Raw genomic sequence first — 72,089 nt, 5'->3', positions numbered from 1 at the left:
GAACCATCAGTGCAGGCTTCAAACAACTGCACCATAGTGTCCCTGTTAGATCATGTAGGGGTGCAAGTGAGGGAGGAGGTAGGCAGAGACAACTAGCGGTAGACAGTTTAAGTGTGCACCATAGGAAGAAGAGAGTGAGTGATTCTGTTTGTCATTGTATGAATCTGTGCTTGTGTGTCAGTGTTTGTGGATGTGTGTATCTGTGCTTGTGTGTCAATCTACATGTATCTCTTCTGTGTGTAAATGTGTCTGTGGGCATCTGTGTGATTTAATGTATGTGTGTTTCTGTCTTTGGCAATTTGCACCTGTATGCGTATGTGGCTGTGTATGTGTGTTTGTGAATACATCCTGCATGCACTTGCCAATATTACACACAAACACACCACTGCATTCAAGCACCAACACTGAACATTAAAGCTGTCCTGCATACAAACACCAACACTACACACAAACCTGCATTCAAACACATTCAACACTACATAGAATAACATTACATTCAAACGCAAACACTACACACATCTTTGCATTTAAATGCCAACACTACACACAAACATAGCCTCTACACAAACATTCACACAAATATACTCCATACTGAAACACACCAACATTCACAAAAATAGAACCCTGCAAGGATAAATAATTAGATAGACATGGCAAAGCATTGTTGGAGTTGTCTGGCAACTGAGGATCCACTTTTTGACGACCTCTGCTTTATGCAGGGGCCCAAAAATCTGAGGTGCCTTTTGGGCTACTTGACACAAAGACCGCCCACTGGGTGGAAAGAGCGAAGAAGGCACCCTGCATGAACGTCAACAGCAGGGACCCAGGAGCACTTCTCGGGACCACAACCTTCCAATCCACCAGATACTGCAAAGAACCCTGGAAGAACCTGGAGTCCAAAACAGAACAGACTTCGCACTTCATCTGACCCGCTACCACCAAGGGAGGAGGAGTTGCAGGAGGAGTAGTGTACCTATTGCAGATAAGTGGTTTTTAATAAAGAAACATCAAATGTATGAGTTAAATGAAGGTTGGCAGGGAGTTCAAGGACATAAGACACTGGATTGAGCTCATGTGACACACAAAAAGGACCAATGTACCGAGGAGCAAACTTCATAGAGGGTACCCTCAGTCTAATGTGTTTAGTGGACAGCCAAAGCCTGTCCCCTACTTGATAAGAAGGTGCAGCACTATGTCTTTCATCAGCATGTAGCTTAAAATGGGAAGCAGCATAAGGCAGTATGTACCTGATCCCAAGTTTTCCCCTTAGAGGTCAGCTGTTCATTCAAAGTGGGGATATTGGTATCAGAGAACACAGTAGGCAAGGCTGCATGGTGGAGACCATAAACAACATAAAAAGGACTACGTTTGGAAGAGTCATGTGTAGCGCTGTTCCAGGCAAGAGGTCTGCCCCAGGTTGGTCAAACCAATTATCCTGGGTATCGTTAACGAAACAACGTAAAAAGACATCCAGAGATTGATTAGCCCTTTTGGCTGTCCTGTTAGTTTGGGGATTCTAAGATGAAGAAAAAGCCAATTCAATACCCAATTCTTTATGTAGCGGAATGGATGCTCTAGCTACACTTTTATTCCTTTTTGTTCGGCCGTACATTCCCCCTCACCCCCCCTCCCCCATTCATTTACCGTACCAACTATGTGTGGGTCCCCAGATTCCTTTCGTATTTTGGTCACCCTGTGCCCATTATTGGTGCAGGGTATGTTGAATGTATTGCTTGTCTGTGCCTCCCCCACTCCCCCTTTTTTCTTGTCCAATTTTTTCTCCAGCAGGGCATTTAAACTAGCTGCTTTGTCCCTGCCAGACCAGTTTAAACTAGCTGCTTTGTCCCTCCTCAATCTCCTATCAGCCCTTGCTATTGTCTGACCCCACCCTTCCTTATACTATAGTGTGTGCTATGTCTAGTAAAGTTGAGTTGCTGTGTTAAGCTTCGCCATTTGTTGTCTGGTGTTTGGGGAAAGGGATATAATCTGCTGATGGAAAGGGTGTCCAAGGCTGTAAGCACATTAGCCTGGTCCAGGGTGGAAAAGGCACTCAGTGATCCCAGACAATGAAGTACTCCAAGGTCCCTGATTACTAAAAGGTAGCCGACTTGGCATAGGTACTCGGTTGGAGTACTGGAGCTCCGGTACACTTTACAAAATGATTTCCAGAATCAATAAATGAACTGTGAACCCCTGTCAGAAACAATGTTTTTGAGGAACCCCATGTAATATTACTATTTCCTTAAGGATAATTTGAGCAAGGTCTTGTGAGGAAGGTAATTTTCTAAGCAGGACGAAATAGGCTATGACCATAAGTATAGTATTATGTCCATTGGAGACAGGCAACTCCACAATAAAGTCCATGACTATATGAGACCACAGAATGAGAGGCACAGGTGTGGTTGTAACAACCCACATTTCAATTTGTGCGTAACCTTAGAGGCAGCACAAGTCTGGCAAGTATTGACATAAGCGATAACATCGTCCTTAAGAGAGGGCCACCAGAACTTTCTGGTTACTGCTGAAATGGTTTTGCGTGTGCCTGGATGCCCAGCTGTAATGTTATCATGGAACACAGTAAGAATTGCCCTTCTTTCTGATTCGGTAACGAACAGGAGACCTGAAGGTTTAGTACTTGGTGCGTGAGGTTACGCTGCGATTATGACACCAAGAAGAGGCTTGGACAAAGATAGTACAGTGGAAGCCAAAATACGAGGTGGAGGTGTGTTGGCTTTCCTGGTTTGTTAGGGAGGGGAGGGGGGTCTTTATTGTAGTTCTCGGTCTGGTCCCCTATTACTGCGGGTATCTTGTGGGTCTAAGTGGTGAGTCTGAAATGGGCACGACCGTATATAGCAAGTTATGTGTGGTGGAGAGGCGTATTGAAACTATAGTGGTGAGGTGCCTCAAAAAGAAACAGCAGCAAAAAAGATAGTAACATTAACATTTTGCGGTATCTTAGGTCTGAGTACAGGACCTAGTGTATTCAGTCTGTGGACCTGGTATGCAGTAGAGAGTCCAGCTACTAGAGCGGTGTTTTTCAGGTTTCTCCTCCGGCATGCAGTTTGCGTTGTGCCGAGCGAGGGGATGATGGAGGGGTTTATACCCGCCAGACCCATTGTGGCAGATCTCACTGGTCCGTGCAGGCTCAGGCATTGCATATGTTGGTCCAGCTCCTGGAGAGTCGTTGCCCTGTATGTCTCGCCCTGATGGGTGAATGATATGGCTTTCGGGAACCCCCAACGGTAAGGAATGTCCTTGACCCTTAATGTCTGCAATAGTGTCTGTAGGGTCTTGTGCCATGCGATGGTGCCTCTGGTGAGGTCCGGGTACAGAGATAGGGTAGATCCCTCAAACACCAGGGGAGTGTGTCCTCGGGCAGCCGCCCGGATCGAGATCTTGTCTTGTAGCGATTGAAAACCTGATGATCAGGTCTGCCGACGCCTCCGCTGGTGCGGTAGTTGGCTTCGATAGTCGGAACATGCCCTCAGGCTTGATCACCTTGGCCTGTTTTGGCGGCAGCAGGGTATTAAGCAGGCGTCTTATATAGTGTGGTAAATCTGTCGGGCTCACCGGGTCTGGGATGCCACGTAATTTCAAATTGGTGCACCTCCTGCGTTCCTCCTGGGCTTCCATTCTGTCCGCTGTGGCTTTTTGCCTCTGTTGTAGCTCCGCCAGTGGGTGTTCCACAGCCGTGAGTCGTGAGTCCTGTGTGTCTGCCTTTACCTCCAGGAGGGTTATTTTTTGCACCGCTCCGTCTATGGCATCTTTATAATGGGCCATATCTGCCGCTATATTAGCTCTCAGTTCCGAGAGCATGTCCTTAAGTTGGGCAGCTGTGACCGGGTCACCGGCAGCCGGAGGTCTGACTTTTGGCTCCAATGGCTGAATTTTCGAGGTCCCCACCCCAGGGATGTAAGAGAGATCTTCAGAGGAATATGAGGAACCTCAGTCTCCCGACGCCATTTTGTCCCATGTTTGTCGTTGAGGGCTTCGCAACATCTCACCGATATCATGGCAAAAGGGGCCTCTATCCGCCCTCTGTTTTTTGTTTTTCCGACCCATCACACACTTATGTAGGTATGTGATAGCTTGGTGACAGTTCCTGGCTCTTTTCCGTTCTTTTATTGCTGTAGTTTAGTTTAGAAGCCCAGAGCTCGGGAAAAGTGTGGCCGCTCCGTTCGGCTGCTAGCTCCGCCCCCGATGTCTCCACTCTTTTAGTGCCAATATGATAGCCAATAGCTCCCTGTTACCAATGTCAATTCCTTTGCGCTGAGGACAGCTTTTTAGAAAAGAAGCCACAAGGGTGCAGTTGTTTTGTCATGACACTCTCTCTGAGACAGTATAGCACCAATCCCTGTTTCAGAGGCATCTACTTCTAATATGAAAAGCCTGCTGGGATCAGGATGAATGAGTAAAGAAGCAGAAGCAAACAAAGTTTTAAGTTGTTCAAAGGCATTAATGGCTTCTCTTGACCAAAATGTACCTTTAACTGTTTTACGTGTTAAATTGGTGATCGGGGCTATTATTGTAGAAAAGTCCTTAATAAATCTACAATAATAATTAGAAAACCAGATGAATCTTTGGATAGCCTTCAGACCATGCGGTAGAGGCCATTGTAACACTGCCTTTAGTTTCTTGGGTTCCATTTTGAATCCTGAGGCAGATATCGTATAGCCAAGAAACTGTACCTCCTGATCGAATAGTAATTTTTCTAGTTTGCAATACAGACCATTTTTGAGTAAGGTCTGTAGAACTAGTTTAACTTGTGCATGGTGAATGTCTTTATCAGGTGAGTATATTAGTATGTCATCTAGATATACTAACACAAAGGAATAGATGACATCAAGACATCATTGATGAGATCCTGGAAAACAGCAGAAGTGTATCAGCATGTATCTTGTCAAACACCTCCTTTACCTCCCCATATTGGGAGGAAACCGTAGTTGACAATGGAAAGGCAGTAGCGACACTGATAATACCCAATTTTTTAGTTGTAGGCTTTACACATCTGTTACTACATTCATCACCCCTCTTTAGTATTTCCCCTTTCCTCCAATCTATATGTGGATCATGTTTGATTAGCCATGGAAAACCAAGTACAACGGGACAAGAGAGCATGATCTGTTCCCTGTGCAAGACCCCTACTTGCAATGAAACAGGTAACGTCTCATGGGTAATGAGTGGTTTCCCAAGAGGCCTACCATCTATGGCCTCAACGGCCAAAGGTGTTGACCTCTCCTTTAGAGGGATATTATGTGTGGACACAAAGCGAGCATCTATGAAGCTTTCTGCTGCTCCTGAATCTAATAGGGCTTTGCTATTGACCTCAAGCTTGTGTAAGAAAATGGCAACAAAAAGGAGAAGTCTCGAATGAAGCATAGTGGGGGACATATACATAACACCCCTACTGGTACTTAGGTGCATGAGTTTTCAGGATGTATCGGGCAATTAACCCTCATATGTCCCTTCTTGCCACAATACATACACAGACCCTCACTCCTCCTGAACTCTCTTTCTGTTTCAGATAACCTCATGACCCCTAACTGCATATGTTCAGATCTGGCAGCTACAATAGGGGCTTTTTGAACAACAGGGTTGGAGAAGCAGGGAGCGAGAAAAGTACTATTACTTCTGGGCCCGTTTCTTATTCTTTCCCTTTCACTTAGCCTGTTATCTATTTGCATCATATAAGTTATATATTCATTAAGTTTTTCTGGTAAGTTCCTGGCAGCAACCTCATCTAGAATGGTATTGGACAAGCCTTCAGCGAAAGCAGAGACGAGGCCACTGTTTGTCAAATCCACCTTTGAGGCAAGGGTACGAAATTCCTTTCCTAAAAGGCTCAAATGTTAGTTTGAATTCCGCAAGGAATTCCGCATAATCATAAGCGATAGACTTGTTTCTCTCCCATAAAGGATTTGCCCAGGTTAATGCCTTCCCTGTCAACTGATTCATCAAATAACCAATCTTGGATCTATCCGAAGGAAAGGAGCCGGGAGAGTCCTCAAAGTGGTACTCTATTTGGTTAAGAAAACAACGTCATTCCTGAGCATTACCCCCAAAATGAGAGGGTGGTGAGAGGGATACAGATGTGGCCTTGTAAACTATGGGTACAACAGCGACAGGAGGGGCTGGAGGAGGACGTTGATTCTCCGGTTTGAGGTGAGCAGTAAGAGCCAACATTGTCTGAAAGGCCTGGGCGAATTGATCCATATGGTGATCATTTTCTTCCAGCCTTCTATCACAAGCCAACATGTGTTGACTTAACTCTGCAGGGTCCACGGCCCTGTCGTAATGTCAGGATGAACCTGTGGCCCAACACGCAGAAGTAAGTCAAACACGGACAAAATAACAAACAGTAACAACGTATTACCGGGCCTTAGAATGGCCGGATTTAATGTAAAGAATAACTAGTAACGAGCCGAGGTCAGGAATAAAGAAAGGAACAAATACAGAATAAACATACAGAATAAACAAAGCCAAAGGGTCAGGAAAACCAGAAATACAGAAAGTCAAGACAAGCCAATAACCAAATACTAGTAACAGAAATGCGCTCTTGGATAATCAACAGGATGGAAACCATGACAGGGCACTGAACAACTGCAGGTTTGGGTTTAAAAAATACAGTAAACCCTGCTATTTGCTAATTTGGGTCCCATGACCCTAGAACCTGCGTGGATGGTGAAAACGTGATGGTGCACGCAACTTCACGTCACTATTGATATCAAATAGCGATGCCTTGCAGCAGCCGGCGTCCTTCCTAATGCTGGACCTGGCTGCTGTCATAGGAGTTGCACGGAGGGAGAGGCGCTGGAGGCAAGGTAAGTAACCTCTGCCACCTTTAGTGTGACCGCACCGATCAGACGCGGTCACATCGCAGTGCCGATCAGGCACCGTGATGGCGTGACCGCACTGATCAAGTGCGGTCACAACGAGGTGCCGATCGGGCACCGTGATACACTCATTAGTTCTACCACTGCACCAGGGAATCTATATTAGCAAGTAACTAGCTCTAGGACTACCAGGGTCGGTAAGACACACACACACACTATACCCCTTACATGCACTCATACCCCATACACACATATGCTATACCCCCAAGCACACACTGGGCTCCATGCAGTGCTGTATCCTGTTTTTTGCTGCCCTTGCGCCACCCCCCCCCCGCCACCTCCCCTTCCCTGCCTTCTAAATACACACATTCACTGACAGACACGCACACGCACACACATTAACAGACAAGCACACACTAACAGACACGCACACACACTAATGTGTCTGTGAGTGTGTGTGTCTGTTAGTGTGTGTGTCTGCACACACTAACAGACACACACACACACTCACTAATAGACACACACACTCACATTAACACACTCACTTTTTCTTTAAAAAATTAATCCACTCCTTACCTTTGGGAATGCTGGGGGAGGTTATCCTTCTCCCTGGGATCCAGTGGCTGCTGGGCGGTCGGTCGGGCGCCACTGGCGAGGGAGCACTTTCCCCTGAGCTCTCTGCTCAGCTCCCTTGCGTGCCGCAGTCATATTCCGGCTCCCAGCATCACTCTGCGGGCGGCGCGCGAGGGAGCAGGGGAAAGTGCTCCCTGACCAGCTTGTCAGTTAGCCGCAAGGCTAACAAGACATTTACCTGGGCATTTGGGGGCGGCTTTTTATGCCGCCCCCTGGAAAATGCCGCCCAAGGCAAATGCCCTGTTTGCCTCGCGGCTAATACGTCCCTGGCTGCATGTACACAAACACTACAGCCCCTATAAACATACACACACACACACACAATACCCTACAGCTCTGAAATACTGCAATACACACACTACAGGCCCTGCCGACACACACAATCTCTACAACCCTCAGACATAAATGTACACACACACGCAACACACTCCGAGGCACACTTACTGTACTTGGAAAACAGAGTCTGCATTACATGAGGTCCTGACATTATATTTCACAGGACTGTATATCTGCACCTTAATGTACATATGCAATTTATATATTAGTTTAATAATGATTGTTTACAGCGGTTTTATGTAGCAATTATACTTATATTGCAATTACAAGTTTAAAGGGACACTGTAGGCACCCAGACCACTTGATCTCAATTAATTTTAACATTGCAAGGATTATTCACACAGGGTTCCTAGAGACCTACGATTTGTAGACTAGACAGATACAGAACTTTTGTTACAAAACAAGTTTAGCCATTTTAAGCAAGAAAAAAAAGGATGTTTTTTTTGTAGCACATATGTAGTTTTTTTGTACTTTTTCAAATTTCTTGTTAATGTTTTGTTTTTACTTTAAAGCTTTCAGCAAGTCACAGAGGAGTGAGGTATAGTCTATCAGGGCTATTTATTTCGTATAATGTAACTTGTCAGAAATTCAAAGCAGCCGTAACTTTTTAGGCCAATTCAGGGAACTGGAAAAATTCTCCATGACAACTATCAATTTTTTTTCCTAAAGTTAGAATTCAAGTTAAATTAAAAGTAATTTTCAAATGTAAAACCAAAATAGCCAAACTGTAAAAAAAATAACAAAAAAAATAGCCAAAGTCAGCTGTGCTTTCAGTTTGGCTACTCCGGCCTTTAATAATAATAATAATAAAAAAATCACTTTGAATTCTAACTTTATTAAATAACATTGTATGATTTTGGTTTTGTCACATATGCCTAAAATTTTACATTCATTTGACATTTCTAACAATTCACAGTTTAGTGAATAACCTTATAGGTCTGCATTAAAAAAAATGGACATAAATTATAAATATGCTAAATAACCTGTCATAGTACAGAAAACGTAATCAGAGCACAAATTTGTGAAGACTCATGCACAATGCTTTATATGTATGCAGTTTAGAATAAAACCAAACATTGTCTCGGTGAACCCCTTAACTTCTGGAATAAAATGGAATCATGACGGAATATTTCCGCCATGTGTCCTTAAGGGGTTAAACTGTTCTGCATAGCTCTACCAAGTTACTGTAACACTGCAGACCATAAATAATATGTGTTAAATAAATTTGTTTTTGAAGTTCCCCGATAGCTCACTAAATATGCAGGATTCAGGCTTAAGCCACACTTCTAAATACTCTAACATATGATAGATAACGATGAAAGTGTTCCCTTCTTCCCTAAAATATTCATAGAAAGATTTACACACACAATAGCAGGATGCTTCAATTTGCCGCATTTACTTGTCTCCCGCCACTTACGTCCCCCCCCCTCCTTCCCTTGATGAAACCAGGCGTAGAAATACTGTAACGGTCGACATTATATGGATCATTGACCTTCAGCAGTGTATCTATTCTAGCAACTGCCTATTTATCTGGAAAAATACAACATGGTACAAAAGACTGAGAAGCTTGCATAAGTGTATTTTCAGATCACTGGACTCTGGATACTAAAACGGTTATCAAAAAAAAATAAGAATAAAATATATATATTTAATTTTCCTTGTTTTTGGATAATTTTAAAGAAATATTTTTACTTTTACTAATTTACTTATATCAAATTCAATAAAATCCAGTGATCAAAATAGTTGGAATTACAGATGTTCATGGGCTACAGTTCTACTTCCATGTTTAACCACTCTTACAGAGTTATTCACTAAAGTGAGAATTGTTAAGGATTTCAATTGCATATCATAGTTAAGGCCATAATAATAGCAATACTTCCAGTTTGGTTGCTTTGGCCTTAAAAGATCATTATATTGTTAAATTAACTATTTAGGTCCCGAACCCCCTTGTATCGCATGGAAAATGTTATTTTCCTCACCTTTTAGTCCCATGCTGCGCTTGGAGCGGAGTGGCTAGCTGCGAATCCATGGCTCAAGATCATACTTTTCCCATAGAAAAGCATTTGGGGGCTATTTTGCACGTGCAGCTAAACGCCACACAATGCCAATCAGCATCTCCTCATAGAGATGCATGGAATCAATGTATCTTTATAGGGAACTTTCAGCGTCTCCATGCAACGTGTGGAGACGCTGAACGCCAGTAATGCACACTAGGAAGCACCTCTAGTGGGTGTATGAGTGACTGCCACTAGAGGTGTTACTAGCCAGCAATGTCTACAGTGCTAAGACTGCTGGGCCATGCTAAAGACACCAGAAGCACTACATTAAGCGGTAATGGTTCTAGTGACTATAGCGTTGGGGGTACAAATTTGTATTTCTAATGCTATCTTGTTAACAGTTTAGGTTCTTATTGAAACAAACAAAAAAATGTTTTACTTACCTTTTCTCCGTGCTGCAGTCCTTTAATGTCTCTAGAAGACCATCTGATTGAAATAGTCAAATTTCTGTTAACCACATCAGTGGATAAAGCATGGAAAATTACTATCATATGATGCTCGATTTTCTTTTAAACGTATATTAATTACATACATTTGATAAGGAAGTGTTTTTCTGTAGTGAGGTGGTGTGGCTAAGGAGGCAGGCTTATGGTGCAGAATTATGTAAAATATTTAGTTTATGCAAAAACTATAAAGAACCGAGCATGCAAAAAATACAGCTCATTAAAGAGGCCAAAACCTATCAAACGCATTAAAATTCTATTGGTGCCCGTAATGTCCTTTTAGTTTGTCAATTAGTTGATGATTTTACTTTTGATTCAGAAAAACAGTGGGACTTAAGCTTTCCCTATTGCACGCCATGAATTATCACCTTCTAGCTATCTAACTTCAAAAGGTTAACTCACTACTGTCAGAAAGCCATACGCTTCTAAGCAGCAGCTTCCTTTCTCTATCCAGAGATAAGCCCTGCAGTGCAGGGGATAGCTGATTGGCTGAGAATGTCAGCCGATCACTTTCAGCCAATGAGCTAAGCCCTGCACAGTCAGACTTAGCTAAGACAGAAAGCTTTTGTCTTTCTGCCTAAAGTAGTGTAAGATTTAAGCGGAACCCACCAGACATTAGTGAAAAAGTCCAACAATTCTAAAATGGTTTGACTACTTACAATGGGGGAGGGGAGCAAGTACTGGGGCACCCTTGGCATATTAAAGCAGGGGTCCTCAAACTGTGGCCCTCCAGATGTTGCTGAACTACAACCACAACTGTGCCCACTTTTTTCATTTTGCAAAAAGTGCAGATTTCAATAGAAATTGACACTTTTATAAATTATACTGGTAACACCCACTTGGCTTTCAATCAGACAACCAGTCCTGTTACTTCCTAGTTTGGTTAGCTCAGTTGAGCTAAAGTTTAGAGGCAGCAATTGTTCAGATTGCACCTGCTTTGCAAAGACTTCTCATTGAGCTGCATTGAGAGTGTTATTGGAGAGCCACAGAAAATCTGGGTGGGGTTAAAAGGGGAGAGTTTGCAAAGGTTTTGCAAGCTGTTTTTATATATATACCCCAGTGGTATAAAAAAATCATACTTAAATGCAAACAAGTTTTATTACGGGCATGTATCCTAAATGGTGATTTTTTATTTATTTTACAGTGCAGTGGAGTGTCCCTTTAACTGGTCCTTTTGAAGGAACCACGAGATCACATAGCAATGCAACATACCATAATCAGGCTTATCATAGAGATTGTGTAGGTTTGAAATCTTACACAGAATTAAATTCTTAAAGGACCACTATAGGCACCCAGACCACTTCAGCTCAATGAAGTGGTCTGGGTGCCAGGTCTCTCTAGTTTTAACCCTGCAGCTGTAAACATAGCAGTTTCAGAGAAACTGCTATGTTTACACTAGGGTTATTCCAGCCTCTAGTGGCTGTCTCACTGACCGTCGCTAGAGGCGTTTCCGCGATTCTCATGGTGAAAATCACAGTGAGAAGACGCTGACGTCCATAGTCCTATGGACTGATTGAGTGCATGTGCATTCGGTGGATGACGTCGGAAGAGGGAGGAGAGTCCCCAGCGCCGAGGGAGCCCGGCGCTGGAGAAAGGTAAGAGATTAACCCCTTCAGCCCCCTAGAGCCCAGCGGGAGTAGGACCCTGAGGGTGGGGGGGACCTAACGACCCTATAGTGCCAGGAAAACGAGTTTGTCTTCCTGGCACTATAGTGGTCCTTTAACTTACACTAAGATTCAACGAAACACTAAGAACCCAAAACAAACAAGATAACGTTTGAAACCTACAAGGCTCTTGCAATGCATGATGGAGCCAAATTCACTACATCTAGACTAACAAACATAGACGCAGCTAGTTCATTATTATTTTATGAAGTGTCCTTGTACAGTACCAAACATAAGATACAGCGTTAGAAGACTGTTTTCTTTTATTAGTTGCTAAGCTCTATATACGGTTACCATATTGCAGGAGGATAGATGACTATACTTTATTGTCTTATGTTATTGAAAATCCACATTCCCTCAGCCTTCTCCCTCAGGTCAAGATTTGTCTAAGAATACATTCTCATTCTCAGTGTGCAAAGTCTGTCTGGAGAGAGGGAAAAAAAAAGATTATGACTGTAATATACTTAAATCCAATTTATTTGCCTGACTAGGAACTTCAGCAGTTCACAATTGCTTCCTAGAGTTTGTATTTAATTCCTTGATGACAGACAGAATCATCATCATAATCAGGTACCTAAAGTCCACCAGGCCTCTCATCGGAGCTGGGATCATTTAACTAACAATTCACTAAGTCAAATATCACAGAATTGTATATTATTATTATTAGTGTGAAACTGAACAAATTAAATATTGTAAAATAACTTTTTTTTTGTGGCCTAACATATTGAAATAGGTTTTCTTTTTGTATTATGGCAATAATCCATTTATTGATTTCACCTCAGAATTAAACAAAAACAACATTATGGTTACAAAGGGGTAATTTGATGATGAATGATTTTTTTTGTAATTTTTTTTTTTTTTATTGCAGTGCATTTATCAGGTTTGGATAATATTTTCTGGGGAAAACACACCAACTAAACCAGCCATTGTGAAGCAACCAGTGATTGGAATCAGTTACGATAAAAATCTACAGTATTTCACAATACCACATGATCCAAACTGCGAAAAAAAAACCTTGTTGGATGTTCTTGAATCTGGAGAAAACAAGCCTCAAGGTTCAAATGCCCTATTTCTTATACACTGGTTTATTGGACTTTTTTTTTTTTACTTTTACACAAGTGATTTTATCATGCACTAATGCACTGTGTTTTACACAGTGTGCACTTAGTGTTATATAATTGTTCAATAATTTGCGGTTTGTGCACAATACAGTAACTGATTCTTTTTAACTTTTAAGTCACAAATTTGTTTTGGTTCTTGCAAAAAAAAAAAAAATCTTAAATTTAAATTCTTCATCCATACTTAGCACCTAAATATAGTGCTTGGTTATCGCTTTTAAAACTGCATCGTAACCACTTTACATATTTTGTTTTATGGCCACAAAAAGGCACCCAGAAAGCATTCATCTGTCTGTAGGCAACAGTTAAAAACATGAAAATATATTTATTTTAGATAAAAAAGAAAGAGATTTTAAATTGACTAGAATCACAAGAGCTGAATTTGTGATATAGAAATCACACTTTTCACTGGAGCGCCATTTTTTGACAAATAGAGTCTTGTCTAGTGGACTCTTTTTTTAATTGAATATATTTTCATTTTCCAGTAAAATGTATATGTATTTTTTGTAGAGCCTATTACAATGGAGAGAGGATACAGACTTATATACATCTTTTAAATGACTTACATAAAAAAATAATAATAATAATTTGTGAAAGAATGTGCATGTATGTCAGTGTGTGTTAAATCAGTGATTGTGCTTGTCAGTTTGTCTAAAATCAGTGAGAGGATCGGTCAGTGAGTGAGTTCTCTGTGCGTAAATGTGTGTGTGTCAATTTCCTCTGTGTAACTGGAATACTCGTTGTATACATGTGTGTCAGTGTGTGTTAAATCAGTGATTGTGTTTGTCAGTTTGTCTAAAATCAGTGACAGTATCGGTCAGTGAGTGAGTTCTCTGTGCGTAAATGTGTGTGTGTCAATTTCCTCTGTAACTGTATGCCTCGGTGTATACATGTGTGTCAGTGTGTGTTAAATCAGTGAGTATGTTTGTCAGTGTGTCTAAAATCCGTGACCGTATCGGTCAGTGAGTGAGTTCTCTGTGCGTAAATGTGTGTGTCAATTTCCTCTGTGTAACTGTATGCCTTGGTGTATACATGTGTGTCAGTGTCTTCTGTGCATAAATGTGTGTGTCAGTGTCCTCTGTGTGTAACTATTATGTGAGTATTATATTTTCATTTTGTGACTTTTAAACTTCAGATTAATAGATATACACCCCTCTTTACATACACAATATTCACATGATGTCATATTTATTTTAAAAATACCCTTTACTACCTTTAACCAAGCTCGTTCTCCAATATGGAATTAACTTGAATATCCGTGTCTACACATTTCATTTGAAATTACTTTCTTGAGACAGGGGCACTTAGAATTTTGTTTAAAACCTGCAGAGGTACGTCTCCATAAAAGGTTGAGACACACTGACTTAGTGTATTTAAATTGCTGGAGTTCACCCTGTCCTGAACAGAAGCAGATTGTCTCTGTCTATGCAGTAATTCCAGCCACTATTTATCAATTTATGTTTTTATTAGAATTGGATATTCTTAATATAACTTTGTCATAATATGAGAGTAGTATCAAGAATTAGGTAACATAGGATTATAACAATAACCAGCCACTATTTAAAAGAGTACATAAAGACATTCCCTTGGCATCTGTGGAGTGAAAGCTGAAGCTTTCAAATTAATGGAAGATAGTTTGGTTGTTAAGAAACAATATGCAGTTCTTTTGCATCCAGCAAGTCACTTACACACTTGGGAAGGCAGATTTGGTCGACCAATTCCTCCAACAGATGTACAAGCATAGGCGATTCAAGCAGTGTCTCATTTAACATGATCATTAGACATACATACACTATTGATTAGTATTGGAATCAATCATACAAGCTTCAGTTAAGTTGCTAATTTTCATGGGTTGAATAGTAGATTATACAATGGATACAATTTACAGTACATGTAATTAAAATGTCATTATCTCAAAAGAACCAGAGGGGTATCAGCTACATCTCACTAACAAAGCCTCCCAAGGTTGAAATGGTCATCTGGGGTTGCGGCATATTTTGAGCAGACTGGACTTCTCTTGTGAATAGAATTATGTAATATATGAAAGTGGCATATAATCGCACAAGTGAGCTAAAATGTAAGACCCGAGTTGGAACCACTCAATTAAAGGTGAATAGCCCAATCCATTCTCAATGTTCTCTTGAGCTTACTGTGGTGGTTATGGTGCCTAAAGTGTCCTGAAGGCCTCCACTCTACCCCACTGTAATAGTCAAACAGTCAAAAATTTGATTTCTTACCTGGGGTCCACCAGTCGCTTCTCTGAGCCTCTATTACACTGGATAGAAATTGGTTAGGTCTCATGTAGTAAAGGGCTAGTTTATTGGTTAAGAGTGTAATTTGATTCTTGCTTTTGGAACTTTCGGCTCTCCAGCATTAGTAGTGGAGGTGTGAAGTGCCACCTAGTGAACCTCAGGTACAAAATCAAACCGTTCAAAAAACAAAAAAACAAACAAATGGTTCAACTACTTAGAGTAATGGGGAGGGACACCAGGGCAATCCTGACACCATAGCTACTGCAAAAAGCTGTAGTGGTTATGGTGCTTGGAGTGTTCTTTTAAACATAACTTATTTGGACTTGAATTAATTTTAGCTCAAACTCAAGTGCAATGAGAGGAGCTTCTAACAATGACTGACAAAAAGCTAACATGGAGTCATCCAGTTGCAGACTAAATGAGTGTGCATTTCTGCATTTAATTTTATTTTTCTCACCTCAAACACATATTTCTTAAATATAAGGATAAGTAAAATAAAAAGTTAAACTTCAAGTCTAGACTGGGGGATATGGTGTTTTATATATATTTTTTTAACTTAATTTTATGGACTTTGTTGTAATTGTCAGTCTGGAAGAGCCTAGTTATTCACAAAATCTGAAATGTGCCACATTTACTGTGTCTGCCCAATGATGGCTAATGTGACATGCAAGAACTAGGTTTCCCATGGTTCTTAGCAATTTTCATTCATCACTACCCAACAGTACAATTTGGAATGCAAGTACCCAACTCTGTTCTGGATAAAGTATGTCACCAAATGGTGTATGCAGAGTACAGGAGGACAAACGTACCTGAACAGGTGCTCAGACAGAGGCACTAGAATAATGTGTTGACAAACCACTAATTATGGTAACAGTTTGTGATCCTGAATTCACACATTTTTCTGTTAATGTTCTGTATAGGCTATATTTTACCCCAATACAGAGTATTTGCCCCTTTTCTCAATGTTCTCATTAATTCTGTCTTTGATTATAAATCACCCTGTCATCAAAAGGATATAATTGTTACATTTTTAGTCTGTTAAAAAAAAAAAATCTGCTATTTTACATTAATGTAATTAATATGTAAGGTGTACATTTCATCCTTGTGGGATTTAATTCACAAGTCAGCCGAACAGTAGTCATGTTCATTGCCTAAACTTTGAACAGTTTTCCTACCAATTTGTACAGTATTAGGCATTATTACCCTGGAGTCATTATTTAAGGTTTTTGAAGCTCGCACAGATATGATATAAATTGTTGAAGTCAAGATTCTCAAACATCTGGTATTAACCATGAAAGGGGACTATAAAAGACAAAGGCACATTTGTGATCATTCTCAGTAGTCTTTTTATGTAAGGTAATTACCAAAATAATCTACAGACATGGCTGTGATTATTAATGGAAATTATGGCTTAAAAACTACTGTGTAATGTACTCACGCAAGTCAGATAGGGAGTACTATAATCTAATGAACAGCCCTGGGGTTACAAAATGGTTGAATTCATACTTTCAAATCTGTTGTCGCAGCTAATGTGCTGTAAAGGGAACTTGCCCCTTGTTCAAATTTACTTAGTTCTGGAAATGTAAAGTCGTTTGCAAATTCCTTCTATTTTAATATCAAAAAGACACTCCAGAAAGGAGTCTCAGTGGGGTTCACATTACGTTTAGTACATTCAGAGGGATCATAATTACAATTGTTTCCTTTATCACAGGGTAAAATAGTCTATCTGTATGATTTTTAAGCTCCACAAGAGATTTTTTTTTCGAGAAGGGAGGGCGAGTGGGTGGGTGTTTTAACTGGCAACATCAAAAACTTTTCAAAGACTGATATACATATATATGATTTGGGTAACGTATTTTGTTAATATTTGGTACTGAATGGGTTACTGTACAATCCCTTTATCCTTACATGACATCAAATATATGATCATCGCTATTCACACTGTGTGAAGGCTATAGCAAACTTAATCCTCATTTGAATTGTTTGGATAAACTTTTTAAATTATTTCGAAATATTTTAAGATTTTTTTTTGATATTTTAATATTTTGAAGAAAAAATAAATCAATCATTTTAAAAGCCTATCCAAAATTTTTAAATGGTTTTAAAAGCTTATCCAAAAGTATTAAACCAATGTCAAAGTTCACACACACACACGAAAAAAAAGGGTGTGGAGGGGTTCTAAAGGCATTTTGTGTCCCAATTCATGCTTTAATGTTATTGAATATTTTAACGTTACGATAAGTGTTACGGTAGTGTAGTGATTAATGTTTAATGTAGTGTGTTAGGGTAGTGTAGGGGCAAAGGTGTGCCTAGGTTATATGGCATCTGGGGCAGAAATATAAATTGCCACCCCGTGTTACAAGATGACAAGTGACCTGCAGTTGGGCATAGGCCATTTAACAAATCTGGTTGTCTAATGCATGACTAGGAGGTTCCCTGCCATTCTGGGTATGCTCATTATTATGCCTCTGTCACTCTGTTGTAGGATTATATCATCATCTATGACCATCATTGAACTGAGCGGATTAGTGATGACGAACATTAACATTTGGCCACAAACAAGTTTCTGCATCAGCAATTATTATCTCATTCATGTAACGCCAAAACTTCACTTAGTCTGAATAGAATGTTAAAAAGTATTTTTTTTCTGCTTATTATCCAATAGGAAAAAAAAGGCTCCTACCTACCTTATGATTGCTCAACCTCAACAGATTTACATAGCATTGTGTGCATGTGAACACAAGTGACAGCCGGCTCATAAATCTATGCAGTGGTAGGGGCTTCCTAAAAGCAATTCATTTTAATTATGTTTGACATAAAAGACCACCTACAGATGAGACAATACAGCTGTAAGATTCTCCAGGTTTCTTTTGGGAATACTTCATAACTGAAGTATGTTTTCCTGTAGGAGTATTATCGCCATTTGATTTAATTTTTAATTTTTAATCAAAAATAGATCAAAAACGGAAGGGGTGTCTCTGGGGAGACATACTTCTAATTTAAAGTGGTGTATGCTTCTTTTAGGTACGAGAAGCTGCCATGGCTATAAAACTCAGGAATGACACCCTTTGTTGGAAACACATGCCTCGCAGATTTACTCCTAGCAATTTCACTAATAACATAATGATCAGTTGTCAAACACGGACAAGACATACTTCAATGGGCAATTTCACTCAATTTTCATGGAGATTGGCTGGGAGAATTGTTGACAGTTTTATACAGGATCACAGATGTATCTGCTTTCCATTTAATTTTTTTTTTTTTTTTTAAACTCCGGTGTCCTGTTATTTTATCTGTATAAACCTAGAGGATTGCTTTTGAGTTTCCAGCTGGGCATTTGCAGCACTTTTATATTATAAGTATACTAGTGCAATAAATAAATGTAAAAAATGGCCTAAGAAAGGAGGGATTCAAATTCATTATCCAGAGTCTCCCCTACCCCACTAAATATGGAGAATTGACATGGAATTTGCACCTTTTAGACCAAAAAGCTGAATCGTAAAAGGTGTCCAGATCAGCAGGTTTGTGCTAGAATATATGATGACATGACATGCCTACTGACCCCCCAAAATACTGTTTCTTTTTAGATAAACAAGAACAATGCCAGCAAACACGTTTGACCTGTCAGCTGTTAGGACACTTCTCCAACAGACCGCTCTTGGCAGGCTGCGACACCCCATGCCGATTAGTGAGTTTCTTCCACTGTCTTTGAACTGGCCAGGAATACAGCCACCACCATGATGCCGACCATAAATACTACCCCTAGTCGTCATTGTGCTCCCCCCGCAGACAGGACAGCCTGCAACCCCAACTGGAGACCAGTGTTGAAAATATTTAAACCAATTAAATTAAGATGAACGCTCTTCTTCCTCAAACTCAAGTTAATGCCTTCCAATTCTACATGTCTAACCACCAACCCTACCAGACGGGAGATCCAAGTGGCCCAAAAAGACATGCAGCTATCTGAATTGAACCTTTCTAGCCCCTTTCGCCAGAGTAACAAGGTGCAGCAATCAGCTTCTCGACTGGCAAACTGAAAACCATCTAAGCAGTGTTAATTTCAATACTCAAAAAGGACAAAATGGACACTGGACCCACTGTCTTGTGCTTGGCAACAGGAACGCCAAAATGTGCCACCACACATTGAATAGCCCGGCAAAAAATAAATTAAAAAAATCAAGTAATGAGTAAGGGGCCCAACTTGCACAGTCACCAATTCCAAAAAAGTAACAACACTGAAGAAATGACACTCTGCTACAATGTAAAGTTTTAAGTGTACAGCGTGTATTACAGTGTGAATTTGCTGTCCCCTCAAAATAACTCATACAGCCATTAATGTCTAAACCATTGGCAACAAAAATGAGTACACCCCTAAGTTGAAATGTCTGAAGAGAATTGCTGCAGAGGTTGAAGTGGTGGGGGGTCAGCCTGTCAGTGCTCAGACCATATGCCGCACACTGCATCAAATTGGCCTGCATGGCTGTAGTCCCAGAAGGAAGCCTCTTTTAAAGATGATGCACAAGAAATCTTTCCTACAGTCAAACATGGTGGTATAGTGTCATTGTCTGGTCCTGCACTGGGGAGCTACAGTTCATTGAGGGAACCATGAATGCCAACATGTACTGTGACATACTGAAGCAGAGAATGATCCCCCTCCCTTTGGAGACTGAGCCTCAGGGCAGTATTCCAACATGATAACGACCCCAAACACACCTCCAAGAAGACCACTGCCTTGCTAAACAAGCTGAAGGTAAAGGTGATGGACTGGCCAAGCATGTCTCTAGACCTAAACCCTATTAAGCATCTGTGGGGCATCCTCAATCGGAAGTTGGGTGAGCGCAAGGTCTCTAACATCCACTAGCTCCGTGATGTTGTCATGGAGAAGTGGAAGAGGACTCCAGTGACAACCTGTGAAGCTCTGGTGAACTCCATGCCTATGAGGGTTAAGGCAGTGATGGAAAATATAGGTGGCCACACAAAATAGTGACACTTTGGGCCCAATTTGGACATTTTCACTTAGGGGTGTACTCACTTTTGTTGCCAACGGTTTAGACATTAATGGCTGTGTGTTGAGTTATTTTGAGGGGACATCAAATTTACACGGTTATACAGACTGTACACTTACTACTTTACATTGTAGCAGAGTGTCATTTTTTCAGTTTTGTCACATGAAAATATATAATAAAATATTTACAAAAATGTGATGGGTGCTTTTGTGAGATACTGTATATAAAAAAAAAATTATATATATAAAAATATATATAAATAAAACAAACTAGAGACGTGCACTTGCTTTAATCCTGAATAGAAATATGGATAAATTTAACAAATTTCAGATAAAAATCAATTTCTGATTCAAGAACTAATTGCAAATAATCCAAAATTACATTTTTGGGATCTATTTGATAGTGTATCTGACTGTGTGTGTGTCTTTGGTATTGTCAACCTGTATGTGTGCCTGAGAGTGTGTCTCTGACAGGGAGTATCCTTGTGTGCGAATTTCTGTTCTGTGTTTGGGAGCGCATGTATGTGTGGGGTAGCAGCTTGTGTGTATGTGGGCTGCTTTTGATATTTGTGTGTTTTGTTTATGGTGAAGCTGTGTTTCATGTGTGAGAAGTGAGTATGTTGAGGACTGTCTTAAGGGGTGATTGAGACAGGTTGAGTTGGGGGAGTTGGGGGAAAACAGCAGAGGAGTGTGAGTGACAGTGTGAGTGTAGCAGCCTGAGACGAAGGGAGTGTGTGTGCGTGTGTGTGGTGACAATGTGTAGGGAAGCTGTGTTTCTGTGTCCAGACTCCCCCCACTAGTTTTTATTTACTTATTTTAGGTTTGGCTCCTCTCCATGCTGCTGCCATCAAAAGTCACAGCTCATTTCCTGTTTTGAGGGATAATCATTAACTTTTGTGCATGTATGTTGTTATTTATGAAGTTTTAAAAGCAAGTCTTACTGCATAAATCCCTCACCACCAGCAATTGAGGTTGTATTAAAGGGGCATGCAAATACGCAAACCAAAATAAAGCAAGGGTTAAAAAAAAAAAAAAAAAACCCGAAATACACACTATAGAAAGCATGTATTAAAGGTTTACAAACTTAATATAAACCTGGTCAGGATGCATTGTTGGGCACACCTCTCCGCTGTATTACAAACCTTGGTTAGAGTATTTGACTACCTAAATTACACAAAAAAGACCTCAAATTAAAAGGATTTTGATGCCCATTTCTTTTTTTTTATTCTATAGTACACAGGCAAAAAATATATACATTTTTTTTTCTTTTACAATTAGACATGCTAGACACTCACACAAGCATCAGATTGGAGAGAGGACAAAACAAAAACCCACAAAGTCGAAACAGCTCAAAATAGAGACTTGAGTTACAAAATCAGTTCAAGATGAACACAAAATACAGATTAAATCTTGAAATACTGCAATAAAAAGATAAAAGTTATTCGATCTATAAAACAGCTTTTAGAAAAATAAATGTGTCAATATCTTCTCTGCATAGTGCTAATGCCCAATATAGAATATTTAAAACTAAATGTTTAAATATATAAAAAAAGTGGCAATACTGAATTATTTGTACTTATACAATCGGTAAAAAAAAAAAAAAAAAAAAAAATCAGTGCAATTACATTATTTCTATGTAAGAAACCCGTAGTTAAAAAAAAAAAAAAGCTTTAGACGATATTTGTTGACTTTCCAAGGCACCTTTCAAAGTGATTATGGTGAGAAGATTTGTTCTTCATTCGCATGTACTGGATACAGTTTGTCACACTGTAAAGATAAGTCTTGGAAATGGCAGTGGTAAATTCACAAGAAAGTTAAAGATAAAAAAAAAAAAAAAAAATATATACATCAGTATTAAAACAGAATCCTAAAGAGGAGTGATTTTTTTTTTTTTTTGTTGTTGTTGTTTTTTTAGTTCTATGTAGGTTCACTTCTGGATTCAATATCAATTGGTCAGTCAGCTCCTGTCTAGAGTCCCAGGATATGGTTTATGTGACCCTGAAAGAGAAATTGAAATTATTAAATAGCACATTTGAATGCTCCATGCCAGTAGTGCTAATGTAGAGCGATACAATGCTTTCAATGGTGGGCAGGTCGAAAAATGTAATATAAAAAGCAGACAAAAGAGATCCACTCCACCGCCTTTTTGAACTAGGTCCACTTCCTTGATCTTCATTCCACATTACAACAAAGAAACCTTCACATCTGTCGGAAAAACTCGCATATTCCAATAAGCCTAGAATTTCTGAAACAAATGGTCTTCTCTGATCTAACCAGGCCAAACATTACAATGTTGCAGGCCATTTTAGAAATTTATAAATCTCAATGTATTCTTTAGTGCAACACTTTCTAAATAAAAGGTTGTATGCAGAGAATTATTGTTAGCGACAGAATTTTAAACCTAGTTAGCGAATATCGATCTCTATCTAGAGATATCCAATACATTGTTAAGCAAAAATCTGCACACCAGTCAAGCCATAAGACTTGCTTTTCCAACAGATAAGTTGAATCATCCTCGCTTGGCATAATATGTCTTTATTGTATACTTGTGCAATATTTCTTTCTATAATGACAGGCTGTCCTATGCTATACATAGGGGGTGGTGTAGTACAACGGGATCAGGTATGCTCCTATGTGGGCCCTCCTATATTGTTAGGTTCCAGAATATAGTCCTTTTCTTAATGCTTAGTTAATTTATTTTATAGCTATATTTTTTATTATATAGCTTAGTTTTTCCTTTTTTTCAATCTTCTAGCCTTCTACTGGGTTTCCTTTAAGAGTTATAGTAAATATAGCATTTTGGATTAATGCAGCAGTATTAGCTTCTATATTTGTTTTTTCATATATTATATGTTTCTTCATACATTAGGTACAATATTGTGATTGTGAGTATTATTTATTTGTACATAAGTAGATTTGCAGTTGCTTGCCAGTCTTTGTGATTTGTTTTTACAATAGGCTGCTATGGAGCTTCTCTCCATCATGCTGCCGTTCGGGTGATCACGTGATGCGGTAATGACGCCGGCGCCGCGTGATGATGTCATTGACACACTGACGTCGGCGGAACCCGCGAGAGACCCGGACTGGGCTGACAGGGAGATGCAATTATTTTGGCGGTAGGTAAGTTGATTGCTAATATGTATTTTGGTATATATGAAAGTTTATGCACTGTATGTATTAGTCCTGATGAAAGTCTGTGGTTAACAGACTGAAACTTCGATTTTTTTCACAAGCGGATTAAAAGTTAAGTTTTATTTTTTTGAATAAGTCCTGAGAGTGCCATCTTATTTTCCTTTTTTGTATTTTGCTGGACAAGCACCGGGCAAATATAAAAATAATTATATATATATATATATATATATATATATATATATATATATATACACACACACACACACACACACACACACACACACACACACACACACAATTACATAAAAGATTATATTAGTATACACGTAGAATTTAAATACCTATAAATGCATATTTATTAAAATTCTACATGTATATTTAAATAATCTTTTAACATAATTATGTGATTTAAATAATTAAAATTTGATTGACATGCCTTACCACACAGGGAGAAAGTGCAGAGAAATTAATTTGCAAGCACTATATTTGACCCTGTAACTCTCCAAAACACCATAAAACCTGTACATAAGGGGTACTGTTTAACTTGGGAGACTTCGCTGAACTCAAATATTAGTGTTTCAAACTGGTAAATTTTATTTCAACAATGATATTTTAAGTAAAAATGAAGTTTTTTTGCATTTTTTACAAACGAACAGCACTTTTATGGACTATATTATTGTTGTAATATGTTTTACTGTTTTAAAACACTAATATTTGTGTTTAGTGAAGTCTCCCGAGAATAACAGTACCCCCCATGTACAGGTTTTATGGTGTTTTGAAAAAAGGCACATATAAGGCTTGCATTTCGTTTTTTTTTTTTTTTACATTGAAATTTGCCAGATTGGTTATGTTGCCTTTGAGAGCGTATGGTAGCCCAGGAATGAGAATTACCCCCATGACGGCATACCATTTGCAAAAGCAGACAACCCAAGGTATTGCCAGTGGGGTATGTCCAGTCTCTTAGTAGCCACTTAGTCACAAACACTGGCCAAATATTATTTTTTTTTACTTTTTTCACACAAAAACAAATATGAACGCTAATTTTGGCCAGTGTTTGTGACTAAGTGGCTACTAAAAAAGACTAAACATACCCCACTTTCAATACCTTGGCTTGTCTACTTTTTAAAATGGTATGCCATTATGGGGGTAATTCTCATTCCCGGGCTACCACACCGTCTCAAAGGTAACATTACTAATCTGGCAAATTTCAATTTGAAAATGGAACGTTCTATATTTGACCCTGTAACTTTCCAAAACACCATAAAACCTGTTAATGGGGGGTACTGTTGTACTCTTGTGACATCGCTGATTACAAATATGTGCATTTTTTCTGCAGTAAACCCTAACAGTATTATGACATTCACAGCTAAAATGTGAGGCGGAACTACAAATTAAAAAAAAAAAAAAAAAAAAAATTGTTTTTTTTATTTTATTCATAATAAATTATGTTTCATATATAAATATTTGATATGAAATTAAAGCCCTGTTTCTCCTGAACAAAATGATATATAATAAGTGTGGGTGAATTTTATATAAAAGAGGTGAATTACGGTTCAACAGACATATAGCGCAAATTCCAGTTTTTGTTTTGATCAGAAGGTGCACTATTGACTCCGTCCTGAAGGAGTTAAGTGTTCCCTTTATTTTTTTTGAGCATTGTATATATATATATATATATATATCTTTCCAAAATAATTAACTCTGTAAACTCACTGTATTATTTAGATTACATTAAAAATAATGTGTGAAAAAAAAAAAAAAAAGACTCCTTGTATGATTTCATTTAAAGTGAAATATATATTCAGCTCTTTTATGAGTAAAGGTCTATAACCCCTTAAGGACACATGACGTGTGTGACATGTCATAATTCCCTTTTATTCCAGAAGTTTGGTCCTTAAGGGGTTAAAGGGACACTATAGTCACCAAAACAACTACAGCTTAATGAATTTGTTCTGGTGAGTAGAATCATTACCTTCAGGCTTTTTTTGCAGAGAAAATGCTGTGTTTACATTACAGCCTAGTAATAACTTCACTGGCCTCTCCTCAGATAGCTGTTAGAGATCCTTCCTGGGTCATGGCTGCCTAAAATGCATCCAAACATTCAGTATCCCCTCCCTCTGCATGCAGACACTGAACTTTCCTCATAGAGATTCATTGATTCAATTCATTTCTATGAGGAGATGCCGATTGGCCAGGGATGTGTTTGAATTGTGCTGGCTCTGCCCCGGATCTGCCTCCTTGTCAGACTCAGCCAATCCCAAGGTGAAGCATTGTGATTGGATCAGGCCACCACTTCTGGCGATGTCAGCAGACTGCTTGTTTTTTGTTTTGTTTTGTTTTTTAGGCAAACCACATGCAGATCTTCAGCTTCTGGCTTGAATACAGTAAGATTTTGCTATATTTATGGAGGCATGAGGTGCCCAGGGGGGCTAGATGGTGGTTTTAACACTATAGGGTCAGGAATACATGTTTGTGTTCCTGACCCTATAGTGATCCTTTAAGTTCCGCCTATATCGGATGGGCGCTGGCAAGACACTACTGTACCACACACGCCAGGTTCCACCTTCCACCAGCCTGTTTCATGTGATTGACCATGCTTCGCAAAAATTCCCAAAGCAGGGTAGTCCTTCACGACAATTAAAGATACAGGGTGCAAAAAAGGGAGAACTCCAGATGTTTTACACGTAATACAAAGCATAAAGAGTTGTAGTTCAACATCTGGTTATTTACTTTCTAGGCACCCCTGAGCTAAGCATTCCTAAAATCTAAGGCTTCCAATACTAGCATAGATCATAACCACTAGGCTATGTTGTATACATTGGATGAGAGCATTTTTCTTCAAACAGGGTAGAAAATCTGCAACCACGCACTTTGATATGAAGCACATTGTATTCAGCATCTAAACGGCTCCGGATGTATAATGCACACATCTTTATTTAGATTTGTAAGAGCTCAATTTTTTTTCGTGTGAAACTATTCCAATACAGTTTCGTAGAAATGGGTAAGACACTAAGTACCATTACAGCTACAATGAGGCCCAATTGTTAGTTGCCCCTTTAAAACTGGACCGTTCTATACACAATACCTTTCTTAATTGATGAAAGCCTGATCTATTTCATCTTACTCAATTACGTTGCTGCTGTTGCATTGGATTTAAAACGGATATGGCCGTATCCAGCAGGAGTTTGTGAGATATGTGATTAAGTCTTAAACATGCGTGCGATAGGCATAAGGCTATCCTAGATAGAAGATAAGGCTAGGGACTAATAAAAGTATTTAAAATATTGGGCAGACTAGATGGGCTGAATATCTGTCATCACATTCTATGTTTCTACAAAAGCCTTTGCATGGTTTCTTTTAAATAAAAAAAACGACAACTGACAGCAGTCATAGCATGACTATGATCAACCTACTGAAAGCCCAATTTGCAGTTGGGTATATGGGGCTCGGCACAATGCTTTTTCTCCCCATGCTGGGCATGTCAAGACCCAGAGAAGAGAGAAGGTTATTCCCAATGTACACATTCTAATAAAAAAAATAAAAAAATAATAGACATAGGGGAGGAGACGGGGCAGCATTATAGCTACACGGATTTTTTAAAATCCTCACAGCTATAATGATGCGCAAAGAGACATCAACATGGGACTTCCTTGTTGCAATGACATTATTCTGACGATTGATAACTTCTTTTAAGCAAGCATTCTAGAAGTTCTATTCTGGATTCAGCACACAAGACCCCCTAAAACATACTTTTTCAGGCAATCTGCTCTACATATTGCAGACACCTAACATTCACTCTAAAATGAATTTCAAACTACCCTCTTATCTAGAACGAAAATGTTCGCCCATGCGAACCGGCAGGCAAGATCAATTATCAGCTCTCTCTATTACTTTCCCAAACGCTCATCATTCCCAAGACTTAGCCAGTGAACATTATAGATGAGGCAGCATTATAGGTAGCTAAATAATGCATTTTTGAATGTCATTTACAAGAGATTTAATCAATACTGGTACAAAGATAAAAATCCACTCTGCCTGTCTCCACGCTCCACACTCATTATTTGTATGTTCAATATTTAGTTAGTCGGATCAACATGAAATTGTATTTTGTTATTTCAATGTACTCTGCTTCTTAAAATGCATTGAAAATGTTTCATTTGTAATTATATTTTAAGCCCGCTGCCTGCCCACGAGAAAGTCTATCAATCTTCCTTCATCATTTACATGCTTTGTTTCTCAAAAACATAAAATCAATTTAATAAAAAAAATATATATATTTTACGTTTTTTTATTATTAACTAAAATTTTTAGATCTAGTAAATGAACAAATATATATTTTTTTTCTGCTTTGTTAATATACTTACAGATTCCCCAGCAATACATCTTGGACATTGCTGGGCAGAACTGCTGCGTCCATGATTTTCCACAGGCTAAATAAAAAATAAATATTTTAAAAAGTTAGAATCTTGTACTAGCAGCCACACATGAAAGGGGAAAAAAAAAAAAAGAAAAAAAAAAAATTATCTATCAACTCTTATGTATTTACCATATAATCCATATTGTTCTCAGATTGGGGAACAAATTCTGACACAGGCTCCTTTTTAGCCATTGACATCTGCATTTGCCAATACACCATGTCACAATCATTGAACTGATTGTATAAAACGCCATTTCCATTAGCGATACTCCCCAATGAAGTACATTGCCGTTTCTACACAAAGAGGAGACAAAAGAAGACAATTGAAGATTTTGGGGAGAGGGGGAATAAAAAAAATAAAAAATAGAAGGACTATATTTAAAAATGCATCTTGCTTGTGGTAAACCTTTAGAGCTGAAGAGCCAAGCCAGAAACAGAGGTCTTGTAAATTCTGCTATTGTGATTTACATTTACTTTGTTTAGTGAATAACTCTGCTTGCTGGGTCACTTTACCTATCTTGAAAGAAAATATAAAAAAAAATAAAAAATAATAATAATAAAAAAAAATATTGTACTGCGGACACACCAGGTTAGCCATAATAACATTTGACCTGGGATGCAAGTACAGAGGAAATGCGCAAAACTCAAAATTTATGTGTGGGTGGTCTTGCAACCTGAAAGCAATATTTACACATTTGGATGGAGGCTACTGGAGTTGTAACGTGTGACATAAAATCAATGTTTTCTTAAATTTTTTATCCCTGCAGTCTCCATCAAGACATTATTCCTGCAAAGCATTCACTGTGCATGCCCAAGACAAAGACTTTTTCCTGTAACTATTTCAACAAACGAAAAACAAAGTGTCATGACCACTGTCACATCGCACACCGTGCTCACTTTCTGTGACATCACGTATCTTCATTATTGTCTGACAACCTGGTCAACTCCAAACATTGAAACCCATTGGTAAATTTTTCAGGGAGCAAGTCCAGTATTCATGATTATTCTGATTGCAAGCCGAAGGCCCATACCAAAATAAATTATGCTTGATGCCGGTGTGGCAAATGTCCCTTGCCCCTGCTGCCATTCTTTATATGCCAGTAGCACCCATGCCTGTCTTTCCTGCAGCCCATTTAATAGAACTGTGCACTCTAGTCATGACAGAACAATTCAAATGCATTTATAAAACAGTTAAAGAGCATCACAAATCAGGATTGGACAATTAGACGTGTATTACATTACAATTGCCGACTACATTGCAATATCAATTTGGGAAAAAAGTATAAAATATATATATATATATATATATATATATAACATTTTATAACTTTTATATCTCAATAGTTCTTCTAGATAGCATTCAAGGCTTCAACACAAATGCATCAATATCAAAAGACATTCAATTCTGCACAAATCATGATTACATATTTCTACAGTACACGTTGCCTATGAATCCCATAAGGAAGATCATAACCTAAGTGGTAGAATTAAAAACAATTACACGTTGGGACACACAGTCTTGCCAGTTACCTGCTTTAAACGTTTGTTAGTTTTATCAAACCATTTAAGAAATTTTATATACAAAACAGTCTTTCTGACACAGGAGGTTGCACCCATATCATCTGTATTGATAATTAACAAGAGTTAATTCTGCAGGCACAGAGTTTAAAACTATCCTCCATCAGCTACTTTGAATTGGGACAGATTGAAGGGAGGGGGGAAAAGGAAGATTATATCCCAAAAGTTTACAAAGATGTGCACAAGTACAACTATAACAAAACTCATGGTTTAAAGGAACACTATAGGATCAGGACATAAACATGTATAGGACACAAATATGTATTCCCAATCCTATAATGTTAAAAAAAAAAAAAAACAACCATCCAGCCCTCCTAAATATAGTAAAAGCTTACCTTTATTCTAGTCTACTGTTGGTTCTGCCCTTAATCTGCCTGCTTGGTTAACAATCAGAAGTGATGATCTGAGCCAATCACAATGCTTTCCCATTGGAGTGGCTAACACAGTCAATGAGGCAGAGCCAGCACAAGCCAAACACAGCCCTGGCCAATCAGCATGTGCTCATAGAGATGCATTAAATCAATGCATCACTGAGGAAAGTTCAGTGTCTTCATGCACACGCTGCAGCACTGCCCCAGGAAGCACCTGTAGTAGCCATCTGAGGAGTGTCCAGTGGAGTTATCACTAGGCTGTAATGTAAACACTGCATTTTTTCCTGAAAAGACAGTTTTACTGCCAAAAGCCTGAAGGATTATACTCACCAGAACAAATACAATAAGCTGTAGATGTTCTGATGACTTTAGTGTTCCTTTAAGTCTTTGAGAATGTCCACAGTTACCCACTAAAATAAAATAGACAATATCCAGACTATAGAAATGAATTCCTGTTCCAGAGACAGTTGCAACTGTGCTATCCAACAGTCTTGTCACTCCATGCACATTTCTGTTTCTAATGCCCCTCAACAAGTTGTTATAAAATTACAGTCAAGGTGAACATGAGCATTTGACTTTCATATATTTATCACTTCACTCGCAGTCAACCGACCATGTCTAATGTAAAAAAATATGAATAATACTCAAAGTAGTCAGGAAATTATCCAGAGAAGTTCTCTATTTTTATTTTAGACAGGTGACCCTTCAACACTGGATTAGATATGAATCATGTAACCCACTAGTGGCCAAGTGGTCCCACAGCAAGCACTAATGGATGATACATTTGCACTTAGCTTTAGAAAATGCTTTAAAATACCATCACAATTAATTCTGGTCTACTAACTGCTGTGACCATGCAAGACCTGCATCCTGAATGCAAGCACATCATGCAGATGTAGAAGACCAATCTGGTAATTTGGAGAAGCAATTCTTTATAGTAATTACAATGTGCTGTTATACGAGATACAGTCAGCCCATTTCAACAAATGTTTTGCAGATTTGCTTCGTAGGAGAAAGTGATTCACACCAGTCTTAAAGGGAGATTTTAATAATCAGACTACACCTCTCTGCAGTGGTTATACTGCCTAGAGCCCCCTCCATAATTTGGTTTAATATCAAACCATTTAAGAAAGTTTACATACAAACAGTCTTTCTGACACAGGAGGTTGCACCCATATCATCTGTATTGATAATTAGCAAGAGTTAATTCTGCAGGCATAGTGGCCATTCCTCAGCCCCAGGAAGTCCCTCTCAACCAAGTCACATTCAACCAAGGGACAGATCCCATTCTGATAGAAAATGGCGACAGAGGTGAAAGACATGAGTTCCTCATGAAGTTTGATGGGGAACTGAGCTATAGTGCTTGTTGTCTTATTTATCAGCGGCAACATTGTCAATCTGAACCTGATCAGGGTGCAATCTAAATTGTTATAAGATTTTTAGTAAAGCAGTGATTGCCTTTTCACACTCTCCTCCTTAATTTGTTTATATGGGAGTAGGACATTGTAACATTCCTTATGACTCAATTTATTTGGATACAATTTTCTTATTTATCATTATGACTATGTATGTAGTTTACAGCAATAAGCCTGTATAATTAATACAAACGATGGGTTTACAATGGCAAAACAGAGAAATAGCAAACTCAACAACCAAGTATAAATAAATAACATAAATCCCTTTGAGACAACAAGTGCACCATGAAACAAAAAGTGCTTCAGGACGATGCATGTGCTACTTGAATCAATGCCTGCAACCTCACAGCTATTTCAATCCACAGGCAGGACAAAGACAGACAGAGGAATAACCAGTAGCCTCTAGCTGAAAAACTACAATAGCCACAAATTGGGGGAACTTGTACTGAAGCTTAGTTTATGACTTGGGAAAGAAACATAAAATATATATCACAGCATCAGGATGACATGGGACACAGCACAGAGAATGGCTTCTGCCTGCTGGTTTATAAACAATCTGAGATTTTCACTGATAAACTGTGAGGGTGGGTGCCGTCTCTGGTCACTCCAGCAGCAGAGATAGTTCTTGCACTCCGGAGTAGTATCCGGAAACAAATGGCACACAGACAGTACTGCAATGAAACCAGGGGTAGTAGACACTGTTAAAGTTGCCTATAATGGATGCCTTTTGGCCAATATCAATGCGTTTCAGAAGACATTACAACATGGAATATACATTGTTTAGTTCAATTAATGCTCAGCTTGATTAGTTTAAAGCCCAGTATTTTTTGTTTATTACACTAACTAGCTCTCTTTAACCCCTTAAGGACCAAACTTCTGGAATAAAAGGGAATCATGACATGTCACACATGTCATGTGTCCTTAAGGGGTTAAGTAGGATAGGTAGGAGACCACATTACACGGGAATGAGCTTATTGATGCTTTGTAAAATGTATCACAGAACAGTTATGTGTTCTTGTCACTGCCTCTTATCAATATTGTGTTGTTTAAAGTTACACTATAGGCACCCAGAGCAGTTGATCTTATTGAAGTGGTCTGGGTGCAGTGTCCCTGTCCCTTTAACCCAGCAATGTAAAACACTGAGGTTTTAGAGAAACGGCAATGTTTACCATGCAGTGTTAAGACTGCCTCTAGTGGCCTTTCAAAAGAGTCTAAAAATTGCTTGAGGACATGAAGCATCTTTAAAATCTCCATAAAACACAAAAAAACAAAAAAACATTGAGGCAATGTTTCCATTTGGGGAAGGCCAAATGTGCGCAATGTGCGCGCTGCTTATGTGCATTAGATTCCTCCATCACGTCAGTAGGTGGAGAGCAATCCAGCAGCAAAGGAACCCTAATAATGGAATCAGGTAAGTAAAAAAAAAAATATATATATTTTTTTCCACCCTTAATTCACCAAGAGTGTATGATTGTGTTCATGGGGGCAGAGAGAAAAAACTGAAATTTGAGTTATGTGTCTGTTCAGCCATAATTCACCTCTTTGTATATTGTACCCACACTTATACATACATTTATTCAAGAGACATAGATGTTTCATTTCACATCACATATTTATATATGAAACAAATTTAAAATAGTGAGAAATTAAGACATTGTTATTTTCTAAAATTTGCATGGCATTTTATATGTGAATGTCAGGATACGGTTAGCTTTTACTGGAAACAAAACACTCATTTGTGTTCACCTAGTGTATTATTATTATTATTATTATTATTGCCATTTATATAGCGCCAACAGATTCCGTGGCGCTTTACAATATTATGAGAGGGGATTTAACTATAAATAGGACAATTACAATAAAACTTACAGGAACGATAGGTGGAAGAGGACCCTGCTCAATCGAGCTTACATTCTATAGGAGGTGGGGTGTAAAACACACTAGGACAGGAATTTGCAGTCAAATAAGGTGGGCTGCCCTATAAGAGAGGGCAAGAGACAGGTATGTGAGGTAGGGGTTAGTCTTGGAGGCCATAAGCTTTCCTAAAGAGATGGGTTTTAAGGCACTTCTTAAAATATGCAAGACTAGGGGAGAGTCTGATGGCAGTAGGCAGGCTATTCCATAGGAAGGGAGCCGCCCGCGAGAAGTCCTGAGTTGGCCGTACGGGTGCGGACAACGGACAGGTGGTGGTCACGGGCAGAGCAGAGAGACCGAGAAGGGACATACCTATGGATCTGTGAGGAGATATAAGAGGGGCTAGAGTTGTTCAGTGCTTTATAGGTGTGAGTTAGTACCTTGAATTGACTCCTATAGCATACAGGAAGCCAATGTAAGGACTGGCAGAGGGATGAGGTGTGAGAGAAATGACTAGAGAGGAAAATCAGTCTGGCAGCAGCGTTCATTATGGACTGTAGGGGTGCAGTACGGCTTTTGGGAAGACCAATCAGGAGAGGGTTACAATAATCCATGCGGGAAATTACTAGAGCATGGATAAGCTCCTTGGTAGTATCTGGTGCAAGAAAGGGGCGGATGAAGGCTATGTTTTTAAGATGGAATCTACAGGATTTGGCAACATGCTGGATGTGAGGCTCAAAGGTGAGACCAGAGTCAAGTATGACGCCAAGACAGCGCGCTTGCAAGGATGGACTGATGTGGGTAGCACAAACTTGAAGGGAGAGCGAAAGAGGAGGATCAGTATTAAAAGGAGGAAAGACAAGGAGCTCAGTTTTAGAGAGATTGAGTTTCAGAAAGCGGGAGGACATCCAGTCAGTGATGGAAGAAAGGCAAGCAATGACACGTTGCAGGACGGAGATATAACTGGGTGTCATCAGCGTACAGGTGGTAGTGGAATCCAAAAGAGGCCAAGAGAGGCAGTATGAAGAGAAAATAGAAGGGGACCAAGGACAGAGCCTTGGGGGACTCCAACCGAGACAGGACAAGGGGAGGAGGTATCATTAGAAAAAGAGACACTAAATGAGCGTTGGGAGAGATAAGAGGAAAACCACGAGAGGACAGAGTCACAGAGACCAAGCGATTGAAGAGTTTGAAGAAGGAGAGCATGATCAACGGTGTCAAAGGCCGCTGAGAGGTCAAGAAGAATTAGTATGGAGTATGGAGTAGTGGCCTTTGGATTTAGCTGTGATTACGTCATTAGTAACTTTGATAAGCTCAGTCTCTAGAGTGGAGAGGGCGGAAGCCAGATTGAAGGGGGTCAAGGAGAGAGTTGGAATTGAGGAAATGAGACACACGGGTAAAGACAAGTCTTTCCAGAAGCTTTGAGGAAAAAGGGAGCAGGGATATGGGACGGTAGCTAGAGTGGGTGGACGGGTCGAGGGATGTTTTTTTTTAGTATAGGTACTTCAGTGGCATGTTTAAGGTCAGCAGGGACGATGCCATAAGAGAGAGAGCAGTTGAAGATGTGCGTTAAAGAAGGCACGAGACAAGTGGAGAGAGATCTGATAAGGTGAGATGGGACAGGATTGAGTGGGCAAGTGGTGGGGTGAGAGGAGCAAAAAAGAGCAGCCACCTCTAGTTTAGTAGCTGGGGAGAATGTCTGAAGGGTAGGAAAGGCATGATCTATGTGTGGTTGAGAAACAGAATGGCAAGGAGGGGAGAATTCTTTCCTTAGCTGTTCAATCTTGTCAGTGAAATAACATGCAAAGTTATCAGCAGTAAGGTTAGTTTGGGGGGTGGCCACAGCAGGGTGAAGAAGAGAATTAAAGGTGTCATAGAGACGCCTGGGGTTGCGGGAGCATGAACTAATGAGAGAGGAAAAGTAGGACTGTTTGGCATGGGCAAGGGCTGCACTGTATGAACACAATATGAATCTATAATGGAGAAAGTCTGACTGGGTGCGAGACTTCCTACAGGAGCGTTCAGCACAACGGGAGCATCTTTGCAGGTAGCGTGTTGATTTAGTATGCCATAGCTGGGGGTGGGTCCTCCTTGAGGTGCTTGTTTGGAGTGGCGCTGCAGCGTTCAAGGCAGATGTAAGAGTAGAGTTATATGTGGAGATGGCCAGGAGAGGGAAGGGATGGACAGCAGTCGTGAATCAATATCAGCTGACAACTACTGGAGATCAAGAGAATTAAGGTCCCTCCTGAGTTGAGGGGGGTTAGGCTGAGGTTGTTGGGTGAGGGGGTACGCGGTGATCAGAGAGTGGAAATGGAGTGTTGCAGATATTAGATACTGTGCATGCATAAGTGAAGATTAGGTCAAGGGTATTGCCAGCTACATGGGTGGGAGAATTTGCCCACTGCGATAGCCCGAGGGAGGAAGTAATTGAAAGTAGTTTAGTGGCTGCAGAGGTCAAAGGTGGGTTTATAGGAATATTGAAGTCCCCGAGAATTAGGGATGGAATGTTAGAAGAGAGGAAATAGGGTAGCCAGGCAGCAAAGTGATCAAGGAAGAGAAGAGGGGAACCAGGGGGACGATAAATAACAGCAATGTTAGCATAGAAGGGTTTGAAAAGGCAAATTGAATGTATTTCAAATGACGGGAAAGAGAGGGAAGGGGGGGTGGGTAGAGGTTTAAAGTGGGTAGAGTGTACAGGTGTCATGAGACTTTTGGAAAGTTATAAGGCTTGCAAATTAAATTCCCTGCACTTTCTGCCTGGGTTGTCAGGCAAGTCCCCCAATATACAATTAATGAAAATCACAGAATGTAAAAATATTACCTAAAAATACAATTTGAATGAGAATATATAATTTTTTTATTTATTCGAAGTGTGTTGTGTTATACAATATCAAAATATACTTAGAATTAAATATGTAAAATGAAAATGGGATTCTAAGGTATATTACTTGTGCATTATTTTATTAATTATATGTTGGGGATCTGCCTGACAAACTCAAGCAGTCCCTCTGCAGGCAATCTGTAAATAATCACAATTACATGACTCTGATTGGTGGGATTGGCTGTTGTCAGGCAGTCTCCCCAATCAGCTCCAGCAAGGTGGTTAACCCCTTAAGGACACATGACATGTGTGACATGTCATGATTCCCTTTTATTCCAGAGGTTTGGTCCTTAAGGGGTTAAATATACTAGCTGTAGGGAAGCCCGATTGTTAAGGTGTTCTTACGGCGTTAAAGCCCTCCTTTTGTAGGGCATCAAAGCATGCCCTAACGTTGTGAAAGGATTAAGCGGTTACTTCTGAGAAATATTACGTATATCATTAATGAAACTATTCTGAATGACATGCTGTTCTCTTACATTAATCATTGGTTTTTTTTGCCGCCAATAAATACGTTTTAAATCCAATAAGAGTTGATGAGTTTGTGTTTTATCCAAGAATATACAACACACTCCATTAGTCAAAACTCATGCATTTCATGTTTGCAAGAGCTTACGCACAGGGGCGTACCTAGGTGTTGTCAAATACAGCAATCTCTGGGTGACTGGCAGGAGGGGAACGCACTGCACAGTGACCCTTCCTGACGTTCACTGCATGCAGTGTGTTGAGCCACGGATGAGGATCTTCCGTATCCTCTTCCTGGTCCGACAGGTAGAGTCAGAGTGCCAAACTGCTTAGACCTAGTGGAAGGTACAGGAGCTCCTTTACTGTGGCTCAGGGGGACACACACGCACAAAGAGGCACAGAGTGAGGCTGCAGGGGGCATGGACAAAGTGGCACAGAGCGGGGCTGGGAGGAGATGGGACACACGACAAAGAAGCACAGAGGCGGGCTGGGAAGGGGAAACAAAGAGGCACACTGAGAGTGGGGAGATGTGGGGGGGGGACAAAGAGGCACAGCAAAGGCTGGGTGGGGGAGGAGAGGGGAACAAAGAGGCACAGCGAAGGCTGGGTGGGGGAGGAGAGGGGAACAAAGAGGCACAGCGAAGGCTGGGTGGGGGAGGAGAGGGGAACAAAGAGGCACAGCGAAGGCTGGGTGGGGGAGGAGAGGGGAACAAAGAGGCACAGCGAAGGCTGGGTGGGGGAGGAGAGGGGAACAAAGAGGCACAGCGAAGGCTGGGTGGGGGAGGAGAGGGGAACAAAGAGGCACAGCGAAGGCTGGGTGGGGGAGGAGAGGGGAACAAAGAGGCACACCTAAGGCTGGGTGGGGGAGGAGAGGGGAACAAAGAGGCACACCTAAGGCTGGGTGGGGGAGGAGAGGGGAACAAAGAGGCACACCTAAGGCTGGGTGGGGGAGGAGAGGGGAACAAAGAGGCACACCTAAGGCTGGGTGGGGAAGGAGAGGGGAACAAAGAGGCACACCTAAGGCTGGGTGGGGAAGGAGAGGGGAACAAAGAGGCACACCTAAGGCTGGGTGGGGGAGGAGAGGGGAACAAAGAGGCAAATCGAAGGCAGAGTGAGGGAGGAGAGGGGAACAAAGAGGTACATCGAAGGCTGGGTGGGGCAGGAGAGGGGAACAAAGAGGTACATCGAAGGCTGGGTGGGGGAGGAGAGGGGGAACAAAGAGGCACACTGAACTCTGGGTGGGGGAGGAGAGGGGAACAAAGAGGCACACTGAAGGCTGGGGGAGAAGGCTGAACAAAGAAGCACACCGAAGATGATCTTAGCTAATCCAATGCTTACCCATAGGAAAGCATTAGAAGGCAATTTCACATGAAAAAAATATAATAAAATAAAAAAAAAAACACATTGCATTGTAATATTAAAAAATAAGCATTTGCATCTCTCACAATCCTTATCCAAAAGGTTTGCTAAGAATCAAGGAAAATGGAATCCATAGCTAGGTACAATGCCACACTATATCAAACAATGTTCCAAATCTTCAAGAAGACTGAAACATAAAAGTTTAAGACACTCTGGCAAAGTCTCTTTCATAACAACCAATTTATAAAATATGTAAAGCAATGAGTAGGGTTTACAGATTATGCAATCAGCTCTTTCAGTAAACTTCGACTTTAATAGCAGGCTTGAACCATGATCTTTGACCGCGCCATAACCAAGTCGTATAAATCGAATATAAGAATATGTAAGACTCTTCTTGACTCAATAAACAAACCAGTTAAAAGATAGCATATTACATTATGCTTCAGTATTTCCCAGAGGAGAAAATTTAAAAAGCAATAACAATATATAAAGGAATTTACCTTAACGGAGCTGCCTCCGTTTGCAGCTGCTGATTAAAGAGATATAGGATAAGTGGGTAAAAAAAGCATCTGAACATTTACTAAATAGCTATAAAGCAAGCTTTTTTGTTTTGTATTAAAAGGGAAACTATAGTCACTAGAACAACTAGATCTTAGTGTAGTTGTCCTGGTGAGTAGAGTCAGTCCCTGTAGCCTTTTTCTGTAAACATTGCCTTTTCATAGATAAAACAGTGTTTATATTGCTCACTAGCGACACCTTGGAGGTGCTTCCTGGGGCAGTGCTGCACTGTGTGACTGACATTCAGCATCTTGACAATTGATGTTAATTGGGGGCTGTTTTCTAGCTATCCTTGTCTTACATTGTGATACTTCAACTGACATTAAGTTGTTGGCAAGTTAGCCCAATGCTCTCACCTAATCAACGTTGTCCAGGTTGGTCAAAGAGACACTTATTATGCACACGTTAATTACGGCCATTTCAATATGGCCAAGAATAGGTGGGTCCCTCTGCACCAGGAAGACCCTCCTCTTCTAACCTCACCCAGACTTTCTGTGGCTGTCCAATCACAGACTTCCCAATGCAGCTCAATGAGAAGTCTTTCCAAGGCAGGATGTCTGGGCAATTGCAGCTTTAACCAGGAAGTAAAAGGACCAGTTGCCTGATTGAAAGCCAAGGGGGTGTAATGAAAGAAGACACACTCTTTACATATAAAGCTTTTCAGCAAGCTAAAGTGCTTTGTGTGTCTGGAGTGTATTTGGGGACAGATCACCTCTATCTAATGGTGTCACTCAGATAAAGCAAAAATTACATATGAATTCCACACCCAAACCTGGATGGCAACGATAGACAGAGCTCTGGGGAGGGAAAGGGGATGACGTTGGATGGCAACTAGAGACTCTTGCATTATAGCAGATACAATGAGATGTGGTGATTGTGTTGCTTAGAGCGCCCTTTTAAATCATACAAATTAAGTCACGGGAGAACTTACTGTACATTAAAGGCATATCCCCCTTTAAAGAAAATAAAATCAATAATAATACTTACACTGTTGGGATGCTCTGTCATATCACCCATACATTGACGTTTCCGCAAATTAGCCAACGGTAAGTCCACAGTCATATCTTCACAAACCTCCATTCTCATTGGGTGACCCTCGGAAAATAGAACTGTACTGTGAGACATTACTGAGCAAGTATAAACTGTGCTATTAACAAGAGTGTAGCTAGTGTGAAAACTGTGTATTGATAGAACACATGAATCTACATTTTAAGCATCTAATACTACAGCTAGTTTATTTGTTCTGTTACAGAAATTAGAGAGGCAGTTTCTGTGAAGTACAAACAGTACTAGGTTATTTTACACCAACGCATTCCACAATACTTTAAACAGTCGCAGACGAAAAAAATAATAATATTATATATATATATATATATATATATATATATAAATATTATTATTATTTGTTTCGTCTGCTACTGTTTAAAGTATTGTGGAATGCGTTGGTGTAATATATATCTCAAGAAGTAGTGATGGTAGCACTCACAGTCTTCAGTTTAAAAAAAATCTTTATTTAGCAAGAATTAAAACATAAGGTCTAGGATCAACGTTTCAATCCTAATGAAAGTCCTGAGAGAGGACTGAAACGATGATCCTAGACCTTATGTTTTAATTCTTGCTAGATAAAGAAGATGTTTTAAACTGAAGCCCATGAGTGCTACCATCACTACTTCTTGTTGGATATTGAAAGTCCCAGGTTTGAGCACCCGGCAAGTACCCTTTAACAATATAAATATATATATATATATATATATATATATATATATATATATATATATATATATATATATATATATATATATATATATATATATATATACACACACACACACACACACACACACACACACACACACACACACACACACATAACTTTTGGTAACATCAGGAAATACAAGAAGTGAAGAATGGCCCTCCTCCAACAATTTATAATACACATAATGCTGGTGTTTCTGCAATCTGTAACTACGTAAAAAAAATAAATTCTAAACATTGTTGCCAAAAACATGCAAAAAATAAAATAAACCAACAACAACAAAAATCCAAACAAACACTTATCTAAAAGGAAATAGAACACATACAAGTTAAGCGGAACTCAATGAAATGGTCCAATTACACACACTGAAATCCCTTCATAAAATCTGTTCTGTGAAAGTATTTATCTACAAATATACTGAGCTGAAAATTGGTTAAAAGGGTAATAGCACATATAACAATAGAGTTGGCCTCAGTTTGTTTAAAGTTTGGTTTTTGTGGGTGGGGGGCAGGTTGGACTTGTCCAGCCTGTCTGATAACCGGCCCATGGCCCTTTTTAAGTTTACCAGTTGCTTCTTTTTCTAGGTTTATATAACTGAATTTACCATTCAGGACAGAGGCATCTGATCTTATTGTAACCATTGGCATTTAAAGTTGTACGAGATAAAAGGTCCACTTACTGAGAAAGAGAATTTGCCCTGAAGGTGAAGCCCTTCCCACTATTTTGAGAACAAGGTAAGGAAGCCAAAGTGAATTCCAATTTGTAGGCTAAAGTAGCTCAGCTAAAAACACAACAGATTTTTGTGCAATTCTGGCATAAGAAAAAAATAAATAAATTAGATTCCCTTACAGCATTATTCACTAAAGTGAGAATTCAAAGTGAGTTTCGAAGTTAGGGTCAAAATAGCCAAGCTGGAAAAAAATCTCTAAGTCAACTATGCTTCCAAGTTTGGGTGCTTTGGTCTAAAATTGGAAGTTCACTTTTAATTTACACTTTAGTGAAAATTTCTGAGTTTGTGATAATTCACACTATAGTTTATAAACACAGTCAGACGTTAAAATTTAGCTTTTCAAAATTTTGATTTTATATATATATATATATATATATATATATATATATATATATATAAAAATAAAAGGGAATGCCTGCTTTCTAACAATACTCAAATAATTAGTATGCATATGATTAACTGTGATCACTGGTATGAAAAAGTATACAATAGGATTTTGAGAGGTGATTGGTTCTCTTTCCAAAATGCAGCTCATTTAATTAGGGCTGTAAGATTCACAACCATCATCTATATATGTTTTTGTTTTCTTTTGATAATACATCAGCATGATTTATTTCAGATTTGCTTCTGTATGTAGTAAGAGGCAGTTGCTTCAATTAAGAGTGCTTGCTGGAAACATTATGGGTTCTTAAGAAGGTATAAAATTAGAGAAAAACTGAATTCATTAAGGTATGCAGCTTTAATTTGGGATATTTCATTAGCCTACGTACCAGGACAGACAGAAATAGATCAGATTGCAACAAGTGTAAAAATAAGCATTAACAGGAATTACGGTTTACACAGCTGATTCAGTATACGAAACCTTGGATTCCTCGAAACGTTAACATAACTTTAACCAACCCAGCTTTACAGTATATGTGTGAATGTTTCTTTAAATCTATATTGAGAACCATGCGTATCTACCTTTAACTTACCTCCCAGTTGGATTGGGATTCTAGAACGTTGAGAGGGTATGTGCAATCGGTGATAGGGTTCTACCGGGGCCCAAGGGAAGAACAACCGCCTGATTGGGCTAATAGCGATTGGAATGGAGCATAAACTGCATAGAACGCGCTGCCCTGTTACAGCGCCCGCCCCCACTGCGCCAATCCAACCAATCACTGAGCTAGGTTTGAACAGCGGTGACGTCATTAAAGCCTGCCGGGCAGTGAGAATGGGCAGGATCTTGCGAAGAGAAGGTTTAACCCTCTCTGAGCTGGAGAAGGTGTTACTGTCTTTGAGGAGCTAGTAAGAGCTACTTTGTCGCATCAGATTCGATTTTCAACTTATTCTGATAACACTAAAGGCAAACTGGATTCTGAGCATTAATGGTGCTGTTACACTGAGGTGTCCCTGCAAGCCAAGTAGCTGCATTCTTCCCAATTATGTCTGTTTAAGAAGATCTGCTCCTACAGTTACACAGTAATCAAGGAAGCAAAACAATTTACATTCTGTACAAAACCAATTAAGAATGTAGCGCTTATGTATAAGAAAATAAATCACCTTTTAGAACTTTTAGGAGCAGAGTTTCAGCTGGAAATATCTATATAAAAATAACCACAAATAGTATAGATCACACTTATTTGAGATAGTAAATATTATTATATGATGTGCACACTCACAAACGTAGAGCTATAGACCCAGCTCTGGTTTGAATAGCCTCTGGGTCCATATAGGTGACCCCCCCTCTCTTTCTGGTATAGTTCCAAAGTCTGTGAATAGATAGAGGTACACCAAATAGCGCAGTATTGTTTTAAAATATTTCTAAAAATATGATAAGCTCATCCCAAGTGGGTACTCACAAGTCTGGAGTCAGAATACACCGACTCAATTTAGCAGCATTGTGCAGATTCGGGACTGCACTCTCAGTTGAATATATCGGTACCAGGAACCAAGATCGATTAAAACAATTAAAATGTATTAATACACTTTGATATATAAAATTAAACAACCTCAATGTGCTTAAAAAAATGGGATGCGTTTCGCCACTATAAGCGTGGCTTCTTCAAACCGGATTATAGTACAGCAATGATCCTAGGGCTCCTCATACAGGTTTAAATATCCAGAAACGGCGGGCAAATCGTCAGTGCGTATTAACCGTCACACGTCAGTACCACCCACAGGTACGACGTGTGCGGTCCATGCCTCTCTTCCATGCCGGTACCGGGAGCCGAGATGGTTAAATCCTTTGTTGTCATTTCGGCTCTTTTCGTACCTCCGTGCGGTAGGCTGCATTCATATTCAGCAGCAGATGTATATTCTTTATAAGTTCGTCATTCCATGGTTTATTTAAGTTCTTAATGTCCACACAAGTCCAGCTGACGAAATATAATATTTCATCCCATGTAGAAAAAAAAAAGAAATAAAACGAAAAAGGCAGTATCAATTTTCTTATCACCATAAATATTCAGTCTCTTCTTTTCAGTTACATTTTATCCCATAAATTGTAATTTATAATGTTACTGTAACAGAAGCATTATTGATTCCAAATAACAACGAACATTTCATGTTTTCGGTTCCAATATAGTTGATTAGAGAAAAATTACAAATAAAAACATATTCTTGTTACATTTCACCCCTTTTTTTTGGTTTGGCTATTATTATCATCAGTCTTATATTCATTCTAAAAACCTGCGGAACGGAATTTAAAAAAAAAAAATTATACTTGATATTCGCATCAATTTTACAATCCTTCATATTTAACGAATTGATTACGAAAAATGTGTGTTAATCTTTTGAACCCTAATGGGATTAGCTTGCAATTTAAGTGAGGTGATTCTCTAAATTTGTATTCCTATTTAACATAAGTTGTTATACATTCTATGAATTTATATTTCTATTTGGTGTAGGTCGTTACACATTCAGCTTCCACTTTTTCCATCTTTCATGTTTATATCTATATACTCCATCTATTTGAACTAATTCTTTACTTTTATTCTAAAAATGTCGTCATTAGTTGTAGTAGTATACTAAATAACTTTAATGAATTATATGGAGATATTATATAAATTATTATCGGATAGTTGTATAATATTACAGACAGCTCTGACCGTATATCCATAGTTCTTACTAAAAACTTTAGAGATAAATACAGCAGCTCTAACATGTAGATAATCTGCCTAAAATATTCTTATAGATAAAAATAATATCCGTATAAAATAAATGGTTCCCCATATGCAATATGATATAAAAGAAAACACTCCATTAATATGCTTAATAAAAAGAAAAACGAAAAAAGAAAAGAAAAGGAAAAAAAAGGAAAAAAAGAATTCCAGTTAAAAAAAAAAAAAAAAGGACAGTGATATAAAAAATGACACAACTCGAAATCTGCATTGAGACCATGTGGGATCAATGTATTTAGTTTGTAAATCCATTCCATCTCGCCTTTCCCCAAATCCCTTATAAAATCTCCACCCCTCCAATTTTTATTCACTTTATTTATCCCTATAAACTTTAAACCCTCTGGTTTTTGGTTGTGACATAGTTTAAAGTGACTAGAGACACTATGCTGCTCAAAACCTATCTGAATTTTATATATATGTTCCCTAATCCTAGTATGTAGGGGTCTTGTTGTTCTCCCCGCATATTTTAATCCACATGGACAAATTAAAAGATATACCACATTCTTAGTGTAGCAGGTTATAAATTGTTTAATTGAGATTTTCTTATCTTTGTTTAATGTTATATCCTTTATTACTCTTCGTGTACATCCTGATTTTTTGCAGGCTGGACACTGACCACAACCATAAAAACCCTTCTGATTATTAAATATAGTGGAAGAATAGTTTTGTTCTTTTAAAGAGCTCCGTACCAGGGTGTTCCTCAAATTTTTTGCACCCCTATAAATCATCCTAGGTTTCACAGGAAGGATCTGTTTCAGTGCCGGATCCTGTAATAGGATCGGCCAATATTTGTTGATAATCCGACTTATTTGATAATTATTATTATTATAGTTACAGATAAAAGGGATATCCTGCGTGTTAGTCGTAGTTTTGGTTTTATATATTAATAAATCCTTTCTCTCTTTATTCCTTATTTCATTTCTTGATTTTTCTAATTTATCTATATCATAACCTTTTGCGACAAAGTCAGTCTTTATACGTGATGATTGTTCATCGTAAACTGCTAGATCGCTGCAGTTACGCCTGATTCTAAGGAATTGCCCCTTTGGGGCGTTTTCCAACCATGGAGAATGATGGCAGCTTATATTCTCTATAAAACTGTTACAATCAACTTTTTTTAAATTAGTTCTCGTTTTGATTTTTCCCTCTTCAATAAAAATGTCAAGATCTGAAAAGGTTACTATTTCTTTACTCCATGTGCTGCTTAGTTTAATACCCCAATCATTGGTATTTAAAAATTCTACAAAGGAAGTGAGATCGCTTTCTTCCCCCTTCCAAATCATTAGGATATCATCAATGTAGCGGCGATAGAAGACCAAGCTCTCCCTCCAGCCATGTCCCTCATAAACAAAGGAATCTTCCCAAAAGGACGTGAACAGGTTGGCATAGCTGGGGGCGAACTTGGTCCCCATGGCCGTCCCATTGATCTGTAAAAAGAAGGTATCATTATACCAAAAGAAATTGTTATTAAGAATAAGTGTTATTCCTTCCACTATATATTCTATTTGTTCCTGTTTGAATTCCTTTGATTCAGTTAAAAAGTGTCTCGCTGCTCTACATCCATAGGAATGGGGAATGTTGCTGTAGAGTGCCGCCACATCGCACGTAACCAGAATACAGTTATCATCCCAAGGCATATCCTCCAAAATTTGCAAAACTGTAATGGTATCTTTAATGTGCGATCTTGTTTTCAAAACTAGGGGTTGTAATTGGACATCTATATATTGAGATAGTCTACTTGAAATGGAATCTATGCCAGCTATAATAGGTCTCCCTGGGGTTTTTTTTACGTCCTTGTGGACTTTGGGTAAAAAACTAAAAAACTGGGATTTTAGGAAATTTGATATTTAAAAACTGGAATTCTTTTAAACTTAAAATATTCTCATTAAGACCTTTGTTAAAAAAAAAGTTACAAATTGAGTATTTATGCTGTCACTTGGATTCATTCTTAATTGTTGGTAAGTATTGGAATCCTTTAGAATGTTGTCGGCTTCTGTGTTATAAAACTGTTTAGACATAAGCACTATTCCCCCTCCCTTGTCTGCTGGTTTTATGACTAGATCTTTATCTGTTTGGAGATCTTTTAATGCCTTTTTTCCAATATTGTTAAGTTGTGTTTAAACTTGTCTTTAGGGACAATTTTGTTTATTTCTGTCATGACCATAGTCTCAAATGATATTATTTCATCTGATATCATTTGTTTAGGGTAAAAGGAAGATTTATATAGAGGGGGGTGCTATATAGACATAATATACTTATATCTGTACATCAATAGATCCCTCGGCAGTTTACCGAATCAATCTAGAAGAAACATAAACAGAATGCACATAGCATAATACTGTATGAGGAAATGAGTATGAGTAATGGTGGTATTGGGTCACTCACAATAAACAGAGCCTATTTTAGCAGGCTCTGACTGTGTAGGCTCTTCAAAACTCCTGTATGCTGTATACTCCAACAGGATCAGCTCCAGCCTTCTCTCAATATTCCTCCGGTCACACCACGGCTCAAAACGACCAAGTGGTAAAGTATAAAGGAATTTATTGGAAATACTTTTAAAACAAATAGTATAAAAAATTACAAAGCACTACGCGTTTCGACTTCCGTCTTCTTCAAAGGTGCATAACATACAAGTCAATCCAGTCTCTTTAAATACGTCCGGAGCTGTCAATTTTCGCGGGTAAAAGTTCAAATTACTTCCGTGTTGTGATGTCACTTCCGGGTCCGTCGGCCTGATTTGCGTCAAATGACGTCATCACGGTTCAGTTCATGTGGTGTCCTTCAACCCGGACGTTAATGTATTCGGACGCCATCTTTATGCCTGGCATTTTACTTATAAAGCATACTTGCAAATGAGGGAAAATAGATCAGATAGAAATAAACTATTCGTTTTGTAGAAATCTGCTTAGCAGAGCTTTTTAATACATTATATATTCTACAATATTAGGAGAAAAAAAAAATATTAAGAGAAAAATATTAATTCTCTAAAGTACTAATGAGAACGGAATAAGGCTTTTCCGTAAGGAAAAAAAGGGTTAAGGGTGTGAAACCCCCTCTCAAGGGGAAAACCCTGTTAGGAGAAAGAAATGCGATTTTTAAAGGAGAAGATTATCAATAAAAAATGTGTAAAAAATATATAATAAAATTATGGTTTAAGAGTGGCCAAACGGGGGCAGATCTTCTAAATAAGGGCTGCCATTTCGAAGTCCACATTGAGCCCGCCCGGAGTCAGTGTTTCCAGATCAAAGATCCACCTCATCTCACAGCGGCTCAATGTGGACTCGAAATGACCTCCCATCCAATGGGGTTTAATGGCCTGAATCCCAAAAAAATTAAGCCCTGCAGGATTCCCGCCATGAGCGTTTAAAAAATGTGTAGAGACACTATGCTTTAAAAAACCTCTCCTTATATTGTAGATATGCTCACGTATCCTTGTTTTTAAGTTCCTTGATGTTTTCCCCACATATTGGAGTCCACAAGGACACGTGAGCAGATACACCACATTCTTAGTGTGACAAGTAATAAATGAATTGATCTTAAAATTAACAGAGCCAATCTTAGAGTGGAAAGCTTCTATTTTCTTAGGTTTATTTTTGTAATTCCTACAGCCCATACAATCCCCACAATAATGGAAACCTTTCTGTCTTAAATTATGGGCCCCTCTAAAGATTAACTTAGGTTTATCGTTAAGGTATGGTTGGATTTCTTCATCCTGTTGGAGGCTATACCAATGTTTGTTGAAAAAATTTTTAAGCTCTCTGTGATCTTGACTATAATTACAGATAATAGGTATTTTGTCCTGTTTCTCCTCTGATACAGTTTTTAATTTATATTCTAATAGAGTATTCCTTTCCACATCTCTAACCGATTTTATCTCCTGATCCAAGAGTTCACTACAGTATCCTTTATTTACAAGTCCCCAAAAATTCCAGTAATCTATGTATTACCGAAACTCCATAAGGACGTTAGTAACCCCCCGGGGAGACCCATTGTCTCCGGAGTGGGCTCACTTCTTTCGAACCTGTCCAAATACATAGACACCCTTCTCCAACCTTTAGTGAAGGAGAATCCCTCATACCTAAAGGATTCTATGAGCCTACTACAAATATTGAAGAATTTTAGATGGCAAAGTGACTTTGCATTTATTACGTGTGATGTCACTAGCTTATACACTTGTATAGAGCACGATATTGGATGCCGAGCCAATTATTCCTTTTTGGAAGCATCAGGGTTGTACCCCAAGGAGCAAATAGATTTTGTCATGGAGGGAATTTCCTTAATCCTTCGAAACAATTTCTTTTGGTTCGAGGGGGAGTACTATCTGCAACGTCGGGGGACTGCTATGGGGACCAGATTCGCACCCAGTTATGCCAATTTATTTATGGCTTTTTGGGAAAATTCTTTTGTCTATTCCCAGCATGACTGGAGTGCGAATCTGGTCCTCTATAGAAGGTACATAGACGACATTTTCATCATTTGGAGGGGAGACCATTCCACCTTTTTGGAATTTTTTAATTTTTTAAATTCTAATGAGTGGAATGTTAGGCTGACTCAGGAATACAGCCAGCATAAAATCCATTTCTTGGATCTGGAAATTTCTGCTACAGGGAGTATTATCGATACATGCACTTTCTTTAAGCCGGTTGATGTTAATGGATATATCCATAAAGAGAGTTGCCATTTTCGTCCATGGCTGGAGAATATACCGAAGGGCCAATTCCTACGCATGAGACGAAACTGTACAAGAATAGAAACTTTTGATTCCCAAACCCAATTTTTAAAAGAACAATTTGTAAATAAAGGATACTGTAGTGAACTCTTGGATCAGGAGATAAAATCGGTTAGAGATGTGGAAAGGAATACTCTATTAGAATATAAATTAAAAACTGTATCAGAGGAGAAACAGGACAAAATACCTATTATCTGTAATTATAGTCAAGATCACAGAGAGCTTAAAAATTTTTTCAACAAACATTGGTATATCCTCCAACAGGATGAAGAAATCCTACCATACCTTAACGATAAACCTAAGTTAATCTTTAGAGGGGCCCATAATTTAAGACATAAATTAACCTCTAGTTATTTAGAAGCTCCTAAATCGAAAGAAAACTTCTTAACCATTAATAAATCCCTGCAGAAAGGTTTCCATTATTGTGGGGATTGTATGGGCTGTAGGAATTACAAAAATAAACCTAAGAAAATAGAAGCTTTCCACTCTAAGATTGGCTCTGTTAATTTTAAGATCAATTCATTTATTACTTGTCACACTAAGAATGTGGTGTATCTGCTCACGTGTCCTTGTGGACTCCAATATGTGGGGAAAACATCAAGGAACTTAAAAACAAGGATACGTGAGCATATCTACAATATAAGGAGAGGTTTTTTAAAGCATAGTGTCTCTACACATTTTTTAAACGCTCATGGCGGGAATCCTGCAGGGCTTAATTTTTTTGGGATTCAGACCATTAAACCCCATTGGAGGGGAGGTCATTTCGAGTCCACATTGAGCCGCTGTGAGATGAGGTGGATCTTTGATCTGGAAATACTGACTCCGGGCGGGCTCAATGTGGACTTCGAAATGGCAGCCCTTATTTAGAAGATCTGCCCCCGTTTGGCCACTCTTAAACCATAATTTTATTATATATTTTTTACACATTTTTTATTGATAATCTTCTCCTTTAAAAATCGCATTTCTTTCTCCTAACAGGGTTTTCCCCTTGAGAGGGGGTTTCACACCCTTAACCCTTTTTTTCCTTACGGAAAAGCCTTATTCCGTTCTCATTAGTAATTTAGAGAATTTATATTTTTCTCTTAATATTTTTTTTTCTCCTAATATTGTAGAATATATAATGTATTAAAAAGCTCTGCTAAGCAGATTTCTACAAAACGAATAGTTTATTTCTATCTGATCTATTTTCCCTCATTTGCAAGTATGCTTTATAAGTAAAATGCCAGGCATAAAGATGGCGTCCGAATACATTAACGTCCGGGTTGAAGGACACAACACGAACTGAACCGTGATGACGTCATTTGACGCAAATCAGGCCAACGGACCCGGAAGTGACATCACAACACGGAAGTAATTTGAACTTTTACCCGCGAAAATTGACAGCTCCGGACGTATTTAAAGAGACTGGATTGACTTGTATGTTATGCACCTTTGAAGAAGACGGAAGTCGAAACGCGTAGTGCTTTGTAATTTTTTATACTATTTGTTTTAAAAGTATTTCCAATAAATTCCTTTATACTTTACCACTTGGTCGTTTTGAGCCGTGGTGTGACCGGAGGAATATTGAGAGAAGGCTGGAGCTGATCCTGTTGGAGTATACAGCATACAGGAGTTTTGAAGAGCCTACACAGTCAGAGCCTGCTAAAATAGGCTCTGTTTATCGTGAGTGACCCAATACCACCATTACTCATACTCATTTCCTCATACAGTATTATGCTATGTGCATTCTGTTTATGTTTCTTCTAGATTGATTCGGTAAACTGCCGAGGAATCTATTGATGTACAGATATAAGTATATTATGTCTATATAGCACCCCCCTCTATATATATTTTTTCTCTCTTTAACCTATTTGTATAGTGCCTTTGGGTGATTTTTTGGCACTTGGGGGTAGTTGCTGTTTTACCACCTTTGTATTAGCATTAATAGCGCCAATCCACCCACAGATACTTTCGTAAGAAATATTGTTTGTAGTTTGGTAAAAGGAAGATTTGTTCTTAAGATAAGTATGTTTAAACCCAGCTACATCTTCTGGATTAATATTCTGATTTAGTTGTTCTCTATTTAGTGGATTACCAAGGAAAAAAAATTTCAGACATAGGCTGCGTTTAAAATGGTTTAAATCTATATACATGTCAAAATGGTTTAGTCCTGTGCTGGGGGCAAATTTTAACCCTTTATTCAGTACTGACTTTAGTGACTTATGATGGTTATCTAGGATTGCATCACTTAGATTAAAGATGCCTTTCATTAGTTCCGCAGATTTAGGTCCCTCCTTTTTGATCTGTATTCGTTTCCCTCCCCTTGTTCCTTTAAATCCGAAGCCGATCTTTTCCTGGAATTCGTTAGAGTACTCGACTCTTGGTCTCTTGGTCTTTGGTTTTCAAATGCCGAAAAACCTCTTCCTCCTTATAATATGATAGGGTTTCGTATCTATTATATGTGGGGATTTTTTGTCTATAGTCCTGATATTGTCTATATGTGGCCAAAAAAGTATGTGGATAGGACAAGAGACATAAGAGACAGCCCATTTCATAACCATGTGCATTATCATGGAGTTTGCCCACCCCTTGCCCATCTAGGAAGGCTGTCCAAAAGATTAGGGATTATGTCTGTGAAAATGTGTGCTGCATTCAGCCAAAAGAGATTTGTGAGGTCAAGCACTGAAGTTGGATGAGAAAGTCTTGCTTGCAATCCACATTAAAATTCATCCCAAAAGTGTTAATGGGGTTGAGGTAAAGACTCTATGCGGGTCACTCAACGTCCTCCACACCAAACATTTCAAATTTCATTGATCTCAGTCTGTGCACAGGAGAAGAATTATGCTGGGGCAGGAACGCAATAGTGTTCCCCGAACAGCCAAACCATAGACCCAGAGTTGGAAGCACCCAGTTGTTTAAAAACTATTTGCATATTGTAGCAGTAAAATTACCCTTCAATGGAATTAAGAGGTGTAGCCCAAATCCTGAAAAGTAGCCCCAGGCTATTAGCCCTCCTCCACCAAACTATACAGCAGACATTATGCATTCCGGTAGGTAGTATTCTCCTGGAATCCACCATACACAGATGTCAGGCTGCCAGAGAGTGAGGCATGATTTGTCACTTCAGAGAACGTGTTTCCACTGCCCCAGAGTCCAGGGGTGAGGTGTTTTCCTATACACCACTACAGTCAGGGCCGGACTGGGACAAAAATTCAGCCCAGGCAATTAAAGGCACATCAGCCTACTATGAGGGCTGGAGCCAGAAAGGAGGTGTGTTTATGTTAGTGTGATGCCCCTCCAGACCATCCAGTGCTCTGTGGTGGAGAACATTTCCTCTTTTTTTTTCTTTTATGTAAACATGCGCAGTGTTTGCTAGTGATTTGTCTCTGGTGTCCTCAATAATGGGATACCAGAGAACAAATGTGGAACAGGACTGTTAAAGTGTGTTATGTGTATGTGCGGATGCTTCCTGTGGTGTTGTATGTGTTTGGAGGTTGCATGTGTGTATAGGAGACTATTTGTGTTGTAGTTTGTGGCGTGCTATGTGTGCCTAGGGGCTGTTGTGTGTATGTGTTTATAGGGCCTGTCGAGTGTGTGTATCTAGGGGATGCAGGGGGTTGCATTGTGTGTGTATATAGGAGCTTTAGTGTTTGTATGCTTATAGGGGTTGTAGTGCACATGTGTGTGTATAGCTGCAGCAATGAATGTGTGTATAGGGGTACAAAATGTGTATTTATAGGGAAAATAGAGTACTGTGTGTATAGTGTGTGTGTGAATGCATAGGGGGTGTGGTGTGTGTACAAGGGGTATAAAGTATGTGAGTATAGGGGTTGTAGTGTGTCTTTATAGAGGGTATAGAATGTGTGAATGTAGTGTATTTTTAGGGGGTATAGAGTTTGTGTACTGTGTGTGAGTGCAGAGGTGTACTGTGTTTATATATGTGGGTGTATATAAGGGGGTGTACTGTGTGTATATAAGTGGGTGTATATAATAAAACTGTAAGCATTTATACAGAATGTTAATGACTCTCTCCAGTTTGGTGACGTTTAGTGAACATTTATACTTTAACTTTGCGGCTGCATGTAGCTCAGTGCAATCTATGACATGCTTTTGCCATTTTCTTGCATTCATACTTTAAAATGTTCAGAATGTGGATACCAAACAATAAATTGATTGCTGTAATTTTGCATAGTCATGTAATCTCAATGCCCTATTGGACTACTGAACATGAACTTAAAAGGCGTTGGTCACAACATTGTCTTCAGATTTGAAGTTAAGTTCCTATTGGTTCAATTTTGTTCTGATAACAAAAGGTCTAGCTGTGACACATACTTTATGAGACACACTGCAGTACAGCTGATATGGGCCTGAAATTAGTACTTCATGCCATTCTTGACTACAGTTATACAATTTTGTTATCTATTATAAAGAATGCAATAGAACCTTGCAGGGTTATTTACTAAAGTAAGAAACTATCTGTCCTATCAGACCCACCAATCACCTGGACATTGCTCCTCTTTCCACGGATCTCCCAAACATCGAAGAAGGGGTATTGCTTAGGAATTGTGAAATGTGGCACTCAAACATTGGGCACAGGCAGTTGTTTTTTTAGCATTTTTAAAAATAAAAAAAAAGCTTTCCCTTCCAACTATTGTCCCATATCCCTGCTCCCTTTTGTCCTCAAAGCTTTTGGAAAGACTTGTCTTTACCTGTCTGAATCGCTTCCTCAATTCCAACTCTCTCCTTGACCCTCTTCAGTCTGGATTCCGCCCCCTCCACTCCAAAGAGACTGCTCTGATTCGAGTTACAAATGATCTAATTGCAGCAAAATCCAAAGGCCACTACTCCATACTAATTCTTCTTCACCTCTCTGCTGCCTTTGACACTGTTGATCATGGCCTCCTTCTCCTAACTCTTCAATCTCTTGGTCTCTGTGACACAGCCCTCTCATGGTTCTCCTCCTATCTCTCCCAACACTCTTTCAGTGTCTCTTTTTCTAATGACACCTCCTCTCATCTTCCTGTCTCAGTCAGAATTCCTCATGGTTCAGTTCTTGGTCCCCTTTTTCTCTCTCTACACCGCCTCTCTTGGCAAACTCATTAATTAATTTGGATTCCACCACCACCTGTACACTGACGACACCCAGATATATCTCTCCTCGCCTGACCTCTCCCCTGCTGTCCTACAATGTGTCACCAATTGCCTTTCTTCTATCTCTGACTGGATGTCCTCCCGCTTTCTGAAACTCAATCTCTCTAAAACTGAGTTTTTTTATTTTTCCTCCGGTTCCTGCCTCACCCCATCCTTTCAAGCTCGCTGTCTTGGTGTAATTGTTGATCCTGGCCTCACCTCTGCGCCTCATGTCCAGTCTGTTGCTAAAACCTGTCGATTCCACCTTAAAAACATTGCCCGCATACGCCCCTTTCTTACCCAAGATTCTGCCAAGGAGTTTGTTCATGCTCTAGTAATCTCTCGCATCGATTACTATAATTCTCTCCTAATTAGTCTCCCCAGAAGCTGTACTGCCCCCCTACAATCTGTGATGAATGCTGCTGCTAGGATGATCTTTCTCTTCTGTCTCTCCTCTCACACCTCACCCCACTGTCGAACCTTACACTGGCTTCCTGTACCCTACAGGTGTCAATTTAAAATACTAACCCTTACCTATAAAGCTCTAACCAACTTTAGCCCCTCTTACATTTCCTCAGTCCTCACTAATTCACAGGTATGCCCCCACTTGGTCTCTCTGCTCTACTGGTGACCTTCTCCTGTCTGCTGCGCGCACCCTTACTGCAAAGTCACGCCTGCAAGAGTTCTCACGGCGGCTCCTTTCCTTTGGAACAGCCTGCCTCCCCCTGTCAGACTCTCCCCTAGTCTTCAATCCTTTAAGAAGTCTCTCAAAACCCTTCTTTTTAGAAATGCTTATGACCTCCAAGAGTAACTTCTATCTCTTAATTCTTCCTCTTGCTCTCTCCTAAAGTGCCATACTGTCAGGTCCCCGTGAGCCGTGGCTTCTGCTGTACCCTCAGCTAACTTCTTGCCACTCGCTGCAGCTTCTGGCACCCGCGCCCTGCTCACGGAGACTTCTCTGTGCCGCCTACCATTAAACGGAGGTACCATACCTCTGCGCCGCTCGCGGCTATGTTCAATCCCGCCGGCGAGCTACCACGTCTATTTTTCTGTCTCCCTCCATACCCCTCCTATTGTGTTTTTAAACCCCACCTGCTCTAGACTGTAAGCTCGTTTGAGCAGGGTCCTCAACTACCTCTTGTTCCTGTTACACTTTTTTATTGTCTCATTTGGTAATTTTTTATTGTAAAGCACTGCAGAATAAGCTGGTGCTATATGAATACTACTACTACTAATAATAATAAAATGGGTTACTTTAAGCAAAAACAGAATCTTATGAAAACACTTTGTTTTGGTTGGAGTAAACACTTAACTATTTTACATATTTTATGAACAATTCACAAACTGATAGGCAATCTTTAAATTTAGATAACTGATACATTATTTGGGTGCAAAACTATGAACAAATGGGCCACTGAAATAGTTACAGGTTGTTTGGTATGGCCCTATTCATTCTGCACACAACTTGACATCAGTCATAAGTCAAGTTACACAGCTGTAATACACAATCAACATTAAAATATGGCAGCCAGAACGTGAAGCTCACAGTGTTAAATATTCCCATTCACACAAAAATAATGTAAAAAAACTAAACAAATTCAACAAATAAAATATGGTCACTTTTTCATAAATAGTTTTACTATGTTAAATACAAAAAGATGACAGATCCACTTTATTTTTTTTTAAAGATTATGTATTTATACAGTTTTGTACAAGTGTCAGGAGTAAAGAAATACACAAGCACAATGTATCAATAAAGAGTTGAACCATCAACTCATGATAAAATGGATTCTCGTTGTGCAACAAATATAACATTCTACTTCTGACAAACTCTGGTGGTTCATATTAAATCCCTAAATAGGGGCACTGCTCCGTCGATTAGCCAGGGCTCCTTTAAGAACATAAAAGCATGGCATTGGCCGTAGACTAAATGGGAAAATTGTAGGACCGATCCCCTTTAAATGTTTGGATATTAAAAAACTGCCAGTGTAAACATCAAGACAATTAAAGGCACATGACGATTTATTAGGTTTTAGTTCACTTTCTCTAAAATTATTTGTCAGTAATATTACTGTTTATTTATATAGTGCTGACGTTATTCCACAGCTCTCTACAATAGAAATTGTGTAAGAAATTGTATGTGGTAGCGTTGACAAATCTGCAAAAATGAATGCTGCAGAATGAGGAATAGGGATTAATGTTATTTATCCCCAGATATTTTATAGACAGTGTTAATTTGTATGCACTTTCCTTTGTGAGAGGAAAGATTTATATAGGTATATTAGACTTGTCATAATTGGCTTTAATTCCAGAGAGGCTACTGAACCCTTCAATTTCCTGTAATAAATTAGGTAATGAGATGAGGGATTGTGAAAACATCAAAATGACACAGTCTGCATAAAAAATGACCTAGCTGGCTGTGTGATCCATCTGTACCACTGAAACGCTCAGATGTGCTTCACACTGTGCAATGCTTGATCAATATTCACTTCAAAGATTAGCCAAGAGTTAGGGCAATACTATTCTAAGTTATTGCACAGTTATTAGAAGATAAAATTAAAATAAACCAAGTCCTAGAAAAATCATCATAATTATACTTCTAACTTAGTGCGTAGGTATATTTTAATATATTTTAATATATTTCAGTATAATGTACTCGGATATATCTTTGTATCTTTGTGCGTTTTTTTTAAAGGAATTTTTTTAATTGTCTCTCAGTGGGATGGGGGGGGGGGGGGGGGGGGGACAACAAAACGTACCCCTCGGGCAGCAAATATTACAAAATTAATAATGATTTCCCCAGTTTGTTGAAGTTCTCAGATCATGCTGTTTTACATTGGAAGATTTTCTGCAGCTTAAATGGGATCTTTATTGTAAATATTTGTAAAATAAAATGTAACATTGTCTTGGCTGCTAAGGTTCTTCCTTACACGTTCCTTGGAGTCCACATGGTGGCTCGATGTGCGGGTATCCCCAGCATTATATGGTGGCTGTACTGACATGTGTGATGATGTTTGCATCTTTGTTGACAAGGCTTAAGAAAGACTCATTGGAAATTAATCACTGCCCTTAGTGAGTATAATTAAGATACCCTAATTCACACTTTGAGTGCCTGATCTATTATTATGCAGATGGTGTCTTCTTTGATACTATATGTCAGCATCATGGAGCTCATGTCATTTAAATGTCAAACAGTAATGTGCCATCAGCGTGTCCAGCATCGCTAATGCTGCCCAAGGCAACATAGTTGTCCCTTGCATGGTACCTGATCTCTTGGCCTGAGCCATAAATCCTTAGTGACCCTCCATAACTACAATACTGATATCACTGTTCTGACCCAGTGTTCCTCAGACCCTTTCTCTATTGAAGTGCCAGCATCCTACCATTTATGATCCTGATTCTGATTTTAAGATTCATGACCCTTATCTGGACTTTTAGATTACCAAAGCTTTGTTCCATGATCCGAACACTGAACTTGGACCGACCACATATTGCTTCACCTCTCTCAGATCTAAAGTGCTTCGTGTGTGGAGTGTTCATTTAAGTGCATTGTATAAGCTGTGGCTTCATATACATGTTGCAGTTCCCCCCCCAAACTCAAACTTCTTTAGCTTTGAAAAAAAAAAAAGGTTCTGCAGATTTACACAGTGTAAATCTGCTTTGTTGAATATATCCCTAATTTTACAAAACAATTTCCTTATTAAAGGATAACTGTCATCCATTTTTTTTTAAATTGCAAGAGAATCTGTGTGTTTTGATATAATATAAAACTTGCCCAATAGCCCACTCCAGCGGCGAGACTAATGCAGAGAAGACCTTGGCACAATAATTTTTTTAGGATCCCCTCTACTGCAAGAGGGCCCAAAAGGTAGATCAACATGTGTCGTACAACTCCAACAATGCTATATTAGGTGGGGATCTACCATTTGTCCGTCCTAGCAGGGTTGTATTTGTGAGCAGTGTTTGTGTGTTTTAATGTGTGCATATTTTTGTATAGAGTATATGTGTGCATGAAGGGGTGCATTTGTATGTACTGTTTGCATTGGAATACAGTGGTGTACTTGTGTGTAGTGTTTGCATTTTAATGCAGAGGTGTGTTTGTATGTTGTCAGTGGTGTATCCTGGTTTTGTGCTGCCCTAGGCAGGACAAAACTCAGGCGCCCCTTCCCCCCCCCCCCCCGCGCGCCACCCCCACCCAACCTTTACCGCGCCCCGCATTCTAAATACACACACACACACTCACTGACAGAAACGCATACACTAGCTAACACAAACACACACACTAACAGACACACTCACACTCAGTAACAGACAAACACACTCACTAACACACACACTAACAGACACACACTCACTTACTAGCAGACACAAACAAGCAGACACACACACTCACTAACAGACACACACACTCACAGGCAAACACACACACTCACTAACAGACACACACACACACACACACTCACAAACAGACACACACACACTCACAAACAGACACACACACACACTCACAGACACACACACACACACACACACACTCTCACAAACAGACACACACACACACACACTCACAAACAGACACACACACACACACACTCACAAACAGACACACACTCACAAACAGACACACACACACACACTCACTAACAGACACACACTCACTAACAGACACACACTCACACTCACTAACAGACACTCACACTAACAGACACACTCACACTCACTAACAGACACTCACACTAACACACAAACACACACACACACTCACACACACTAACAGGCACACACACTCACTAACAGGCACACACACTCACTAACAGACACACACACTCACACTAACAGACACACACTCACACTAACAGACACACTCACACTCACTAACAGAGACATACACACTCACACTAACAGACACACACACACACACACTCACACTCACTAACAGACACACACACACACTCACACTCACTCACATTAACACTTTTTTTTTTTTTACTTTAACCCCCCCAGCCTCCTTACCTTTGGGAATGCTGGGGGGGGGGGCGGTCATCTGTCTCCCTGGTGGTCCAGTGGCTGCTGGGCGGTCGGGCGGCGCTGGCGGGCGGCTTGCGAGGGAGCACTTCCTCTGAGCTGTCTGCTCAGCTCCCTCGCACGGCGCACAGTGAGGCTGGGAGGCGGAGCCGGAATATGACGTCATATTCCGGCTCCCAGCCTCACTCTGCGGCGCGCGAGGGAGCTGAGCAGACAGCTCAGAGGAAGTGCTCCCTCGCAAGCCGCCCACCAGCGCCGCCCTACCTCCCAGCAGCAGCCCAGCATGTCTTGTTAGCCGCGAGGCTAACAAGACATTTGCCTTGGGCATTTGGGGGTGGCTTTTTTTGCCGCCCCCTGGAAAATGCGCCCAAGGCAAATGCCTTGTTTGCCTCGCGGCTAATACGCCCCTGTATGTTGTATTGGCTTTTCAAATCCAGGTGTCCTTTTTGTGTGTAGTGTTGAAAGTTTGATTGAAAGGGTGCTTGTATATAATTTTAGTGTTTACCAGAGGGGTGTGTTTGTATGTATGTTTCCAACTGATTGCAGAGGTGTGTTTGGATGTAGCGTTGGCTTTTAAATGCGGATGTACATTTATGTGTAGTATTGGTGTTTGAGTGAAGGGGTATGTTTGTATAGCATTTTGGAGTTTGACTGCATGGGTGTGCTTGTATGTAATATTTGTGTTAGAATGCAGGAGTGTGTTTGCATGTTGTATTGGTGTTTTATTGCTTGTACACTGAACAAAATTATAAATGCAACACTTTTGGTTTTGACTCATTTTTCATGAGCTGAACTCAAAGATATAAGACTTTTTCTATGTACACAAAATATCAAGATGCTCAGGCCCGGACTGGCCATCGGGCACACCGGGCAAATGCCCGGTGGGCCGCGATGGCCGTGGGGCCGAGGCCGGCAGGGAAGATCACAGGATCTCCTCGGCCGGCCGCTGCAGGGCCCGCGCTATCCGAGCGCCGGCCCCGCTGTGTGTCTCCATGGGCCAGTGGGGAGATCAAAGATCTCCCTCACCGGCCCAGAGACACTGTTAAAGGCGGCCGCCCGGGGCTGAGGGTGAGGGAAGCAGGAGAGAGGACCGGCGGAGCTCTATCCAGCAGCTCCGCCGGGTCCTCTCGCGAGGTCTGAGCGTTGCCGCGGTAACCGCAGCAACGCTCAGATCTCGCGAGAGTGAACTCTAGCCTGCAGGTTAGAGTTCACTCTCACCACTGGACCACCAGGGAAGGAAGCTGCGGAAAGAATCCCCCCTCCCAGGCATGATGTAAGAGGGGAGGGCCCTTTTGTCCTCTGGTATCCCACTTGTCTGGGACCAGCCATCCGGACAGCTGCTGCAACAATCTGTTTGCATAAACAAAGAATTTCTGCACAAACTGTCAGAAACCATCTCAGGGAAGGTCATCTGCATGCTCGTCGTCCTCATCTGGGTCTGGACCTGACTGCAATTCGTCGTCGTATCCAACTTGAGTGGGCAAATGCTCACATTTGATGGTGTCTGGCACTTTGGAGAGGTGTTCTCTTCAAGGATGAATCACAGTTTTCACTGTACAGGGCAGATGGCAGACAGCAAGTATGGTGTCGTGTGGGTGAGCAGTTTTCTGATGTCAACATTGTGGATCCAGTGACCCATGGTGACGGTGGGGTTATGGTATGGGCAGCCTATGAACAACGAACACGGATGCATTTTATTGATGGCATTTTGAATGTACAGAGATTCCGTGACGAGATCCTGAGGCCCATTGTTGTGCCATTCATCCATGACCATCACCTCATGTTACAGCATGATAATGCACGGCCCCATGTTGCAAGGTTCTGTACACAATTCCTGGAAGCTGAAAACATCCCAGTTATTGCATGGCCAGCATACTCACTGGACATGACACCCATTGAGCATGTTTGGGATGCTCTGGATCGCCTTATATGACAGCGTGTTCCAGGTCCTGCCAATATCCAGCAACTTCGCACAGCCATTGAAGAGGAGTGGACCAACATTCCACAGGCCACAATCAACAACCTGATCAACTCTATGCAAAGGAGATATGTTGCACTGCGTGAGGCAAATGGTGGTCACACCAGATACTGACTGGTTTTTGGACCCCCCAGACCCCTCCAATACAGTAAAACTGCACATTTTAGAGTGGCCTTTTATTGTGGCCAGCCTAAGGCACACCTGTGTAATAATCATGCTGTCTAATCAGCATCTTGATATGCCACACCTGTGAGGTGGATGGATTATCTCGGCAAAGGAGAATTGCTCACTTACACAGATTTAGACAGATTTGTGGACAATATTTGAGAGAAATAGGCCTTTTGTGTACATAGAAAAAGTCTTAGATCTTTGAGTTCAGCTCATGAAAAATGGGGGCAAAAACAAAAGTGTTTTTTTAAATTCATATATATGCTGACACATACCCACATAGACACACACTGACACACAGATGCACACACCTTGACATATGCATCCTGGCACACAGGTTCATACACTCTTTGACACACAGATTCATAAACATCCATAGAGACACACACGGACAAATGCACACACCCTGACACACAGATGCGCACACACACACTGACACATGAACACATCTTGACACACATGCTATTCCACGAGTCAGACTCGGCTATTATCTGACCATTTTTTGAATAGATCTGGCACTGTTGTAGGCCATTGAGAAGAGCAGTGAAATTACTCATTATCGCTGTGTGTTCTTACCATAGCAGGGAGTGGAGCTATCCTTTAATATATATTTTTTTTTACTGCAATGCTATTTTTATATCTTTAGTGAATATACCCCCTTTTGTGGTTTGCATGGAAAAAGAAAAGGTTTGTACTGCTGTAAGGGGTTGGAAATTACTAATATTTTTAAATGTATTACATAGAAAATGCTGTTGAAAAATATGTTAAAAAAATGAAATTACATTTTAAAGGTTCATGTGTTTTCAACAAGTCTCCAAATTGGAATGTTTCCAGCAGTGACCTTTACTCAGATCAGGAATTAGCTGACATCTGCCAGTCAATCCTATCTCCCCGCTGTTTTCCATGCATGTGTGGAGCTCATCTCATTAATGCCTACTCAGCTGATAATAAAAAAATGAGAAATATTGCCACTGTCTAACCGGATGCCAGTTGCTGTTCATCAGAATAGCCCCACTCACTCATTGCTATTGAGACACACACAAGCCAGGTTATAATACTTAAATGGATACTTTGAGCTCCAAAACAATTTTGCCTTAATAAAACAGTTTTGGTGTATATATCATGCCCATCCAGGCTCACTGCCCAATTCTTTGCCATTTAGGAGTTAAATCAATTTTGTTTCTGTTTTTGCAGCTCTAGCTACACCTCCTCTGGCTGTGACTCACAGCCTTAATGAAAAAAATGTTTCATTTTTACTAATTTCTTATAGTGATACCGGAGAAACTGACGGAAGCGAAGCACAGAGAGATGGACACAGGTTTCTTCAGGAAGGAAGAGATTCTTTATTGGATCACCGATCGGGACTCAGAGGGACTAGCGTCACCAAAATACCACAAGTTCTGAGCCCCGGACAATAGTGCAGGCTCCTTATATAGGCACATAACTCCTCCCATATTAAGCTCCACCCGCACATTCTCTTGACCAATCAATACAAGTAAGAATTAACTTCCTGCTTGACCGCATGGCTTGTCCAGCACAATGGAGGAGGGGAATACTACATCCTGTATTCTTGCACATGCTCTGTACACTACTGATCGTATCTTGCCTCGTACCAACTGATCGATACGTCTGCATATGCACGTACACATGCCACGTGGTAATCTCGGCCTACTAAATTTATTTTTACCGAGATTCCACCACATTCCCCCCTTTGATGCCTCTTGATATTTCACAATTACTTGAGGCATCACTTAACCTTAGTTTGCATACACCGCAAGTTACCCTGAACCAGACCAGACTTAACTTATGATGTGAATCTTCAACACTCATCTTCCTGCATTGGTTCTCCCTGATCTAGAGCCTCATATTTATAAATTGCCATTATCTGTGCAGCAGCCTTCCTCTCTGCTATATTTTCTATCAGGCTTTGCACAGACCTAACTACTAAGGGTATAAGACACGGCAGGAGTAGACACAACATTAAAATCAGTAGGACTCCACCTACCACTGCCTTAAGCCCTCCAAACCACTCATACCAGCTACCAAACCAACTACTTGGATTATACCCTTTCCATACCTGAGTAGGCACATGCGCTAGTTTAACCATATGGCTAGTAAGCTCAGCTATTGCTTGCCCTTCGTCATCTATTTGAAGACAGCAATTGCTCAGGTTAAACTTCCCACATACACCTCCCTCTACTGCTAAAAGGTAATCCAAGGCTAATCTATTTTGGTAGACTGCTGTCCTCATCCTGGTATTATGCTTCGCTAGAAGATTGAGCGCTTGTGATGTCTCGTTAGTAATAATCTCAACCACCGCCTGTAATCTTATAATACGGTTGAGCATATAAATAGGGGTTCTATAACCAAAGGTACCATCTTCTGCCCACGTGGCTGGCCCATAATAATCTATAATACGCTGGGGAGGCCATTCATTATCTTCCCAGGCGCCTATCTCTATGGGTCCCCTTTTCTTCCTATGATTCACATCATACACTTTAACACCTAAAGTCTCACCTGTTTCAATCGGTAACAAGAAGAAGGATGGTTTGAGCATACCCAACACACATGCCCCTTCCCAGTCCTGTGGCAACTCCGAATAGGCTTTCTTACCACAGATCCAGTACAAATTTGCTGGGGCTCTCCAGGTAGATGTGATGGATAAATCAAACCACACATCCTTTAAATTGGCGTATCTAGCAAACGGGTTAGATGGTTCTGAGACATTTGAAGCCGACCACCAAGTTGTATTCTTTGTATCATCATCATAAGCTTTTTGCCCTAGACAAGTTAATTCTCCTACAGAAGTATTATACATTATTCCTTTCCTTGCTATGCAAAAATAACCTATGATGGAGGTCTTTAATCTCCACTCAGATTTACCTCTAACACTCATATGATAATCGGCTTGTGTAGATATTAGTTGGTCAACTGCCTCAGAACCGGACATTACCTCCTTTGCTTCCCAAGGCCATTGGTCTCCCATGTTAGTACCTCCACACACATAGCAGTTGGTAACATTAAGACTACCGGCAATACTTTCAGCTAAGTCAATGAACAGGTTTTTAGCATTATGGGGGATCTTATTATCTATGCTCATCTCTTCATAAAAGGAATGGTATACTTGATGAGTTTGGGAGGATACCGTATCAGTCTCTATCCCTATAAACAATACTGTCCCAGGATCAAAACCCGTCCCGTATATTTGAAACCCAAATAAATTGCCATACATGTCTAAGAACTTATCGGGGTTATTTATAAGTATATGGACTGGGTTGCATTCCATAGACTTACAATATGGGCTGGTAGGCAACTTAGTCACTATCATGTCTTTGTCTACTGTCTGTCCCCAAGTTGCCCACCCCACACAAGACCAATATGGGCAAAAGTTATAGTCTTTATTTGGGCATCTAGGACTCACATATTTATTTTTACTACTGGGACAAATATATTTATCATTAGACCCATACTCCCATCTAAGATCCCCACATACATTCCACGGCTTCCTACCACTTGATATTGCCTTACACGCATCAAATAGCAGAACACCCGAAGAATGTACGGATTCTAACACCGTCTTATTAATTAGGGTCCCCTGAGGATCTCCATTCCTGAGAGTCAACCAAATTGTACGGGGTTGATACTCTGGACTGAAGCACTTAGGTTCTCCTACTCCTAAATGGCACACACTATAGTCTATATTTAGGTATCTACATCTCGATACATCTCCTTTACACTCGTATTGTGAATGCCAAATTAGGGTTTGGGAAATATGGTTACCTGTTCTTGTAGTCTTAATGCATACCTCACAGCTAGGAGTGTCGGTACCTCTACCTTCCTGAATATAAAAATACACATAAATAAACATTATCATCAACACATCTTTCGCCGTCATCCTCAGTCTTCGTCCGTGCGAAGGCACCTCAGCCTCCAGGATGTAAGGGCTGCAGGGAATGGAGTTCTGCTCGTCTTCACAGGAGTCCCTTCGAGACTTTCCCTGGCTTATACACTATACGTCGGTGGGCGGACAGGCTTTATTATGGCCTTCTCACTCACGCACCAAATCCCAAAAATAATAAAATTTGTAATCCACAATAGTTCCTCGTTACTCCGACTGAGTCATGCGTTTTAACCGGATCTTGCAGGGATTCTCTGGATCTGCTGTAACTTGCCAAGAATCGACTGCTGCTGGTTTAACCCTGGAGTGATGTATCCACGGAGTCACTTTGGCTACTTTTATTGCTGTAGGGGTAGACAAAAGAACAACATAAGGACCTCTCCACTTGGGCCCTAACGGTACATTATTCCACTCTTTAATCCACACTTGATCTCCTGGATGATAACTATGAACTGGGGGATAAATATTCACAGGTAATCTATCTTGTACCCATTTCTGTACCTCCTCCATAGTCTTACCCAACTCTACAACCTGCTGCCGGGTAATTCCTTCTCCCAACTGACTCAAGTCCCCCCTTAAGTTACCAAGTACGGGAGGTGGTCGCCCATACATGATTTCAAAAGGAGAGAGGCCCATCCTTCTGGTAGGGGTACTGCGGATTCGCAATAGAGCTATGGGTAAGAGAACGTTCCACTTAAGTTGGGTTTCCTGACACATTTTAGCCAACTGATTCTTAATAGTTCTATTCATTCTCTCTACCTTACCAGAACTCTGGGGTCTATATGCCGTATGAAGCCTTCACTTTATACCAAGCATATGAGTCAGTTGTTGTAGGCACTGATGAACAAAAGCTGGACCATTGTCCGATCCTATAGAACAGGGTAGTCCATATCGGGGTATTATTTCTCGTAGCAGGAATCTCACAACTTCTCCTGCTTTCTCTGTACGAGTAGGACATGCTTCTACCCAGCCTGAATAGGTGCACACAATTACCAGCAGGTAACGATGTCCACCCGATTTAGGCATCACTGTAAAGTCAATTTGTAAATCGGACATGGGGAGTCCCCCCATAAACTGGACTCCTGGTGGCTTTACTGGTCCTTGTCTTGCATTATTTTTAGCACACGTTACACATCTTCGTACAATGGCCTGAGTCAAGTTGGACAATCTTGGTATGTAGAAATGTTTTCTGAGAGATTCTTCTGTGCTGTCTCTCCCAGAATGTGTCCCGTTGTGATAATTTTGGACAATTTCTACCGCTAGTGATGCTGGTATGACTATTCTTCCATCTTCTAGCTGATACCACTTGTTCTCCAAATACTTTCCTGGTTCAGTCTTTAACCACTCCTCTTCTTGAGCTGTATAAACTGGAGTCCATTGGGACAGTGGAGTTGGTATAAGAGCAGCTATATGCCCCACATATTCCTGTCTTCCTGATTCAGCAGCACGCTTAGCTGCACTATCTGCCATCCGATTTCCTTTGGTTACATCACCATCTCCTCTCAGATGCGCTCGACAATGTATGATACCGACTTCTTTCGGCTCCCACACTGCTTCCAATAGTTGTAGGATTTCCGCTGCGTACTTGATTTCTTTGCCTTCTGAATTCAGTAGTCCTCTTTCTTTATACAAAGCTCCGTGGGCATGAGTGGTTAAAAACGCATATTTGGAGTCCGTGTAGATGTTCACTCTTAAACCTTCAGCCAATTGTAACGCTCGTGTCAGTGCTATCAATTCTGCCTTTTGTGCTGATGTTCCTTTCGCCAGTGGCCGAGCTACTATCACCTTGTCTATTGTTGTTACTGCAAATCCTGCATAGCGGATCCCTTCTTTCACATAACTACTGCCGTCGGTATAATATTGAACATCGGGGTTCTGGATGGGAAAATCACGAAGATCTGGTCTACTTGAGAATACTTCATCCATTACTTCCAAACAATCATGTTGACTTTCAGTAGGTTGTGGCAAAAGGGTAGCTGGATTTAAGGTATTTACAGTCTCTAAATGCACTCTTGGGTTTTCACACAACATTGCTTGATACTTGGTCATACGGCTATTACTAAACCAATGATTTCCTTTGTAATCCAACAACGTCTGTACTGCATGTGGGACTCGTACATAAAGTTCTTGACCCAGAGTGAGTTTATCGGCTTCAGCTACTAGCAGGGCGGCTGCAGCTACGGCTCTTAGACAAGGTGGAAGTCCGCTGGCCACTGCATCCAATTGCTTAGACATGTAGGCAACAGGTCTTTGCCATGATCCCAAGTACTGTGTCAATACTCCCACAGCCATTCTTCTTTGCTCATGTACATACAGGTAGAATGGTCGTGTGTGATCAGGTAGACCTAATGCTGGGGCACTCATCAAAGCCTTCTTCACATCTTCAAATGCCGTTTGCTGTTCTTGAGTCCATAAGAAGGGGTCGTGCTCTGTACCTTTGATAGCTGCGTACAGAGGTTTTGCCAGTATCGCGTAGCTGGGAATCCATATCCTACAGAAGCCTGCTGCCCCCAAGAATTCTCGCACTTGTCTTCTATTCTTGGGTATCGGTATTTGGCACACAGCTTCTTTTCTCTCTGGCCCCATAATTCTTTGACCTTCAGAGATATGGAATCCCAGATATTTGACAGTTGGCAAACACAACTGAGCCTTCTTTCTAGACACCTTGTATCCTGCCTTCCAGAGAATGTGTAGTAGATCGTGCGTTGCTTGCTGACAGATTTCTTTTGTAACTGCTGCTATCAACAAGTCATCTACATACTGTAACAATACACACTCTCCTGGGATGGACTCGAAATCCAGTAGATCTTGACTTAGAGCTGAACCAAATAGGGTAGGTGAATTTTTAAACCCTTGGGGCAGTCTTGTCCAGGTCATTTGGCGTTTTGAGCCCGTTACAGCGTTCTCCCATTGGAAAGCGAAAATACATTGACTTTCTGCGGCAATTCGGAGGCAAAAGAAGGCATCTTTGAGGTCTAAGACTGTAAAGTAAGTAGCCCCGCCCGGAATTAAAGCAAGCAGGTTATATGGATTGGGTACAACTGGATGTATACTAACAACCGCATCATTGACTGCTCTCAAGTCCTGCACAGGTCGATACTCATCTGTACCGGGCTTTTGAACAGGCAGCAATGGGGTGTTCCAGGGGGAAGTACAGAATTTTAGGATACCATACCGTATGAACTTATCCAGATAAGATTGGATGTTCTTCTTAGCCTTCTGCGGGATGTGGTATTGTCTTAGGCTCACTGGATAAACCCCAAGTTTTAGTTCAATTTTAATAGGTGGAATATTGCGGGCCAGTCCTGGTGGGTTGTTCTCTGCCCAAACTCCTGGTATGTTGAATAAGGACTCATCACTCCTAGGGTTTTGGCTAGTCAATGCTGTATAAAGTCGCCACTCTTCTTCCTTTGGTACGGATAATGTCATAATACCTGAAGGTCCATTAAACTTTAAGGATGTTGTTCCATTTGGTAGGAACGTAATCTGCGCTTGTAATTTTGATAGCATATCACGTCCCAGCAATTGGACTGGACATTCAGGCATATAAAGGAATTGATGTTTTACTACGTGGCCTCCCAATGTACAGAGTCGACTTTTAAGAACCGGTTTTTCAGCACTTCTTCCAGTTGCTCCTATTACAGTAATAGTCCTTCCAGATGGAGGAGCAACTAGATTAGTCACCACTGAATGTTCAGCACCAGTGTCGATCATGAACGCACTCCTTTTTCCCCCTATTGATACATCGACCATAGGCTCTGCTCGACCAAGGGGGATGGAGCCCGGTCGGTATCAATAGTCCTCCATGACCGTGTCAGCCAATCCTACAAAGTCCCTGCCTTCTCTATCGCGGGACCTTTGCGCTGCTGGGATATACCTATCTTCCCTAACACTTCCTCTGTTCCCATTGCTCCCTCTATTACCATTACTCCCTCCGGGGCCTCCTCTACCTCTCGCTCTGCCTCTAAAGTTTCCGTAACCTGCCCTGGGTTGGTCTCTCTCGTACTGCTCTCTTTGTGGACATTCGTTCCTCCAATGCCCTTCTTCCTTGCAATACGCGCACTGATTCCTACTCAAAGGCTCCCTACTCCATCTACTATCGCCTCTATCTGGGCCCCGTCTATCTACGCCTGCGATCGCTACCGCTAGCATGTCTGCCTTTCTACGCATCTTGCGCTCTTCCTCTTTCTTACTTTCGGTTTCCCTATTCATATATACCTTATTCGCTACCTCCATTAGTTGGGTGATGGACATACCTGCAAACCCTTCTAACTTCTGTAGCTTGCGCTTAATATCTCCGTAAGCTTGGCTGACAAAGGCGGAGTTCACCATTCGGGAATTATCTGCGTCTTCCGGATTAAAGGGGGTATACAAGCGGTATGCCTCCAATAATCGGTCATAAAAGACACTGGGAGCTTCATCACTTTTCTGAATCACCTCAACTGTCTTCGACATATTAATGGCTTTCTTTCCTCCGGCTTTCATGCCAGCAATTATAGCGTCTCTATAGGCTCTGAGTTGAACCATATCAGCACCATTTACATTCCAATCGGGATCGGTGTTGGGATAATGTGTTGCGGCCCATGCTGATGGATTGGCTTGGTTTAAAGTACGGGCTTTATCCTCTAGCGCTTTAATGGCCGCTTGATTAATTCTTGTCCTTTCCTCATTGTTGAACAAAGTCATTAATAACTGCTGGCAATCAGCCCATGTCGGGTTATGTGTCTGTACTATTGAGGTGAACAGATCAGTCATAGCTTGTGGTTTCTCAGTATACGAGGAATTGTGGGTCTTCCAATTTAAGAGATCGGTTGTCGTGAACGGGACATATACGAAGACTGGGTCAGCATGTGCCATTTGGCCTGCGGCATCGATATAGGCTGACCCAGGATTCAGACGAAGAGGCATCTGATAGTGTTTTAATTGTTGGGTACCGGTCAGTTGTCGGGTTTGTATGGGGCTACGTGGAGGGGCGTCAGTTATGGGTTCCAGTCGGGGAGAAATAGGGTATGGGGATGTGGGAGCTTGGTTTTGGGAAAAGGTTGTAAATAAAACACTTCGAGTCGAGCTAGAAGAAGCTTGACCGGAAGTCTGAAGTGGCGCCAAATCAGGATATTCGGATCTAATGGGGGTTGGCTCTGATTCCGGAAGGGGAGATTTAGTACGAGAGGGGGTGGATTCTGTACTGGAGGAGGAAGCGGAAGTGGATGAGGGTAATGAGGGAAGGGTTGCAGGACTTCCTGCATTTGCGTCACTTCCTCTTAACGGAAAGTAAGGGGGCGGCAAAGGGATCTCGGACTCAGGGGGCGTGTCCAAAATGGGCCTAACACCAGTCCTAGTGGACAAACAAGTCCTAGCTACCATGAGGCGACATTGCTCCTCGTGGCATGTCTGAAGCCATTTTGGCGAGTCATTTACGGCCTGTCTCCAACAATCAATATAAGGAAACTGGCCGTAAAGTTCAGGCCTACCCGATACAGCCACGTGTAAGCGCTGTACCAGAGTTGGATCCAAACTGCCACGTGGCGGCCATGTCGCAACCAAAGTAGGCCACTCCCTAGTACACAAAGAGACCAAACGTACAGGAGACATTTTAACCCCAAAATCACAAGTTTTGAATCCCTTTTTAAAATTCTTCACCATACAACCTAAGGGATCCGGAATCGTTGACTGCGACGCGCCCATACTTATCAATGGAACGTCGTTGACAACGAATACTATGCACGCGTACTATTCAACAGTCACACCCGTTTCCTCTGGCAACAGCACCACGTGGTACAGTTACCAAGTGAAACGTATACAATAACACAATAAACACTCAGGGAATTCCCGTACACACACAGCTGTTACACCAGTCACTAGATAATCAATATTATGCCCTTTGGCGAAACTATACAGTCACCCACGCTATAATTCTCTATATACGAATTACCCGTCTATAACACACCCCAGTAACATCGTCTTTTACAAATAGCGGTTACAGTACGGTTAGCATAGGTCAAAGCACAAGTTAAGGTCACAATACAATTATTAGTGGTTATGGTGTTAAACATGCAATGGACGACAATGATTAGTACTTATATACAGTGTCAGTAAATATACAGGGTTATGGTACCGTGCACTATAATACAGCAACACACTATTAACACTCTCGCTAGACGGCTGAGCTCGCGCTATCTAACAAGATATACACTTTACTAAACAATCTTTATCACATTTACAATTCCCAACTAAACTATTGGCCAGTACCTTGATGGACTACCTAAAACTATATACACCCGTTTTGGTTAGCCACACTGCCCAAGCACCACATATAGCGAGCTAGAGGACCGAATTTACACAGGCGCCTCTTAGTCGATTACTATCAAAAATCTAGTGGGTTCCAAATTTACACGCCTTCCCACTTAGCCAAGATAGGTTGAGAGCTAGCGAACCGAATTTACACAGGCGCCGCTTAGTCTCCCGGTCCCTCCGACCTAGCGAACGTAATATACACCCTAGAACGCTAGTCTAGACAAGACACCGGTGTCCGGCTAGGGCTATTTACACAGGACCCCGCCTGACTAACCAAATCAAACGGTCTGACTAAAGAGCGTTCGATTGAGCGGTGCGCCTTCGCTCCTTCCCTCCGACAGAGGGGGCAGATTCCATACACAAATAACCCCTTATGGGCCTACCGCACAATCGGTATACCCCTAGTGGGTCTGCCGTCTAAAACAGCAGTTGTCTTACCTCCTCGTTCCTGAACCTGAGTTCACACTCATTGACGGGGACACCCCAGCACTTCTCACGTAGAGGCCGATGATCTCCTGGACAACAGACCAGTGGCGCCGAGACGAAGGGAGGTCCACGCAGAAGTTCAGGGGTGCAGCCGTAGAGAACGTGGGCAAAGATAGACCGTCTCACGCCTCTGCCTCTCAGCTACCGTTGAACGATGAGCTTCCCGGCCAATGCACCAAATGATACCGGAGAAACTGACGGAAGCGAAGCACAGAGAGATGGACACAGGTTTCTTCAGGAAGGAAGAGATTCTTTATTGGATCACCGATCGGGACTCAGAGGGACTAGCGTCACCAAAATACCACAAGTTCTGAGCCCCGGACAATAGTGCAGGCTCCTTATATAGGCACATAACTCCTCCCATATTAAGCTCCACCCGCACATTCTC

The 72,089-nt window shown here is 40.5% G+C and overlaps 1 protein-coding gene across 3 annotated transcripts; it reads right to left on the bottom strand.

The window, feature by feature from the left end:
* Positions 1-22,234: 22,234 nt before the first annotated feature.
* C10H10orf143 (chromosome 10 C10orf143 homolog) lies at positions 22,235-41,973 on the bottom strand. 3 transcript variants are annotated; one of them, XM_063434105.1, is made up of 5 exons: positions 41,817-41,973; positions 39,355-39,462; positions 28,020-28,184; positions 27,838-27,903; positions 22,235-22,339 (listed from the first exon to the last, which is right to left on the bottom strand). In XM_063434105.1, exons 2-5 carry the CDS (start codon positions 39,451-39,453, stop codon positions 22,310-22,312), a joined length of 360 nt encoding a protein of 119 aa, XP_063290175.1. In that variant the 5' UTR covers positions 39,454-39,462; positions 41,817-41,973; the 3' UTR covers positions 22,235-22,309. The 3 variants fall into 3 exon arrangements, with proteins under 3 accessions (XP_063290175.1, XP_063290173.1, XP_063290174.1); XM_063434103.1 differs by having other exon boundaries at positions 41,828-41,973; XM_063434104.1 differs by lacking the exon at positions 41,817-41,973 and adding an exon at positions 40,803-40,908.
* Between the last annotated feature and the right edge of the window lie 30,116 nt (positions 41,974-72,089).

This window comes from Pelobates fuscus, chromosome 10, assembly GCF_036172605.1.
Source record: "Pelobates fuscus isolate aPelFus1 chromosome 10, aPelFus1.pri, whole genome shotgun sequence".
In the NCBI taxonomy this organism is placed as follows: domain Eukaryota; kingdom Metazoa; phylum Chordata; class Amphibia; order Anura; family Pelobatidae; genus Pelobates; species Pelobates fuscus.
This window is presented reverse-complemented; position numbering and strand designations above follow the sequence as displayed.

What these genes read in the sequence shown, in the direction of transcription:
- C10H10orf143 (XM_063434105.1), bottom strand. Translation starts at nt 39,453, where the DNA reads ATGAGAATGGAGGTTTGTGAAGATATGACTGTGGACTTACCGTTGGCT. An exon ending in TGACAGAGCATCCCAACAGT is followed by an intron (nt 28,185 to 39,354) that starts GTAAGTATTATT and finishes CTCTTTGTGTAG; the next exon opens with AAACGGCAATGTACTTCATT. An exon ending in AGAACAATATGGATTATATG is followed by an intron (nt 27,904 to 28,019) that starts GTAAATACATAA and finishes TTTTTTATTTAG; the next exon opens with CCTGTGGAAAATCATGGACG.